The sequence below is a fragment of the Oncorhynchus mykiss genome, chromosome 11 (assembly GCF_057628025.1).
Source record: "Oncorhynchus mykiss isolate SJ-2025 chromosome 11, ASM5762802v1, whole genome shotgun sequence".
In the NCBI taxonomy this organism is placed as follows: Eukaryota; Metazoa; Chordata; class Actinopteri; order Salmoniformes; family Salmonidae; genus Oncorhynchus; species Oncorhynchus mykiss.
In genome coordinates this window covers 61,787,080-61,848,905 of record NC_143032.1, presented here as the reverse complement: position 1 = coordinate 61,848,905, position 61,826 = coordinate 61,787,080, and the positions used below count along the sequence as shown (strand labels likewise).

The 61,826-nt window shown below is 42.2% G+C and overlaps 3 protein-coding genes and 1 long non-coding RNA gene across 9 annotated transcripts; 2 read left to right on the top strand and 2 right to left on the bottom strand.

Moving 5' to 3' along the window:
- The first annotated feature begins 1,123 nt into the window (after positions 1–1,123).
- LOC110536102 (LIM domain kinase 2) lies at positions 1,124–29,876 on the top strand. 5 transcript variants are annotated; one of them, XM_021621658.3, is made up of 17 exons: positions 1,124–1,252; positions 1,351–1,454; positions 2,411–2,507; positions 13,219–13,354; positions 17,458–17,567; positions 17,963–18,151; positions 18,567–18,672; positions 21,982–22,196; positions 22,342–22,528; positions 22,651–22,737; positions 23,121–23,252; positions 24,441–24,497; positions 25,092–25,157; positions 26,038–26,212; positions 26,326–26,381; positions 26,591–26,748; positions 27,240–29,876. In XM_021621658.3, exons 2-17 carry the CDS (start codon positions 1,439–1,441, stop codon positions 27,448–27,450), a joined length of 1,998 nt encoding a protein of 665 aa, XP_021477333.2. In that variant the 5' UTR covers positions 1,124–1,252; positions 1,351–1,438; the 3' UTR covers positions 27,451–29,876. The 5 variants fall into 5 exon arrangements, with proteins under 5 accessions (XP_021477333.2, XP_090046925.1, XP_090046926.1 ...); XM_090190800.1 differs by lacking the exons at positions 1,124–1,252; positions 1,351–1,454 and adding exons at positions 12,287–12,374; positions 12,474–12,657; XM_090190799.1 differs by having other exon boundaries at positions 1,205–1,454.
- Positions 29,877–30,093: 217 nt separating this feature from the next.
- On the bottom strand, positions 30,094–37,817 carry LOC110536104 (phosphoinositide-3-kinase-interacting protein 1). The gene is made up of 7 exons (XM_021621661.3): positions 37,780–37,817; positions 37,259–37,583; positions 36,721–36,849; positions 36,044–36,160; positions 33,893–34,057; positions 33,526–33,604; positions 30,094–31,876 (listed from the first exon to the last, which is right to left on the bottom strand). Exons 2-7 carry the CDS (start codon positions 37,323–37,325, stop codon positions 31,663–31,665), a joined length of 771 nt encoding a protein of 256 aa, XP_021477336.2. The 5' UTR covers positions 37,326–37,583; positions 37,780–37,817; the 3' UTR covers positions 30,094–31,662.
- Positions 37,818–43,589: 5,772 nt separating this feature from the next.
- Positions 43,590–45,044, bottom strand: LOC149979655 (uncharacterized). Its single transcript, XR_016484627.1, has 3 exons — positions 44,889–45,044; positions 44,541–44,730; positions 43,590–43,719 (listed from the first exon to the last, which is right to left on the bottom strand). It is a non-coding gene; the product is annotated as an uncharacterized LOC149979655 (long non-coding RNA).
- Positions 45,045–52,870: 7,826 nt separating this feature from the next.
- On the top strand, positions 52,871–58,473 carry tctn2 (tectonic family member 2). 2 transcript variants are annotated; one of them, XM_021621656.3, is made up of 17 exons: positions 52,871–53,105; positions 53,233–53,346; positions 53,449–53,519; positions 53,828–54,026; positions 54,131–54,231; positions 54,348–54,547; positions 54,692–54,812; positions 54,978–55,134; positions 55,234–55,428; positions 55,570–55,644; positions 55,763–55,858; positions 56,070–56,184; positions 56,536–56,639; positions 56,784–56,931; positions 57,114–57,251; positions 57,380–57,468; positions 57,564–58,473. In XM_021621656.3, the coding sequence occupies exons 1-17, from the start codon at positions 53,018–53,020 to the stop codon at positions 57,683–57,685; spliced, it is 2,133 nt and encodes a 710-aa protein (XP_021477331.3). In that variant the 5' UTR covers positions 52,871–53,017; the 3' UTR covers positions 57,686–58,473. The 2 variants fall into 2 exon arrangements, with proteins under 2 accessions (XP_021477331.3, XP_021477330.3); XM_021621655.3 differs by having other exon boundaries at positions 53,218–53,346.
- The last annotated feature ends 3,353 nt before the right edge of the window (positions 58,474–61,826 follow it).

The following is a 61,826-nucleotide window of genomic DNA, read 5'->3' as shown; positions in this document are numbered from 1 at the left end:
AAAAGTATGCATTTAGTTATTGAAATATAGTAAATGTGTCAAATGAATGTAGACCTTATATGCATAATATATGCATTTCTATACCTTCCAAAAGATTTTTACAATCGAGGAGATGGCTGCGTGGTGCCTTCAATACAACGCCCCCTGTCTGTCATCCAGGGTTTATACCCATAATTGGTTCACTCCCATGACGAGGCTGAGCACTAAACTAAGCCAATATAGTAATGCAGTCTGGTGATTGTTTGGGCAGTTGACATAATACTGTAGCAAGGTGAAAATGTAACAAGAATGTCCATCAAGCAGGACAGGGTGATACAACCTCATACACTTAAGTAAGGTTATGTAACCACAAGAGTCGTCAACATACATTAGATAGGCACAATACCTTAGGTAAAGCATTGAAAATGAAGTCATTAGACCACTGCACCTATGCAGTTTGCCTGGAAACCCGACGTTGATTTCCATTGCATTTTTACGTCAGGCAGAAATTAGCGTTTGAATCAGGAGTTCCTCTCACGACTTCTATAGGCCAGAATGTTGAATAACATTGTCCGTGTGGTTGGTCGTTTGGCAGTAGGAATGTGAGACAATATCCACAGGAAAGTATAATTACATCAACTTTTCAAAAAGCTGGTAGTGCGTTCAGATTTCTACCACCTGAAGCATGCGCAAAAAAATATATGCATGCAGACTTGCCGAGTTCGTGCAAATGTTTATATGGTTCTGTGCATGTTTCAAGTGATAGAAATCTGAATGCACTAACAGCGATTTGAAAAGTTGATGTAGAGCCAAATGGACCAACCGCACGGGCAACTATGGCTTCCCTTAGACGTTTCCTTCTTCCCAGCTGCTCGATTTGGAGTTACAGGGTAGCTTATTCAGTGTGATGGTTGCAATAATTTTGGTTGACTAGTGTCAAAGTCGTGTTTTATCTTCAGGTATAAGTATCCACTCGCCGCACAGACATGCTTGGGGAACAGTAGGCTATCCTGCGTGTAGGACTCAGGAGTCATAACAAGCTGGCATTACAGATGCTCGGGGAATGTCATCATTTAAGTTATTCATATATGAAAATTGTTTAACAAAAATAATAACGTGAAATCTTTCTGGCAGTAGATGGTGCTATAGTTTCAGTGTAGTGGATATTTGCCTTTTCGGCTCCAATTTGCTCCTGTTCCAGGTGTTGCTGCTGCCGATCCCTTCCGGTCTCCGTACAGGAATTCCAACTGCATGACGTCATCCTGCCAACAAAGTAGGCTATTCCAAAACTGAACGGCGATATTTTCCTTCCTAAGAAAATGTACAGGGGATTGAAACTACGATTTCTAAATACCTTTCTTGTATTCGTAGAATAAATAACCCTGAATGTAACACACACTGGATCACTGTGAGAACTTTCTGGGAAATAAAGAACAAATAACGACGACACAACAATTAGATGGAGGAGCTGGAAGGTGAGCAGTCTAAACTTCTCTCCCAGTTGATAGTTACGCTTACATGTGGATAACAATGTTGACTTTTTTTTATTTATACATACAATCTGTTGTTTGGGGAAAGGGAAGCCCAAGCTAATTCGAGTAGGGTGATGCACGGTCTTCGAGACTTGATACATTTGTTAGCTGATATTTGTCAAATGAGAGCTCGCTACAATGCATCTGATCGTCATAACATGCATAGTTACTTTGTAACAACGTCAATGATTCTGCCATTAAGTTCGGGCAGATGTGTAAAATAATGTTACTTGAATTTAGCAGCTTGGATCCATTAATTTCAAAACTCAATATTTATTGCATTGGAATGGAAGTCTTGTGAATGCAGGCTTTTTTTTTTGAACAAATTAAAGAGCTCAACTAAAGAGATCTAGCTGGAATCTTTATTTGCTACATATATTTTTAGACTTATACAGTGTCTTATACAGTATACTATTTTGATTAGTACAATGTAGAAAATAGTAAAAACATTTTTAAAACTTTGAATGAGTATGTGTCCAAACTTTTGATTGGTGTGTGTGTGTGTGTGTGTGTGTGTATATATATATATATATATATATATATATAACAGAAGAATGATGCTCATGCTTGTCTAAACGTTTTCCTTTTTACTTGAGAATCATTTATAGCCTGAACATTATATTGTAAACAGCCTGTGTCAGCCTATGTTCTACAAAAAACATTATCCCTATAATCATTGACTGACTGTATTTGCAATTACTCAAAATTGATTGTTATTAAAGGTCAGGGAATTTCCATATATTCTTATTTTCTTAAAAAATGTGTCTATGCAAACAGATTACAAGTCTCACCTTTGTTCAGTCAATACAATCTATGCAGAAATGCAATTGCTACTGTGATTTACTTTTATGAATGGATAGAGTATGCTTTTCCTGTAGTGACATAATTGAACCCTACAGGTACAGATGGACGCCACTGTGCGGGTTGCGGGGGAACAATTCAAGACACATTCAATGTGAAGGTTCTTCAAGGAACTTGGCACAATGCCTGTTTTCAGTAAGTCATACTTTTAAATGTAGATTTCAGTTGCATTCACTGTTTAATGTTTTTTTTTTAATCATTTTTTTGTAGGACTTACTGTCTGTGCAGTATACATGTGAGCTTGGTTTCCTTATGACATGGAATAAGCAGCAATGAAATTAATAGAGACAATATATTTTGTTGGTTAAAATGCAGTTTTTGACTATTTCAGGTATTCTTTGTGGTCAAATGCTGTATGCACATGCTTACAAATTGCCGTGTGGGTAGTCCTGGAGAGTTCTACATGTGGAATGTTTTAGCATCATTGTGGGCAGGTCAGTGAGGAAGAACTCTTGTACAGTGCATTCCTGTACACATCCCAGTGGCAGATACCACCATTCTACTCTTTTGAACCATTGTTGTTAGTACAACAAGTTAACAACTTAGAGGTGGTAGATGATTGTCGTCCTTTTGCCTTTTAAAGGGGAAAATGGTAAACGTGTATGAGGCAACACTCACACATGAATTTGGGTGGGTCACCGGGACACAATGTGAGGAGGATCCCACCACATCTCTGGCCTTGAGGACTTTGGCCCTGGAAGATTCTCTTGTCCGGTGGCTTAATCATTGTCTGGATGGAGACTGACATTAACTGTCTGGCATTCCCAGGTTACTGGCCCCCATTGAGAAACCTTTGGATTTAAGCTGAACACTGAGGGCAGTACAATAGGACATACAGTGCATTCGGAAAGGATTTAGACCCCTTAACTTTTTACACGTTACAGCCTTATTGTAAAATGTATTTAAATTATTTTTTTCCCTCATCATTGTACACACAATACCCATAATGACAAAGCGAAAACAGGTTTTTAGAGGTTTTTGCAAATGTATTCAAATTAAAAACAGAAATACCGTATTTACGTAGCTATTCAGACCTTTTGCTATGAGACTTGAAATTGAGCTCAAGGTGCGTCATGTTTCAATTGATCAAACTTGAGATGTTTCTACAACTTGGAGTCCACCTGTGGTAAATTCAATTGATTGGACATGATTTGGAAAGGCACACACCTGTCTATATAAGGTCCCACAGTTGTCAGAGCAAAAACCAAGCCATGAGTTTGAAGGAATTGTCCGTAGAGCTCTGAGATAGGATTGTGTCAAGGCACAGATCTGGGGAAGGGTACCAAAACTTTTCTGTAGCATTGAAGGTCCCCAAAAACACAGTGCCCTCCATCATTCTTAATGGAAGAAGTTTGGAACCACCAATAGTATTCCTACAGCTGGCCGATCGGCCAAACTGAGCAATCGGGGGAGAAGGGCTTTGGTAAGGGAAGTGACCAAGAACCTGATGGTCACTTTGACAGAGCTCCAGAGTTCCTGTGTGGAGATGGGAGATCCTTCCAGAAGGACAACCATCTCTGCAGCACTCCACCAATCAGTCCTTTATGGTAGAGTGGCCAGACGGAAGCCACTCCTCAGTAAAAGGCACATGACCGCCAGCTTGGAGTTTTCCAAAAGGCACTTAAATGACTCTGACCATGAGAAAGAAGATTCTCTGGTCTGATGAAACCAATATTTAACTTGTTGGTCTGAATGCCAAGCATCATGTCTGTAGGAAACCTGGCACCATCGCTACGGTGAAGCGTGGTGGTGGCAGCATCATGCTGTGGGGATGTTTTTCAGCGGCAGAGACTGAGATAATAGTCAGGATCGAGGGAAAGATGAACGGCGCAATGTACAGAGATCCTTGATGAAAATCTGTTCCAGAGTGCTCAGGACCTCAGACTTGGGTGAAGGTTCACCTTACAACATGACAACGACCCTAAGCACACAGCCAAGACAACGCAGGAGTGGTTTCGGGACAAGTCTCTGAATGTCCTTGAGTTGGACAGCCAAAGCACAGACTTGAACCCGATCGAACATCTCTGGAGAGACCTGAACATGAGGAGGTGTGTTTGCGGTCATTGTCCTGTTGAGAAACAAATTATAGTCCCACTAAGTGCAAACCAGATGTGATGGCTTATCGCTACAGAATGCTGTAGAAGCCATGCTGGTTAAATGTGCCTTGAATTCTAAATAAATCACTGACAGTGTCACCAATAAAACACCATCACACCACCTCCTCCATGCTTCGTGGTGGGAACCACACATGAGGAGATCATCCGTTCACCTACTCTGCATCTCACAAAGACACAGCGGTTGGAACCAAAAATCTCAAATTGGTACTCATCAGACCAAAAGGACACATTTCCACCGGTCTAATGTCCATTGCTTGCGTTTCTTGGCCCAAGCAAGTCTCTTCTTATTATTGTCATCCTTTTAGTAGTGGTTTCTTCGCAGCAATTTTACCACGAAGGCCTGATTCATGCACTAGAGGATCAGTTGAAGTCCCAAGTTTACATACACCTTAGCCAAATACATTTAAACTCAGTTTTTCACAATTCCTGACATTAAAATCCCCTGTCTTAGGTCAGTTAAGATCACCACTTTTAATTTTAAGAATGTGAAATGTCAGAATAATAGTAGAGAGCAATTTATTTTTTATTTATTTAAAATTTCTGCTTTTATTTCTTTCATCACATTCCCAGTGGGTTCCCAGAAGTTTACATACACTCAATTAGTATTTGGTAGCATTGCCTTTAAATTGTTTAACTTGGGTCAAATGTTCGGGTAGCCTTCCACAAGCTTCCCACAATAAGTTGGGTGAATTTTGGCCCATTCCTCCTGACAGAGCTGGTGTAACTGAGTCAAGTTTGTTGGCCTCCTTGCTCGCACATGGGTTTTCAGTTCTGCCCACAAATTTTCTATAGGATTGATGTCAGGGCTTTGTGATGGCCACTCCAATACCTTGACTTTGTTGTCCTTAAGCCATTTTGCCACAACTTTGGAAGTATGCTTGGAGTCATTGTCCATTTGGAAGACCCATTTGTAACCAAGCTTTAACTTCCTGACTGATGTCTTGAGATGTTGCTTTAATATATCCACATCATTTTAAATTCCTCATGATGCCATCTATTTAGTGAAGTGCACAAGTCCCTCCTGCAGAAAAGCACCCCCACAACATAATGCTGCCACCCCCGTGCTTCACGGTTGGGATTGTCTTCTTCGGCTTGCAAGCAAGCCTCCCCCTTTTATATCCAGAGAGGCACTGATTCTGATGGTAGGCCTAAATACATCCACAGGTACACCTCTGATTGACTCAAATTATGTCAATTAGCCTATCAGAAGCTTCTAAAGCCATGACATAATTTTCGGGAATTTTCATAGCTGTTTATAGGCACAGTCAACTTAGTGTAGTAAACTTCTGACACACTGGAATTGTGATACAGTGAATTATAAGTTAAATAATCTGTCTGTAAACAATTGTTGGAAAAATTACTAATTAAAGTAGATGTCCTAACTGACTTGCCAGAACTATAGTTTGTTAACAAGAAATTTGTGGAGTGGTTGAAAAATGAGTTTTAATGACTCCAACCTAAGTGTATGTAAACTAACGACTTCAACTGTACCCCTGGGTCTTCTTTTCCTGTTACGGTCCTCATGAGGGCCATTTTCGTAATCCTGCTTGATGGTCAGACGCTCAAACAAACATTTAGCTCCTCTAAAGCTCTGTTTGTGAAATGCAATCACTCAGGTTTTACTTTACCTGAAGATAATTTATGGATTTGACGATGGGGCTTCAGATAGACAATCCAAGAATGGACAGGTCATGGTCTAGAAGATGACAATGCGCTCCACAGGGCTTTTGTGAGAGGGGAAGCTGGGATTGAGGGCAGAGTCACGGCAGCTTTAATGAGGAGAGGGAGTGTGTTTCTGACACTCACTGCGCCCGTCCAGCACACAAGGTTACGTAACACGAATGAAAGAGTAGAACTAATGACTAGTTGAATAGAACTGATTAGAGTATAGCTGTTTTTCTTGAGCTCTGAATTGCCCCTGAATATAATAACTGAATGAAGTCTAAGATTACCTGAATTGTGCATCCTAGTATGAGGTATTTCCGATTATGTCTCCCTAGAGTAGAAGGGACTTGCCATTTGTGAGTGTTCCTTATTTTTTAAACTGAAATTTGCCCAAGCACTCAAATTTCTAGCAAAGCTTTTTAGCAGCACAATGTTCTTACATAACCCAGTATTTGGGTCTCTTTCCGTATTTCTATAATTGACTCTTTTATAGCTCCACTGCACCTAGTGTCAGTTCATAAGCCAAGTCCTTGATGAAGTTGTGCAACTTTCTCTCTCCAACTCCTTCTCTCTCTCTGCTCCTTCTTTCTCTCTCTTTTTAGCTCCTTCTTTCTCTCTTGCCCTCCCCCCAAATCACCTCACAAATTTCAAATCTTCAGATGAAGCGTCTGCTTTGGAAAAAACCTCCAATCCAGACTACCATACTGATGCTAAACCAAGTGGGCTGGAGTTTTCCTCAAATGTGAGCCTCTTTTCTCGTAACTTCATTCATTTTGTCATTGTAATACAGAATTATTCTCACTCCATGTGGGACATTGTCAAACTCTAAAGCAACGACAGTAGTTTCCTCTTCCATGATACCCCCCGCTCTGTTCTATTGTGCACACAGAGCTTTGCACCTCCTCCAAGTTGTACAGCATTGTCAATGTTATTCCTCTAAAAGAGGTGAAGCGTTCTGGCTCAAGTCATACTGACAATCCTTTCCCTCATTAATTGTCTGTGGGGTCCAATAATGTAACCTTGATGTGTTTGAATAGAACTGTAACTATCTGTTCACATTGGGTGCATTCTGGGTAGTCTTAAAGGGAGTCCTACGGCATCTTGAACTAGTGTTTGTGTTGTTTCCATTCATACAACACAGTTTCCAGCATTTTAGAATACATTTCAGTATGAATTCTCTATGGAACCTCCTTGCAATAGAATTAGAGGAGTGGTTTTCTCTCCCTCTCAGAAACTTGTAGTGTAACATGGGAGCACAACAGAGTCACCCTGAGATAAGGGTCCGTGCTATCCGGAATCCTTGGGACTTCCTCCCTACCCCATTGAAGTTGAAATGTAAAATGCTAGGGGTTGGGGGGGGGCAGGCAGGTTGAGGGACATGTTGGACGACACCGGGGGGCAATTCTTCACTCCGTTCTGCTGACAATAATTTTTCTCCGCTCATACAGGAGTAATCATTTATCAAGGGGTGCTGCAACACACTCGGCACCCCTACTTCCTGCTGTTATGCATATCGAAACAAACTTGGAGTCACTGGATGACATGGTATATGGTCCTTCCGCTACGACTCGGGAAACAAATCAGTTTATTAGGCTTCAGATGAAAATAGTACTGATGAACTTAAGTGTTCATAAAGTGCATGGTGATGAGCTTGATGATCCTTTACAATAAATATCAAGAGTCTTATTCTGATGTTATGATGATCGATGCTTGACTGCTATTTGACAAATACAAATATTCTCACTCTTATCCAAAATCATCTCATCATGTAGACTAGCCTACCCACACAACCTACCTGCACGATCTGCAAGCTGTTGGCTAGAGCGCATGTCCCAAGGCCAGAGAGGGCACATTTTCAGCTATTTAAGGCAACCGTTTTCATTAGAAAAATGTTGGTAGAGTTGAAAATGCAATGTAAACACATTAAACTTTAGATTTTTATTGGGTACATACAAATGTAAGCCAAAAAGTACATTTTGTGTGCACCATGTCATCATGCACTGATTTTTTAAATATTTTTTAAATCTGCAATAAGTCTATTTGGTGGAAACACCACTAGAGGGAAAATGTGCATATTTTCTTCATGTCGATTTGACAATATTTGCATGAAAATCTGTCTCCAATTGGATGGAAACCTAGCTTAAGACCAGCTTTAGTTGCACAACCTGCCTGGGAGATTCTAGTACACTAAAACAAAAGGCATTTGTAAAGGCCTTCCACTAGTTATGTGGAATTGAGGAAATCAAACGAGTAATGCCTGTTGGCGTTTGTCTAAGCAGGGTAAGTCCCTGACATTGTTGGGAGGACCAGTCCTTCCTCTTACCTCAGTCTTTTTGTTTTTCTTTCATTCTTGGTTGAGAAGAAGCACCAGTGTTGTTTACTCTACTGATTGTGTTTTTTGTTTTTTTTAGATCAGATAATCTTTGTTTTGGTCTATTTATTCAGGGACATGACTGTGTACACTACAGTTATCCTTTATCCCCCACACTAGGACTGACCAATCCAATGTTTCTCCTCAGGTATTGGGTTGTTTTGGTATGACAGGGAGGGAGGACACACTATGACTCAACAGAGAACATCCAAACGTTACGTTGTTCAGTTTTACAGTGAAAGTTGGTTTCCCTGAAACGCACACCTGTAGACAGGATATTCTTCACACCTGTTGTATACGCACACAGGTGTGTGTGTATTTCAGCATTGCCTCCTGTTTCTGTCCGTTTCCATGACTGTGTTATAAAAACACTCTGGCTCTTTACACACACAATGATGATATACAGGTTGCTCACAAATACTCACATACAGTGCGTGCGTGAGTGTACATGCAATATTCAGGTTTACTATCACATAGAGTAGGGCACTACTACTGACCACAGATTGGCTAACACACTAAACAGTCTCAGTAGTACAGAGGAGAGTACAGATGAGGAAAAAATACAAAAACAATGTTTTAATACAGTTCCTTTTTGGTCACTTTTTTAGTTTAATTCTGTAACCAAGATGTATGATCTGGTCAACATTCCGTCAGACAAAAGGATCTAATTTGGGCATTAGGCCAGTCCGAGGGCAGCGTTCCCTTTTACACACAGCACTCCCCTCACTAATGTGATCTTTATCTGGGCAGCCTTTCTGCACCCCTCTGCTTTTCTACACCATCCCTCTGTGCACCAACCTAGTCTCGGAGCATTTCGTATTATTCTGTACGTAAATCCGTCACACTCCCTTCAGTATGATATGTTACGTTTTATATGGTATGTATTAATTTGTGGATGTCCATCACCCATTTTGAATTACAATTTGTATTATATGCTATGAATTTGCCCAGCGTATGATATGTTATGAATTCTAGCTAGCTGGCTAACGTTAGCTAGGCTAGGGTTAAGTTTATGAGTTTGTTTAAAGGTGAAGGCAGTGTTTCCCAAACTCTGTCCTGGGGACCCCAAGGGGTGCATGTTTTGGTTTTTGCCCTAGTACTACACAGCTGATAATCAAATAATCATCCAGCTTTGATATAAGAGTTGAGGTTAGGGGAAGGGTTAGCTAACATTCTATGTAGTTGAAAAGTTGCAAAAGTTTTCTGTGATGATGAGATTTGAGCTCGCAACCTTTGAGTTGCTATAATTTCGCATTATACGCCCATCCATCCATCCACCCCGACCAACCATCCCACCTTTAAGTAACCATCTGTCTTATGTAACCATACCAAACTAATTAGAGTGTCCTGGATTTACATTTGCTATGTTACGTCTAGTCTGAGACCAGGCTGTGTGCATGGGAAGGCCTGGAAATAACTTTTTCACTCTTTTCCTGCTTACCTATTCTTGCTTTAGTCTCTCTGTGTGTGTAGGCTGCATGTTTTTGGAGCATTGGTTTCCTCACACAACGTACCAGAAGCCATGAACCACCTCCATAAGATTTAATCCAAGTAACCAGTAATAAGTGTTGTGTTAGAATGAACCATTGTAAAAGGGAATTGACCTGCCTAATCTCCAGGAGTAGATTTTCTCTCCAAATGCTGATGAGCCAGAATCAACTCTACCTCAGGTTAAGAGAACTGTGATCCATAGTGGTGCAGCAGTCGAAGGCACTGCATTGCGGTGCTAGAGGCATCACTACAGACCCTGGTTTGATCCTGGGTAGGCCATCATTGTAAATAAGAATTTGTTCTTAACTGACTTGTCTAGCTAAATAAAAATAAGCCCCGCCCACAGACCCAGGCTAGCACTGGGATGTTCCGGTGCTTTATAAAGGGAAAAACTACACCAATACCCCAGACAGGCAGGTGCTTGGCTTATTTGTTAAGACTGTTACCTCAATGTTTTTCTGCTGCCAGTGAACCGAGTGTCCTCCAGTCAAGGGGCCTCATTTATAACCGTTGTTATAAATTTCTGCTTGTGCCATTTCTGAAAAGTCCACACACACACCATATTGAGATTTATAAACTTGGCACACGCCATACATAGGCTATGCAGGTTTCCAGTTATAAATCAGATGTTGGTGTAGAACTGTGCACACGTGAACGAGCATTAAAACTCCACCTGGGAAAATGCCTCCATTCACTTTTTATGGTGACAATAATGCTGTATAATTTGGAACTATTGGCATTAGGCCATAGCATGCAAAATACAAATGGTTGTTCAATATTTAGTTTATCAATAGATTATTGGGTTCATACAGTATGTCTTGCCTTGGTATAGGCTCTTTGATTTAATAGGCAATGATGTTGTGCTCCTATCGCACAGCTATATTGTAGCCTACCCATACTGTCAGAATGTTTACATAAGCTACTGGTCTATTTACTGTGTTGGCAGAATGTTGTCATTTTTAGCATTCATTTATTGTGTATTTGGAAAAGGACTGTGTCGATTTGTGAATGAGAAAACAATGTCAAATTGTCGTAGACCTGTCAGCAGAACGTTTGAATTCAACAAAGTTTTATATCGACTTTTTCCCCAACCTAAATATGATGGACCGCCCACAAATTCTGAAACATTGTAGGGCAGGCTGCAAAAAAGAAATGCAATTACAGTACTTAGTGTTAGTAATATTTATTGTATGTTTTTGTTCTGCTTGACTTTTTTAAAATACATTTTATATAGTACTACTGATAATCATTACTGCGTTGTTGGTAAAGAGCAAGAAAGGCATTTCACTGTAGGCTACTTTTGCACATGACAATTAAAAACTTAACTTGATACATAGGCCTACTTCAATGTAAAAGATTAGCTGTTAAACGGTATACCAGTATTATAAAGCCCGCTGCTTATGATATTGCAAAGTTTGAAATACATACTGTATAGCCTGTCTATTTACTGGGCTACAAGGTCCAGTTAAATGAGAGATGCGCATGGTCATTTCAAATTTGCTGTATGGCTACTTTGGGAATATGAAACCATCACGGCCAGAAAATGTGAGGAATATATTCTGCAATGGCTATGAAAATAAATAGGAAAATGATTCCTAGGTCGAATTATAAGATTCCTATGTTGAATTATTTTAGATTCTGAATATAATACACATAGGTTTGCTGTTCTCACTAATGGTTGCATTCTTATTCAGATGTTTTTCCTGTTAGTTTTTTCTGTATAAGCTTTTCATCATATACCCCATTTGCACAAAATACTTGCCAGCTTGCAATACAATATTTCAACCACTAACAGATGTGCGTACGCATGGTCTGAAGTTTGCAGGGAGATGTGCACATTCTCACTTCAAGTAAAACATTTTAAATGGCCACTTTTGCGTGAAAACTGGTGCACACACATTTTGGGGTATATTTTGGGTGTTTGCACGATTTTTAAATGATCCTCCAGATGAATGAGTCAGTATGCAGAACTGGCAACCCCTTCCCCTTCTTCACAGGGAGTCTGTGTAAGTGGGTTGCCAGTTTAGTGACCTAGACTAATCTCCTTGAGAGGTTTAGAATTGATTGTGCGCCTGACACAGCTTAACCTGGTGCTGCCATTTTGCATAACCTGTGAAACTACCTGAAGGTATCCTCACAGCCTGCAGGTGCTCCCTGATCTCTCGGCAACTTCAGCATTCCTAACTCTATGAACATTACTCAACTAGAAATTCAGACAAATCAGTGCATTCACCACATTTTTTGTTGATCCCCCCCTTCATCATGCTCAGAAACAACTGGAACACATTAAGATGCTGGAATGTGGCTGTGGATGGGGAGAGCTGAGGGCAGCCTTTGGTGTTAGTTGCTCGTATTTAGGTAAGGTTAATGATCAGCGTTTCCCAAGGTCTGCTGCTTATCGCTTTATTCTTCTGGGAAACCACAGCCCTCATGTAGACATTGTGTGTGTGTGTGTAGTCACTCTCTTCACAGTGTTACCTACCTTGTGATGGATCACACCAACGAGACGTGACATGTCTCAGGAACAAGGTAACCTACTTCCTTTACATCGTACCCTGGCGATCAGAGACAAGTAGATACCGTCATCCTAAAGAAAGGCCTGAAGCAACCGCTGCACTCCAGTGCAACCTGGGAGTGGAAGGTATCATGTTCACCAGTGTCATTTCTCACATGATGAATGGCTTCTGCTGCGCTGTGTCTACAGTGCTAGTGCCTCTCGTTAAGGGATACTTTCACCGTCACTTTCTTTGTAAAGAGGATTGGTTGAGGGAGAGTGTACAGACAGGTCAACTGTTTGCGTGTTGGTTAAACTATTTCCCATATTAACTGACTTAGTTCTCGCACAAGTCCCCAGTGTATTTGTCTTTTTCAGATGCTGTTTTCTTTGAAAATCTTTTTGTAATTATTCTGCTCCTTCTTTGTCTATTGTTTATTGGTTCTATCTGCATGTCATCTCTCAGACGCCATTGTTTGAGTGGTGGGAATCTCTGCTCAATAGGAATCTTTCAGAAATCTAACACAAGCCTTTGAGATTGTCAACAGGTCTTTGAAATGATACACTCAGGCTTTGTAGTGACTCTCCTCTAAATCATCTTGAAACAGCTTGCTCTACACTTGATATGGTCTCTGCTGAAAGGATCCGTATGTCCACTCTTCTCTCTTCATTTCTTGCAGAGGTAAACGTGTTTTTTCCCATCCACAGGTGCTCGGAGTGCTGTGACCACCTGACCAACTGGTACTATGAGAAGGATGGAAAGCTGTACTGCCGTAAACACTACTGGGAGAAGTTTGGAGAGCTGTGTCACGGCTGTTCTCTGCTCATGACTGGACCTGCCATGGTGAGTCACCCCACTCCATCCTTCTCACCTCACTGTCAGTAGATATTGAGACTATGGTTTGTCATTTCCACGTATCGGTATATCCCAGTCTGATTGTGATCCTGGAGCTTCTGCACACCTGGTCCGTGTTTTCAACCCTGGTTGCTGTTTAGGTTGGCCCAGGATCCAAAGTATCAGGTATTATAATGCAATAGGCTTCAGGCTTGGTTCACTTTTAGATCTCATTGAACATAAAGACGACAGTGTTGGTATGGAGAACAGTCAGACAAAGCTGTACATTAGATAATATATTAATAATTCACTGTCAGGATTACTGTTGTATTCATATGTTAGATGTGTAGGGCCACACTCGGATAACACCAACTCACAGTGAATCACTGTTCTTTGATATGAGCTCAGTGGGTTGTGCAGCAATAGGATCTGTTTTTCTCCATGTGTACAAATGAGGGAACTGTCAGCTTTACCCACTTTTCCCCCTCTCCTCAACTTTCAGCAGAATCCCTAGAGGGAAGGTTGAAGCCCTATGTTGTAACAAACATCTCCTTGGTGATTGAGGTCAATACTTATGTACAGGAGAGGTCATGGGGGCTGGGCACTGGCACAGCAGTAATCATCCACACAGAGCAACCATGCTCTGCATCCTGGTTGCTTTAAAAGATGGCAGATTGGACCTGAACCTTCTCACTGTGTTAGTTAGGTTCCCCCATCGTGGATGCTTCTCTCTCTGTTAGTTAAGTTCCCCCGTCATGGCCCCGCTCTGTTCTCCTCTGTACAGTCTCCACAGTTCACTTCCCCCAGCACATAGTGAACTTTGGGGGAAAATGGAGAACATGGAGTGGTTTTGGAACCAGTCCATCACCTGATTCAGTACACTGCGGTGGAAAGGCAACAGATACTACCCACACTGTACGGCCAGTCTGCCACCAGACCACCACAGTGTTTATTGGAGACAGTTTTTGAAAGATCAAGTATCTGTTATTAAGGGAAGGTTAGAATGTTTGGCTCGACTGAGTTTGTCAAATCAATGTTCATCTTTCAGGATTAGATCATGAGCTCATGGTTATGCTATTAAAGTGTAGCTGAAGGCTGAATATTGGTTAGCTTTCTTCTTGTTTCATCAGTGCTATGGAATTCCCATGCATGGGGTTGGAGTGCTGTGCTTTTTAATGGAACTTCATTTTAACAGTGTTATGGTCCCTATTAAACCAGGTCTAAATACAACTAGAACTGCTGAAAACACAAACAATTGCTGGTCACAAAAGGGTCATTTCTCTTTAACTGGATTAAAGTGGGCCCCAAAATGAAGTCTTTTTTTAACCTGAAGTTTGCCAGTAAGCAAAACACATAATGGCCTTTCTATTTGGTTTTGGACACATTGGCTCTGTACGCGAAGTGCCAAATATTTCTGGCAGGGTTGAATTGGCAGCCTTCTCTTACCCTGCAGCCGAACCAACACTGCGTTAAATGGTCTAGCTGTTGGGTCTCTCAGGAGAGGAGAGTAGTGTGGAGAATGCAGCTACTTAAAGCTGTTGGGTCTCTCAGGAGAGGAGAGTAGTGTGGAGCATGCAGCTACTTAAAGCTGTTGGGTCTCAGGAGAGGAGAGTAGTGTGGAGCATGCAGCTACTTAAAGCTGTTGGGTCTCAGGAGAGGAGAGTAGTGTGGAGCATGCAGCTACTTAAAGCTGTTGGGTCTCAGGAGAGGAGAGTAGTGTGGAGCATGCAGCTACTTAAAGCTGTTGGGTCTCAGGAGAGGAGAGTAGTGTGGAGCATGCAGCTACTTAAAGCTGTTGGGTCTCAGGAGAGGAGAGTAGTGTGGAGCATGCAGCTACTTAAAGCTGTTGGGTCTCAGGAGAGGAGAGTAGTGTGGAGCATGCAGCTACTTAAAGCTGTTGGGTCTCAGGAGAGGAGAGTAGTGTGGAGCATGCAGCTACTTAAAGCTGTTGGGTCTCAGGAGAGGAGAGTAGTGTGGAGCATGCAGCTACTTAAAGCTGTTGGGTCTCAGGAGAGGAGAGTAGTGTGGAGCATGCAGCTACTTAAAGCTGTTGGGTCTCTCAGGAGAGGAGAGTAGTGTGGAGCATGCAGCTACTTAAAGCTGTTGGGTCTCAGGAGAGGAGAGTAGTGTGGAGCATGCAGCTACTTAAAGCTGTTGGGTCTCAGGAGAGGAGAGTAGTGTGGAGCATGCAGCTACTTAAAGCTGTTGGGTCTCAGGAGAGGAGAGTAGTGTGGAGCATGCAGCTACTTAAAGCTGTTGGGTCTCAGGAGAGGAGAGTAGTGTGGAGCATGCAGCTACTTAAAGCTGTTGGGTCTCAGGAGAGGAGAGTAGTGTGGAGCATGCAGCTACTTAAAGCTGTTGGGTCTCAGGAGAGGAGAGTAGTGTGGAGCATGCAGCTACTTAAAGCTGTTGGGTCTCAGGAGAGGAGAGTAGTGTGGAGCATGCAGCTAATTAAAGCTGTTGGGTCTCTCAGGAGAGGAGAGTAGTGTGGAGCATGCAGCTACTTAAAGCTGTTGGGTCTCAGGAGAGGAGAGTAGTGTGGAGCATGCAGCTACTTAAAGCTGTTGGGTCTCAGGAGAGGAGAGTAGTGTGGAGCATGCAGCTACTTAAAGCTGTTGGGTCTCAGGAGAGGAGAGTAGTGTGGAGCATGCAGCTACTTAAAGCTGTTGGGTCTCAGGAGAGGAGAGTAGTGTGGAGCATGCAGCTACTTAAAGCTGTTGGGTCTCAGGAGAGGAGAGTAGTGTGGAGCATGCAGCTACTTAAAGCTGTTGTGTGTTTGTGGGGCAGGCTATGGCACCAAATGCCATTTTGTTCTCTGATGAGGAGATCGTCGCATGGCATTTTTCATTTCAGTTTGCCTACTTTTCTCTGTGGCTTTGGAGACGTTTTACAGTTCTTGACAGTTGTAAATCCTCTCAAATTAGACTGCTTTGGAATATCCTTCTTTTGTTCTTTTTCAATTTGTAAAATGGGGAAATTAATAGAGAAATAAATATAGACCAGCTCTACACACACACACACACACACACACACACACACACACACACACACTAGCCTCCCCTTGCCGAGAGAGTCTGCGCACACACAGCCAGCTATGGACTATGACACAGCTGTGTGTGTCTAGCTGGGGTTCCTTCAGGCTGTTTCTGACTGGGGTCGGTGTGGTAATGCTTCAGCCTGGAGGGAGGGAGTCACAGCCACAGACGCACACATGGCTTACATCACTCAGCCTAATCCTAGTGCCCCCTGGACCGGCAACAAGATCCTTTCCCAACACTTTTACTCATAGCAGCCTACAATGAAGAGCTGGGGAGAATGGAACATATTATCTCACTTCAAAGACTACAGGTTTTCATTAATATATTCACATTCTTTAGAAATGATCCTGTTTTCAAATGATCTGGTGAGGAGCTTAGGTCTTGAGACAAAATCTCTAACCAAAATTGAATTCAAGCTTGAGAAGGCATTGCAGCTCTTTGTTGTTGTAGACTTAAGACTCCAATGAAATTGAAGTCGGTTAACACTGACTGGTTAAAATAGATTATCTCTCCGGGCCTCATGTACAGGAGCACATTTTAGATTTTCCAGCTCGCCCAGCCTTAACATCACATGATCACTTCAGATCCAGGAATGAAGTTCAAACCCACATTAAGTGGCCTCTGAACCTCCTCTATGGCACATACCATGTGTGTAGGAGTGTGTGTCACTTGCTTCAGGAGGTGGATACTTTGTCTAATTTAGCATGAGAGCAAGACCAATAGATTGGGAGTGTGTACGGTATAGAGAAGTAACATGTGAATGAGTAAGCTGTTGCACATGTGTGAGAGAACCAGACTTTCTTTCAGAGTTTGTTAATGTGTGAAAAGAGAGAGCGTCAGTGAGAGGCATGCTGTGATTAGAGAAGGCAGGGCTTGGGTCCCGGGGGAGGTGGATGACATCATAGCATATTCCAGATAGGTTAAGAGTGGAGCAGGTGTTACTGACTGTGTCACTGCCACACAGAGAGGACAGAACACAACACCATCAAGCACACAACACCGGACAGTACAGAACAGCACAGTGTTCTCTCCATGAAGCTGGAAAGACAAACCCACCTGTATCTGTTCTTCCAGGTGGCCGGAGAATACAAGTATCACCCAGAGTGCTTTGTGTGTCTGAGCTGCAAAGTTGTCATCGAGGACAGGGACACCTATGCCCTGGTGGAGCGCTCCAAACTGTACTGGTGAGAGTTGTTTTAATTCTGTTCAATTTTTTTGTTTAGTCTGATGTTGATAGAGGCCGTTTAGGGAATGTGCTTTATATTATTGGATTATCCATTTCTGATGAATCTGTTGTCTGTCACACCTGAGCTCCCTCTACGGTCTGACTCTCGCCATACCCCTCCTTCCTGCTCTCTCCTTCTCTACATATTTTTCTACAATAAACTTTACTGTTCCCAAAGGGCAATTGTTTTGAAACAACGTACAGACAAATGACATAGGTTATGTAGAACACGTTGATGAACACTTTGACCCACTTTCAACTGGTAAACACTTTAATAACATCATTATCCACAACACTGCCCCTTATTCCTTCTTTCTTCTCTCCTCCGCTCTCTTCCTCTTCCTCTCGGTGCAGTGGGAAGTGCTATAAGCAGGTAGTCCTGGCACCCGTGTTGGAGAAGCGTTCCGCCGACTCGTCCCTGGACTCTCTGCCTCACACGGTCACCCTCATCTCCATGCCCTCTGCCACCAACAGCAAGAGGGGCTTTTCTGTCTCTGTCATAGGGGACGCGGCCAGCGGATTGGCTAGTGTGCAAGTCAAAGAGTGAGTGGATTTAACTGTCACTCACAGCCAGTGAACCTATACACCCCTGACTGTCTAGAACTTGAGTGGGACAGGATGAGTCATGTGTTGTGTAACTGATTATAGGTTTGCTGAATAACAAGGCAGTATTCCTTGGTACCCAGATGTTTGTACATCACCAATAAGACTATGTAACCTGGATGTTAAATCCCGTGTTTCTTTACTTTGGTGGTGTTATTATAGTCTTGATACGGACTCGGCCAAAGGAGTCGCTCATTAGTTGATTGATGTACTTGATGTTGTGGACAGTCAGATACACCCACCTCTGTATTGTCTAGGTGCTCACTGCTGATTAGTCAATAGAACCAGCTCTCTTCTAGTTCATGCTGATACTGGTGCTTCTGACAGACATGTATTTGTGCTGTATTTCTCTCAGAGTCCGAGGGATGCATATCAGCCCGGAAGTTCGGGATGCCATCCACGTTGGTGACAGGATCCTGGAGATCAACGGTCTTACAGTGGGGACACTGGTGGAGGAAGAGGTGAGCTGCATGATCCCGTTTTTCACCATTCACTGACGTTTTACGTGGTTAACTGCATAACATTCAGTAGTTTGAATAAAGCAATGAAATGTAGTCTCTATTCAGTAGTAACCCAGTGGTGTTTTATAAAGCGCGACTATTACATAAGTGTTTGCAACCGTTGCTCTACTATGCACCTCATTTTCAAACACTTTTAAAACACGGAAGCCAAACGCAGAAACTATGGATACAACTTCCCACTCGCTTGCATATTATTCATAATTCATTTGTGCGCCACTAGAAATCCCTGCATTAGCATGTTTCTGTTAACCGAAACATCCTGACAAAATACAATAGATCACTGGCCTTATGTGTCTGGACCTTGTAGACTAAACTGCAGAGAAATCCCCCCATAATTGGTTACCCAATCAGGCAGGATAAATGCAGTTATTTTGAAATGAATACTGCAATGTGTTCAAAACACCGGGCGTTTGACTGGTTATTCAAATGACATAGGCTTTTCACTGCAGTTTACAGCCTAGACTAGAGTTTTGTACTCAATTGAAAAAAATTATAATATTCTTCATTACATTCTGATGTTGTAGCCTAGGTCCCTAAAAAACTGAAACATAATGTAGCTTTTCCAGCTGCATTCCCAGGGACTGGGTGGTAGCACACTCAGCACAGCTTCGGGATCAGCTTCAGGATCAACATCATCTTTTCTTTCGCTGTGTAAATTGACAGGACATACACTGCGATACTAAGCCTAACATTGAGCTCATGAATTATGGTATAATATGCATACGCTTCTACTTATGCTATAGGCTACATTTCTGGCCTCTGTCTTTGTTCTGTTGCACAATTACGCACCTGGCCTCTCCACTGCCATGGCTATTCCTCTTACATCTTGTGAAGTCCCAGGAAAAAGCAGACTACAAAATGTTGTTGGACACTTATTTTGTCTTTTTTTGCCTACTTATAGCCTATAGGAGGAGAGATGCGCGCTTGCTCTTGCTTGCTGAATGTAAAATAGGCTACAGCATTAGCGGTCGGGGAGTTTGAAAGGAGAATCACATATTTTCTTATAGTAGGCCTATCTTAACATCGATAGGCTACAACCTGACAAAATATACCATATGAGCGGCCTGCTAATATACCTTTCTTGTCCTTCTAAACTGTGGAGAATAGACCCAAACTGATCCAAATTGTTTCATAATCAGGCCTAGGCTGTAGGTCTATGCAGTTATTTGGGCACGAAACAAAACAGGATGTTTAAGCGGTTATTCAAATTTGCCAACATCACTGCAGTTTACAACCAATGGATAATAATTGTATATTCACTTGAGAATGACAATACATTTCTTCTTGCACTGTGTTGTTGTAGCCCGGGTACAATAATTGTCTTGTCTTAAAAATGTAGGCCTATGCCTAATCAATAGTGGAACAATAGGCCATTCCTCTTCTCGTGAAATCCCAGGAAAGCTACAAAAGCTATAGGACATTTTTTAAAACACTTTTTAATACTAAGCCCAATAACCGATTAGGGTAAAGAAGCAGGCTTGCTTTTACTAATTGCTGAACGTAAAACAGGCGTACAGCACATGCATTTCGGGGAAAGTTGAGGAGAGAAAGTGCATTAGTGTAGTCGTTTTTGGCCGGTAAAGATAACATTGTTGCACTGAAGCATTGTAAATACACTACATGACCAAAAGTTGAACATCTCATTTAGAGGTCGACCGATTAATCGGAATGGCCGATTAATTAGGGCCAATTTCAAGTTTTCACAACAATCGGAAATCGGTATTTTTGGGCGCTGATTTTGCAGATGTTCTTTTAATATATATATATATTTTTTATACCTTTATTTAACTAGGCAAGTCAGTTAAGAACACATTCTTATTTTCAATGACGGCCTAGGAACGGTGGGTTAACTGCCTTCTTCAGGGGCAGAACGACAGATTTTCACAGAACGGCGGTCCCGTTCTGTGAGCTTTTGTGACCTACCACTTTGCAGCTAAGACATTGTTGCTCCTAGACATTTCCACTTCACAATAACAGGACTTACAGTTGACTGGGGCAAGGCAGACATTTGACGAACTGACTTGTTGGAAAGGTGGCATTTAATGACGGTGTTATGTTGAAAGTCACTGAGCTGTTTAGTAAGGCCATTCTACTGCCAATGTTTGTCTATGGAGATTGCATGGTGGTGTGCTAAATGTTATACACCTGTCAGCAATGGGTGTGGCTGAAATAGCCAAATCCACTAATTTGAAGGGGTGCCCACATACTTTCGTGTATATATAGTGTAGTTGCACAGGCATAGCCTAGTTGAGCACAGTGAAAAAGAAGACCCAAAGGAATTGACAACCGTTAGAAAAACCGAAATCACTTGCAAACCACTTGAGCAATGAGTTAATGACATGCTATAAAAGATGCTCAGGATAAATGGCGTTTGTTGTCGATTGCTACATTTAAATACAGGTTATATTATTTTTTGTTAGGCCTACATGTACAGTGAAGTATTATTTGCAGTTGTCACTGACAAAACACACCTTGACAGCACTGAATGGTGTGAACCAGTATCTGTGCGTTAAGAGACCTCATGAATGGTTTTGTGTTATCCCCTTATTAATAGGCAGTGTGCAGTAGGATGCGTTGATCAGTTGATTAACAGGTGCAGGACTATAGAATGATAAACTTTCCTGTACAGGCTCACCAACATTTTATAGTTATGTAGCCTATAGTTTCTCATTATAGTTATCGTTATTGGCTTGGTGGATGGCCCTTAACTCTTAAACAACACCACTAACGTAATTATCACAACAGAACTACTAGTAGGTCTAGCTAACATTAGCGAACGTGAATGAAATAGGCTACATATACACTTACACTTGTTTACTTGACTTTTAGACTCTATAAATTGCATTCTGTCCATTCTGCCTTAATTTAAACATTCTTTAGTTGGGGAGGATGGCATCTGGAAGGACTCAACACAATCTCACCACACCACCTTACCAAACCATGTGCATTCCAATGGTGCATTCACTGATTTAATTTTAGTTCCCACCTTTCCTGTTTGCCACAAGGTGCGTTCAAATTAAAATTCTTTGGCTCCATTCAAGTCATGTTGTATAAGTCAATTTGATAGCCCTTCGGGTGGTCAGGAATCAGGAACCTGTTCTCATTGGAACCCTGCCTAGTTCTTCTAATTACATCCCGTGTTCTATGGGCCTTATACCAATACCTCTGTCATTAGTGTTGCGTGCTCATCTTACTATGTCAGAGAGGACTTTGTCCAAGAAGATTATGTATTTTCATTGGTGTTTTCAGGTGGAGGACCTCATCCATCGGACCAGTCAGACACTGCAGCTGCTCATGGAGTATGATCCAGTCAGGCAGCGGTTGGACAGGCTCAGACTGGGGTCCTCGCAAAACCGCTTGGGGGTCCCCGCCACCTCCCGCATGCGCCTGTCTTCGCCCTCTAACAGTGTTCTGGAGAGGACAGATGTGGTGGATGACGGCACCCTAAAGAGGAGGTCTCTAAGGTACAGCTGAACCAGCTGACCTTAGGAGAGAGAGTCTAATCATTGGGGGCAGAAATGGAGAGATACAAAGTTATTTATAGTTTGTTCCAGTATATCTTGATCTACGTATGTCTAATTTACATGTGTCCCTCTCTGTAAATGGAAGGCGTAGCAACAGCATCTGTAAGTCCCCTGGGCCAACCTCCCCTAAGGAACACCCTATCCTGACCCGGGACATTGGGCGCTCCGAATCCCTGCGCTCCTCCAGCAGCTGCTCCCATCGCATCTTCCGCCCCTGTGACCTCATCCACGGAGAAGTGCTGGGCAAGGGCTTCTTCGGCCAGGCTATCAAGGTCAGCTTCTCACCCAACAATCAACCTCTTTTTCCACACACATCTCAATCTCTCACATCTACTCCATGCCTTCACATGCCTTCACACAGGCGTCAGTGTTTTGTTTTTCTCCTCATTGATAGGTAACCCACAAAGCCACTGGTGAGGTGATGGTGATGAAGGAGTTGATTCGCTGTGATGAGGAGACGCAGAAGACCTTTCTAAAGGAGGTCAGTAGTCTAGTCCACTCATCCTTACGGATTTGGGAATCCTTCAGTGGGAAAAATAAGCTTCAGATTTTTTTCAAAGATAACATGTGGAAATTGTTTGCTGTGGTGTTAAAGTTCAGATCGAAAGCATAAAGGTGAGCTTTTAAAGATGGAATCTGCAGTAAGGGGAAATGGCGCCACTGGCTGCCCACCACCGTTGTTATTGGGTTTTTTTTCGAGTTGAGGAGAGTCACGCAGCATGGTAAAACAAAGTTCAGTACATATTGTGGTCTTCTATTGCGCGTGCAATGATGTCCGAGGTAGAAAATACTGTGTTGGTTGTTTACAGGACGTGGCTGGTTCACCATTAAGGATTGCAGCTTTAAGTGTATCTCTCTCTCCAGGTCAAAGTGATGAGGAGTCTGGAACATCCCCACGTGTTGAAGTTCATCGGTGTGCTATACAAGGACAAGAGGCTGAATTTAATAACCGAGTTTATTGAGGGAGGCACACTGAAGGATTTCATTGGAGACATGGTGCGTTTCAGCTAATTAATTCACTTAACCCTCTCTCTTCTCTCCCACTGCACCAAAATATAGTTTATAAATAAATAGCTGTTACTGTTTTCCTTAAAGGTATACTTTGAGGGCCTCCCGGGTAGCGCAGTGGTTAAGGGCGCTGTACTGCAGCGCCAGCTGTGCCATCAGAGTCCCTGGGTTCGTGCCTAGGCTCTGTCGTAACCGGCCGCGACCGGGAGGTCCGTGGGGCGACGCACAATTGGCATAGCGTCGTCCGGGTTAGGGAGGGCTTGGTTGGTAGGGGTGTCCCTGTCTCATTGCGCACCAGAGACTCCTTTGGCGGCCCGGGCGCAGTGCGCGCTAACCAAAGTGGCCAGGTGCACAGTGTTTCCTCCGGCACATTGGTGCGGCTGGCTTCCGGGTTGGATGCACGCTGTGTTAAGAAGCAGTGCGGCTTGGTTGGGTTGTGTATCGGAGGACGCATGACTTTCAACCTTCGTCTCTCCCGAGGAGTTGTAGCGATGAGACAAGATAGTAGCTACTAACAATTGGATACCACAAAATTGGGGAGAAAAATTCAACAACCAAAAAAAGGTATACTTTGGGATTTTGGCAATCTACTTATATGTCATATGAACTTGTGGATACCATTTTTATGTCTGGCAAGTATGAAGGAAGTTAGAGGTAAGTTGGCTTACAAAACTACCTATATACAGAGACGAAAAATGGTATCCACGAGTTCATCGGACTCTGGGAAAGTAGATACAGGGCCTCATTGCCAATCCCAAAGTATCCCTTTAAGGGCCTGTGCTGTGTGGGACTGGGACTGACTTGACCGGAGGTAAACTCTGCTCAGATAAAGGCTGTTGGCTCAGTGGTGGGCTGGCTGGCATGTCAACCAGCAGAGATGTGGAATGGGGGTAAATAGAGCAAGTGTTCCCAGGTGAAAATTCAAAGGAGTTTATTACCACCTTTACTTCCCAGATTGGATCATTTACACCGCAGTCCAACAAAACATATGGTCAACAGCAATCAGAGGGAACTGGAGTTTTAATGATTTGATTATAGATTTTCAGTGGTGGGTTACACTATATGATTTGGTGTAACTTTCCTTAGAACTCCCACAATATTCTGTGTAGCCATAAAGGCTACTCAGGGGCCCACCTATTCATTTCTCGTGGTTTATTTTCCCATGGGTTGCTACAGGACCAGTTTCCATGGGAGCAGAGGGTTAGTTTCGCCAAAGGCATTGCTTCTGGAATGGTGAGTTGGCCCCTTCCAGGGATATTTACTGTTGGAGGTTAAATACTGTCTATGTAGACACTGGCTGCTTTTTGTTCAGCTGGAGCAGCTTCCAATAAGTATGGTGGTAGTTAAACACAATGCATTTTAAAGGTACGGTACTTGGTTTCAGGTTGACTCTGACTCTATGAACTGAGATCAGATTACTTGAGGCAGGGATTGCTCTTGCCAATGGGTCATACTGGAGTGTGGGGCTTTGCAGTGACCTAGGGGTAGCCATATGTTCCACATACCTTAATGTCCGTCTTAGCCAACAGAGTGGCAGGCCTTCCAATTTCCCTGGAGACCACTTCAATACTGACAGTTCCTTATTCTCTGATTCCCTTTCCTTACAACCCACAGTCCCTCCACAGAAACACAAGTATGTAGGGCAACAAAATCATTTATTTGTTCCCTTAAGACATTGTCAAATGATGACGTTTCTATCAGCCAGGCTTAGTGGGAGACGTTTTAAAGCTTTGTTGTTTTCTATGCAGCATAAAGCACTATTTCTGTCTTTAATATGCTTCCACTTGTGGATGATTAGTTTGTTTGACAAATTTTTCCTTATTTCAGGCTTACTTGCATTCAATGAGCATCATCCACAGAGATCTTAACTCTCACAACTGCCTGGTGAAACTGGTAGGTGACCTATCCTGAATTGTACATGGCACGCTAACTCAAAGATAGACGGGTAGAGGAGAATATAGAAGAGCAGAGATCCATTTGTTTTCCTGATCCATTTACAGAAACACGTGCAGATACCACTCCTGCTTCAATATCTCTTGTTAATCAGTCATTGTTTCTCTCCTATACCAAAATGTGTGTTTGGCTTCTAAACTGTTAAAGATTGATGTACCGTGGGTAGTGTAGCTTCTTGTTTTAGATTAACCTGGAGGCAGGGTGTTCTAGAACATGTTTTGTTGTTGTGACAGAAGTCTTTGATTGGGACAGAGTAGTCTTGTTGGAACAGGCCAGGTAGAGCTAAGTTCTATTCTAGCAGCAGAACACAACTCACAACAACATATTGTGTAAGTAATAAAGTACAGGCTTATATAGGTCTTCACAGAGCTTTCACTGTATGGCAACCCTCCATGAGGTGTAATGAGTCTTGTCTGTTATTTCCACAGACAGATTAATTGATTTACATGTAGTGACCTATGTATAACTGTATACCTGTCTCAGTTCAGTGTCATATATATATATATATATATATATATATATATATATATATATGTATGTGTATGTGTGTGTGTGTGTGTGTGTGTGTAGGAAGACAACACACATTGTTTACAGTTGATATACCCATCTGGTCATACTTTATTGTGATTTATTTTATTTTATTGGTCATTGACTTTACACAAAAGCAACAACTCTTGGAAACAATCTTATCTTTTGTTGTTATTTGACCCATATTGATTGAGGTATGTTAAGTAATATGCTCCTTGACTGAAGAAAACACCTGGCACTGTTACATTGCGACGTCGTATTCTGTTGACCTCTAACCCCTGACCTCCCTCAGGACAACACAGTGGTGGTGGCAGACTTCGGCCTATCCCGGCTCATGGTGGAGGAGGTCAAGCAACCTCCCCCTGAGAAACTGGTCAATAAGAAGAGGGTTTTCAGGCGCATTGACCGTAAGAAGCGCTACACGGTGGTGGGGAACCCCTACTGGATGGCTCCAGAGATGCTGAATGGTGAGCAGAGCAGGAGGACCTAGCTTGGAGCTGTGGATCACACGTATCATTCACTTTAACACTTCTTCATTCATTGTATGCTGGCCTGTTAATTAACATTTTGTCATCCTCAGGTAAACGCTATGATGAAAAGGTGGACATTTTCTCCTTTGGGATTGTGCTTTGTGAGGTAAGAATACCATTTTAAAGGCCTGCTTTTTATATGTACTCACAGAATTAGGCAATGGGCTGTATGTTGAAATGGAGAATACTTGTTGTGTTTGGAAATTGCGCTAATGTTGCTTCTGTATCATTTATTTTGTTTGATTTGTCCACAGTGTTGGTCAGATACTGCAATCTGGAGTGTATATCCATTTTTAACTCTCTCTCTTATTGTAGATTATTGGGCAGGTGAATGCAGACCCAGAGTGCCTTCCCAGGACCTATGACTTTGGCCTGAATGTAGACAAGTTCATGGAGAAGTTTCTCCCTGACAACTGCCCTCCAGCTTTCTTCCCATTGGCTGTGGCTTGTTGTGACCTCATCCCTGAAAACAGGTGAGTTGAGACAATTGTTTTATACAGTGGCTGATGGCTTAAGATGCTGAGTAATATATTTCAGTTGAATGTATTACTTTGATACACAAAGTCAGTGTAGTGACAACATAGCTGTAGTAGGCATGTATACAAAACATTATGTAATTGAAGGCTCAAAGTAACAGCGAAAACAAAGGTAGAGAGAGACCAGGGAGGGAGATAACAGAGAGGGGGTGAGGGGTAGCACATAGAACAGAAAGCACAGTGTTTGTAACTGAGCTGAACGGCCACATGTGGGAAAGTTTTCCCCTGCCTCCCCATGAGACGTTATCCAGGCTATTCTCTGCCCTCTAGAGCCACAGAAGCAAGTGGAAAAACCGAACACTCTTCAGAACCAGATAGCATCTCCGTCTCAGAAGGCAGATTGCTCCCTCATGTTCTCTCTACACCATGACCTTCCTTCCTGGTTGTAACCTCTCACCCCCCTGTATCTCCCCCCACTCCCTCCCCAGGCCTGCCTTCCAGAAGCTGGAGGACTGTTTCGAGGCCCTGTTCCTTAACCAGGAGATGGGCATCCGTCTGCCAGCCGAACTGGAAGAGCTGCACCAGAAACTGTGTCGACTCCACCCTCCAAAAGAAAGCTCCTCGCTCCCAGCTCCCCAGAGCACAGTCCCAACACCAGCCCCTCCAGAGGAGTCCAGCCTGGCTGACAATGGCACCTAGCAGACGCCTGCCCCTCTAGATCCCCAAGCCCTCCCTCCAAGACCACAGCCTGGACTGCACTAACACAGCTGGAGGAGGAGTGGGGAAGACAAACCTAACTCATGCCATCTGGGAACTGGATAACCTGAGCTAGCTGGACCAAGCTCCTCTCTCTGTGTGTTATGTTGATATGGTCTATAGTGGATGTGTATGAGTGACCATACAGCTCTGAGAGCACCAAGGAACTGCAGTGTGTGTAGACTGGAGACAAGGGAGGAGACACATTTCAATGAGAAGACTAGAGGTGTTTGGTATTTATTTTTGTCCTGTTACATTTTTTAAATCCTTTTTTTTTTTGCACACACCAGGACATGCAGGGTTTTACACATCTGTTTGGCATGCTATCAGATCCTGTTATGTGGTTGGTTCTCTGCTCTCTCAATATGATTCCTTATTTTATCGAGACAATCTCTCCACAGCATTTAATATCAATCCTCATGTGAAAGCTGTTGTGTTTTTCACTGACTGTTTTTATCTCGTCGGGTGGGTCTTAAGTTGTAGTGTGGATTGTGGAGAGAAGACTCGCTCAGCAGGCAACAGCAGTGAAAATCGAGATGTGACAGACTAGCTGATTGACGGAGTTAACCCAGGGCAGAGCATTTGGAGTGAAGTTTGTTTACCAACAGGAGGACAGAGGGGTATCCTACGAAGCAGATTTGAGTAGTTAGCAAGGTTACTTTGGTCAACTCGGAATAACCGGTCGTACGAAGGTGATTCACCTTTTATCCAGGTAAATTTCTATGACAATGAATCCTTCAGAACTAACCTTTTCTGGGTCAGGCTAATTCAGTTAACTCTGCTTACCGTGAAATGACTGAGCCACGAGTTGAGGACTGTATCATCATCCCTTTCAATTGGAGGAAGACGATTACGATCATACGATTACGATCACATTACACATTTATTATTGACGGAATGCATTTACATTTTCCAGCACAGGACCACTTAATGCAGACCTAATGCAGTTTTTTATCGATAAGAGTGGGGAAAGAAAGACGGTTGTGCATTGATAAGCACACCAAAGTCTGCATTAACGATAAGTAATAAATATACCACAACCCGCTGAATTTGCAAGATAACTTTTATTTTAGTTTGACTTCAGCACAAATGAAAATGGGGCACTGACTTGCCCATGGATCGAAGTTTTAGCATTGTCGCAATGACGTGTTCGGCATTCAACTAGCCATGTGCAACATGCACTCGCAGTTACAAGCCTGCTAGAGTTAGTGGCAGGCAGACAAGCAATATCCACCATCATAGTACGGATGAAGCTTGAGCTGGAATGTGAAGCTAACTGAAACTAGTTAGTTTTAGAAAACGCTAAGTAGATTTAGCTTGCTTTGTAGGATACCCCTTTGGCGTGAAAAGCACAGCAGGGACCAAACAAGCACTCTCTGAGGAGGCCACACACTGTCACACCAGTCAGAGAAATATGTGGAGCTGTGTCAAAGGAATGTCATGAGCTCACTGACCAGGAAAATCCTCGTCAAACAGTGATTCAACTTGAAATGTGACCTTGATTTTAGAGAACCTCCCAGCTTCACTGATGGCATCAGATTCACTCTACAACTGTTAACAGTAATCATCCTTTAGTCTTATTGTCATGTGGTTTGTGGGGCATCTACTAATGTAAAGTTACTGTAGAGGGTGGACATGGTAGTGTATAGATTTTCTTACAATTAACTAAATGTTTTTAATCCACTAAATTAACTCTGAATTTGTTTTGTCCATGTGCACATGGACAGATTTAAAATTGTATTATGATTTGGGAATTTGGAGCTGTTGACAGATTTGGAGTTTGTTATAGGATGAATAGTGTTTTTACATGCAGCACACCTTTAGAACCAGACTGGTACCTGGTGCTTGTTGATAAGGACCACTCAACTCTGATTGGACAGCATGAACCTGGTGTGTACTTAATGGAGCTCTGCTCTCAAAGGCATTGTACAACTTACTAAAAAGGCTCTGTTTACACAGGCAACCCAATTATGATATTTTTCCCACATTCGTCTTGACCAATCACATCAGGTAGCCTATCGGTTAAGAGCGTTGGACCAGTAAGACATCTGGTTCAAATCCCCGAGCTGACTAGGCAAAATCTGTCTGTGCCCTTGAGCAAGGCATTTAACCCTAATTGCTCTGCTAAATTTATATTTTTCAGATCTGATTGATCAAAGGACAAATTAGTGAAATATCTAAATTGGGCTGCTTTTGTAAACCCTGACAAAGTGAATTGTAGTTAAATAAAACTGGATTTATATATTTAAGTTGGCTGTAAGAAATGTATATATGCCTAAGGGAATCAAGGGTTTGTAGATTTTGTTTAGACATGAACAATATTTGTAGAATATGGAGATTAAAATAAACATGGTTTTGTATGCTAGCATGATCTAAGGTACTTATTGTAATCACTTAGCACCATGATGTTGATTGAATACTAGATGACCACTAGAGGGTGGTAGTGTATAACTTTGCTCATGGGATGGGTGAATCTTAAACCTGATAGTCTTATTGAATTCCCAGTGAGCATGAGTCACTCACTTTTAGCAGGTTTCAGCTAAATTAAGGAACTCATTTGTATTAATTTAAAAGGTGATGCAGTTATGCTTTTTCAAAGTACATTTTATTGAAATCTGCCAAACTTACAAATACTCATTTCCAATGATTAGCAACAGTGAAGAAACTTTTTTTTTTTTAAATCAGCATTGCACCAAAACTAAGGAACCACAATGATTGAAGAGTAATCCAGTGATGCAGAATGACAACCATTTCAAAGATGTCTAAATCACAAAAGACAACCATTTGGAGTGATGCAAGATATTGCATTAGCAAAATAGAGCAATCATGTAAAGCAGAAAGATATTACATTTAATCCCAACAAGAGATTGTTGGTCAATAACATTAAATTTTCTAACCAACTGTGGCATTACTTTCAGCATCCTGTTTCGCAACAGGCTGCTTATTATGCAATTATTCCATCCTGTACATATCAAATATGGTAGGTTACCTCAGTTTTGGACTCATATCCTGTTTACCCTTTTACTTTGCTCGTCTGCTTGCCCTGACGTTTGGGACGAATTCAAATCTAATGCCCCAGGCTTCAACTTTTAAACAGACTTCTGGTCTGCCCAAGCGTCATTCAGACAGCCTCTGTCCGGTTCTAGCCAGACCTCAGACTCAGCTGTATTCTGTTTCACAGCTGTGCTGCGGCATTTCCTCCTGAGAACAGACTCCCCGATTTACAAAGACGTCTCCCTTTTCCTGTCAGTCTCTAACCTAAGGAACCATACAGCCTGTTCTCTCATGTAAAGCAACCGATGCCTGATGTTTCTAGTTACTGCACATTGGTTTCTATCACCCAGCCTTATGAGTTAAACAGAAGGGTCACCAGGGGAACCATGTACAAATACATTCATTATGCTAAGGCAACGTCACAGCTTCAGAGAGCAGGAGATGTTTCCTTTTCTTTTGCAGATCTGACATAAATGTTCCCTCATGCTAATTATTACTCCACATCTGTTCCAACGGCCTTTAAGATGTCTAATGCAGATGTTTAACAGGGCTATCCTATTCCTATACTAGATGCCCTCCCCAGACCCGCCCTAGCACAGCCAAAAGGGCCAGGGGAAGTGTAGCATTGTTTTCTCAGGTAAGCCCATAACACCAAACTGCCGAACACCTCAATATAAAAAGTCAAGGCTATGAATTCCCCCTTTCCAAACACTGTCTCCTCTTCATCCAAAGATTATAACATCACCCTCCATCATTAATGTTGATTGATGCACATCCCATTCACAAGACAATCATACTGCTATAGCAGAGCGTCAGCCCGTGATCATGTTTTCTTGGATATGAAATGCACGGTTTCTTAATGAGCATCCCTGACATGCACTTTTGTACACAACCTTCCCCGATTGGTCTCCACGTGGAGTGAAATTAGTCCTTCAGCGCCACCTGTTGTCATCTTTTCCCCTGTTGGTGACACTTGTGTTAAAACCAGGGCAATAAGGACACAATTTAGTCTTTGGAGCTCAGCCCTGCTCCCCTTCTCCTCATAGGCCTTCAAAAAAAGGGGGGGGGGGGGGGGGTTGATTTGGGGGCTGAGGGGAGTATTTGGATCCTCTGAGGTTCGAATGTCCTTGTTCATTCCCAGTCCAGTGGGGTGGTCAGTGCTCAGGCTCCTGGGGTACCAGCCTGCTGGCCCATCAGGGGGTCTCCCCCCTCCATGCCCTCCTGGGTGGGGGTCTGCTCCTGGGCCATGATGACGATGGAGTTCTCATCCACCAGCTCACAGGTTGGGTTGGAAAAGGCCGACAGGGGCAGGGTAATCCTCTGCATCTCCCGCTCATACACTCGCTCCTCATGCTGCTTCTTCAGGTCCCGACCCCTGCAACAAACAGCACAGACAAGAGGTTAGGATGACGGTGGTATTGATCATCAGAGCAGATTATGTAGGCGCATGGGGTTGTTTACAATAACAGTTTACAGGACTAATGTCTTTAACCTGAAAAAAAAAAAACACTGCTATGAATCAGAGTTTCATCATAGCATGCCTCGGCAACTTCCAATGACCTGAATCATCTTTCGAAATACAGAGACAGCTAGGTCACGATTTCTATTTATGACCAGAACGAGAGGCAACATCCCATACTGAGTCTCATATCACTGGGATGAGGCTACGGTATCTGGTCTGGCACAGGGAATGTTTTGATGGGACCGGGGGCTAGGTGAGGCATCCTGCAGTATGACATAAGCCAGTCCAGGCAGCTGACTGGGGCAGAGTGTTAAATGGCACCCTACTTCCTAGAGCTCTTCTCAAAAGTAGTGCACTATGGAGGGAATAGGGTGTCATTTGGGGTACATTCTGAGGGTGTGAGATCTGCTGAACCCCATCCAACACAGGGAACATGCCATACTTTTGGACTGGCGCCTTTTCCTGCTTGACTGCTTCTATGCGACACGTTACGCAACTGTGCTCTGCTCCACTACAGCACTGATTCCTATGCATTGGGTTTGCATAGTGTAATTTTAGGAATCAGCAAATCCTCCTAACCCGACTGACGACTCACATTTTTTCTAGTCTTGTGGGGCCATCCTTCCAAATCTTGTTGACTTGATAAGCACGGGCTGCAGAGACTACACTTTTTTCTTAAAACTGATATTACTGCGTGAGAAAGAAATCAATTTCCTTGACCGATTTAAATCAAGCTACTTGAAACACACCCCCCCCCCCCAGCTTCTTAGAATAGATAACGCTGACAGTCACATAATCAGATTGGACAGCCAAACTTGGAGCTCCAGAACATTTAGTTCTGTGCCAGAGGCCATCAGTCAGAATCCCCCATCTGCAGAACTGGGTCCTTCTCTCTGCCTGCTGCACCACTGCAGTAGATTCTCCATCTCCCCCAGGACTCCTGCATGCTCTCCACTACTTCAGAAACATCAAACACGGGTGCTTAAAATAGCCAGGCTACAGGCGCTCTCTTTTTTTTCTCCCTTCCGCTTTCATGTTGTTGTGGCTTCTGAACAGGCCTCATCACATTGGAGAGAGACCGCTATCAGGATGGGTAGTGGAGGGAGGCAACAGGATGGGTAGAGGGGGAGGCAGCCTGTGGCCTTTGCTCCACATCCTGGTAACATTCTGTGCCAACTGCCCACACAAGCCCTCCCTCACCCCACTGACATTCTGCCTGAGAGGTTCCAAGCCTTTAACTGCTGCCTGTGTCATGGACACAAGTCTAAGCTGTGCAACGCTGCATCAGAGTTCTGAATCACCAATATAGTGGAAAATGTTGTTCATGTTCTATTTCGGTCTCTCTGCGCTATAAAAATAAGCATTTGTTGCAAATCAATGTAACATTGTGTGTCCCTACTCTCTGAAGCACCATTTGGTGTAGTGGTTCCTGGGTTCCACTTCTTATGTCACTCAGACATGCCACATGATGCAACCTAACAAAGTAGTGGACAATAACTCGGGTTTTAATGCTCTGTGTCTCCAGTCGTAGCACCTAGTGTAGCATAGTGGCTGATACTGACCTCTTGTAGAAGTAGCCGAAGGTGATGCCCACCCCCATGAGGATGATGATGGCCATCATGAGGATGCCAACCACATAGCCTGAGAGAGACAGGACACACAGGCTCTATGGTTACCAAACTGAATTCAAAGGTTTATATACAGTCTGCATTTGAAAATGTGCATATCAGTGCACCTCACATTTTATCCCTATGATAATATTGTGAGTCCTTTATAACTCATTTATATCCATCTCATTCTATTGTACTAAGCCGAGCTGCATCAAGCTGGACCACTCTTTTTAAGAGTATCCCTTGAGGCTCACGTTATGGCCCTATCACATCCCCCCTATGCTAATCCCTCTGCTTCAGCAGTGAGATCAGGACATACCGAGAGTGCCCAGGTCCTTCTTCTTGGGTCCTGTGCGTATCCGCTGGCTGATGCCAATGACTGGCTGGACCGCAGCACCCCCTCCCTGGGCTGACCCAGACTTGGTCAGCTCAAAGACCTCGCTCTGTGCTGTGGTATGGGGGCCTGCCTCTGTAGGGGCTTCGTCTGTGGACAATATGAGAAAAGCAGATAAGATCAACAGCCAATCCCCATACACCGCCCGAACACCATGTTTGCTTTCTAGGTTTACTGATGTTGCCTTTGCATACTTGAACACATGATAGTAGTAGGGGATTAAATTTAACTGTATTGTTTAATTTCACTAAAAGTGCTTTTATTGTAGAATAAATGTGTGAATAATTTCCACTTTGTCCCATTTTAAGAAATCAGACAGCATGGTTTCTAAAATCACTGCATTGTTTGACATTAAAAACGTTGCTGCATGGACTCAGTAGGACGAGGAGAGCTACTGGATTTGTCTCATTTGTTCACTTTGGAAACAGTTCTATAAAGAAATTAAATAATTAAAAAGGGACAGCCATTTCACAGCAAAATGGGGGAGAAGTGCACTACACGTCTCGGAGGAAAGGAAGCTGCTAGTGTCAACATCTGCTCTTGAGCTCCACTGAGTCAGGCCCTACCCCTCCAGAAAAAGTTGTTTATCAACTCTGCTGGAGTTGAAGAGCCTGAGGTCATAACCAGCAGTAGCCAATTACCTACTGTCTCCATGGTAAAAGTATAACTTTCCACCAATGGTTTGAGGAATAGGGTGGGGCTTACACCTACCCTGAGGCAGCCATCTGCCTAACAAGTTATGGCTCTACAGGCTCAGTACGGACAGGGCCCTTGTTATTGCTTGACATGCACCGCCTTCCCAGACAATGTGAGAGCAAAGGTCAAACCCCAGGAAACATCCTCAAAGTGGATTAACTGACAAACTGGCCTAGTCTTTTCTCCCACAGGGATAAGATATTTATCTAGAGGTGCCTAATTAGCTGTCTTATTTGAACATTGTGCACAAAGAATTAGGAATTAGAATACTTTAATAGGATCTCAACAATTTTGCAGCAGTTCTTGTATAAATTGTTGAATAACTATAAAATAATATACCGTCAAAAAATTACGGAAAAAGTGCTCTAGCTTCCTCATGAGAATAAATACACTCTAGGTTCCCAAGAAAGAAACTGAGGGGAGCCATGTGTTTTCTTTGTTCTCACGGCCCACTCTGGGGGGGGGGGGGGGGAGGAGTCCCACCATACCACTTCGACTCTCACTTTGGATTTAATAATAACATTCACAGGGTTAGCCTCAGAAAAACATTTACATTTGATCTCTTTAAAGACAGACATTCCCCAAATACAGTGACACCCTTTTCCAAGAACTGCATCGAGACTCAATTTAGGGAAGGGCTGAGGCGACAGTCTTTTTCCTATCCAGTAATGCATTTTGCCCAGCCTTGACCTACATTTCAATGTCTGCACAATATTTATTCACTCCGTCGCAGCTATGTTTAAACAGCATTTTACATACATTTTCCCAATGTAGTCCGTTCACCTGTGCACTGTATGCATTTCAGTAACCACGTTTGTGACAGCTGTGATGGAAACAGGAAGTTTCGGTACAATTTTATAAATGCCGACAGATCGTTCGTTCGACATTGTGCGATATTTGTCAAAAAAAATTGTGAATAATGGCAGTGGAAACACCAAAAATTGATATAACAACCATCATATCGAAGTAAACTTGAACAATGCAGTTTATTAGGCTACAGATTAAATTAATGATGAACTTCACAGGGTGGTGAAAGTGCAGTGATCTTGATGCTCCTTTCCAATAAATATTGAGGGTCTTATTCTGGTGACATGACAAAACTATCAGTAGCATTGAAAATGCGCTGGAAACGCATTGAACTTTAGATTTTTATTTGGCACATGAAAACTTAAGTGAAAAAGTACATTGTGTGTGCGCAGTACATTGTGTGTGCACAGTACATTGTGTGTGCACTATGTCATCACAAACTGATTTTTATCTGCAACAAGTCAGTTTGGTGGAAACCTGCCACTGGTGAGAAAGTGCATATTTTCTTTATGCAGCTTTTAGAATAGTCACATGAAATCATGTTGCCAGTTGGATGGAAACCTAGCTAAATACCTTTGCAGGTGTCAATGGCACATGATTGTCTCTGGGCCTGTGCGTCTAGGCCAGTCACGTAGCACCAGGGCTTCTCAGAGGAGTCTGGGTTACGGCAGTAGTTATGGTCCCCAACGCCTACAGAGCATAAAGAAAAGGACACATCAACCAAGTCCTCACAAGGATAGTAAAACAAGGAACATTCTGACATGTGGGGACATGTTGCTGGTCCCCACAAGGAAAAGGCTTAAGTTCAGGGTTACAATTAAGGTTAGGACTAGGGGTTAAAGTTAGGTTTAGCATTAGGGAAAATAGGATTTTTAATGGGAATCAACTGTTTGGTCCCCAAAAGGATAGTAAAAACAAACGTGTGTGTGTATATGCATGTGACATCTTTGATATACTGTACTACTGAAATGCATACTCTGGGTAGGTATTTTGCCAACAAGATTCAGATATTAGCAAGGTCAGGTTTGAACTATAACCCACACAGAGAGACTAGAGCCTGCAGTTATACTCTCTAAATAACATCTATAACCAAACAAACTGTGTACCATTAAAACAAATGTGAGTGACATTTAAATCATGGCACTTGTAGTGAACACCACAGCAATGGTAGCAGATGATAAACTTGTGTCAAATCAATGAAACATAAATTTGATGGCATATTACATGTGTGATTGTGTAATGTAATTTACCCATTTGTGAATCGGTATATGCCATTACATCATAGTCCCGGGTTGTGTTGGTCCAGTTTAGACAGGTTTGTCCTGCGGAAGAGCTCTGTTGCTCCCCTCTGTACTCCACACCATTGAATCTGATGCAGTCTGGGGACACATTCAGTGATTTATGGAAAAATGTTGTTGAAAATTAAGAGGATAAATTACCAGCAAATAAAACATACTAAATGTGGAATGTCTGATGTTTCCACAATGCCATACATTCAAAAAGGAATTCCCATTGAAGTGTCGCAATTATGCTTAATAATAAACAAAACATGTATTATTGAATCTTCTTGTTGTAAACAAATACATTTTCTAACTTATTTTGCAACTGCTTAGACATTTCTCAGATCCTATGCAATGACGGAACTATAAAATCCACATTTTAAACTGAAAATAGGATGATAACTTTTTCAACAAAGCATTGCACATTAAGTAACAAATGCACACATTCTATCGGATAATGTGGACTAATGTGAACAAAGGCATTGATTTTCAGTCATATGAATGTTACCTTCCACAGTGGATGCGCTGTCCACAAAAGCGACGCTCAGCAAAACAAAGTGCAACGACAAAAACATACTGTAGAATTTATAGGATGAATTCAAACGAAAACAATATGCACGAAAATTAAATTGATAGGCTATTTCTCAACCCCAAAAATAACTTCGTGTGGAAGCCTATGCTGAATAATTCAGACAAACTGCTCCCATCTGCAGATCAGCCCTTTCTTGTCGAAGGGAGTAGCGCTTTCTTCGTAAACAGCCTCTCTTGGACAAGGAAATCCCATTTGCAGTATCGTGCGGCTGCGCCAGCATCTTCAAGGTCCTAGAGCCAACCTAGCTCCATGCATAAAAACAGGTGTGTAAAGTGTTTTTGTTGCTATCTGTACTTTACTATTTATATTTGACAACTTTTACTACATTCCTAAAGAAAATTATGTACTTTTTACTCCATACATTTTCCCTGGCACCCAAAAGTACTCCTTATATTTTGAATGCTTAGCAAGACAGTAAAATGGTCTGATTCACATACTTATCAAGAGAACATCCCTGGTCATCCCGACTGACTCTGATCTGGCAAATGCTTCGTTTGTAAATTGTCTGAGTGTGCCCCTGGCTATCCATTAAATAAAACAATTTTAAAAATGGTGCCACCTGCTTTGCTTAATATAAGGAATTTGAAATGATTTATACTTTTACTTTTGAAACTTAAGTACATTTTAGCAATTACATTTACTTTTGATACTTAAGTATATTTAAACTTTCACTTGTCATTGTCTATTAAGGTATCTTTACTTTTACTCAAGTATGACCATTTTGTATTTTTTCCACCACTGCAGAAAACAAGCTTTATCCATTGGGACCAAGTTTGAGCACCTGTTGCGTGACACTATAAATGAATGAATCAATGTTGTCTCTGTACAACAATATGAGCCTGCTGCAGGTAATTTAACTGATTACTAATCCCAAAACTCAATTAGTAGTCTAATAAATGGCCTTTGTGTCCCTGTTCTAATCCAGGGAATGGCAACTCCAGTCCTTCGAATCTGTGTGGTGTCACACTTTTGCCCCAGTCCCAGCTAACACACCTGACTCCAATAATCAACTAATCATGATCTTCAGTTTAGAATGCAATTACTTTAATCAGCTGTGTTTTCTATGGATGGGGGACAAGTGTGACACCACTCCGGCCCAGTTCCACTGAGAGTCCTACATGGAACCAAAAACGTTTCTCTTATGGACAGCCAAAAAAAACTTTTTCTAAAGGTGTACATGCTCAAATAGATCAGGCCTATTTGGCACTGAATGCTACTCATTTTAATTAAGTTATAGTGAGGGTCATACAACGCAGTTTGATTTGAATAACTTATGGTTTCTCCTGATATTTGAGTAGCTTAATAAATGTTTTGATTGGTAAATAATATATCTGGTTCTTTTTGGATCTTCTGATCTGAACCCTGTGTTAAATGAAACAGAGGAAGAACCATGAAGTTGTTACTCTAGACTTGGTCACCAAGGGCCTTGTTATACTGATCACTGATCAGTTTTTTCCAATCTTTTTTTTATGGTGGTAAGACTTGATCTCCTCCTTTGGCAGCATAGAACTGCCCTGCCAATCAGATTATAGGCTGCAGGATACATGGAAAGAAAAAATAAATGCAGCGAAAGAAAAAAGGAACAATCTCCCTGTACAGTAGCAGCATTGAAACCCGTCTCCCTTGTTTGTTCACCATTTATCCTGCTGGCCCACTAGGCCAAATAGAGCACATTACAGTACTCATAAATAATTTGCCCCACTGCCCTACTTTGCAAGCTTCCAAAACATCACTTTAGAGACTGTTCAGAGTCCAGACACTGTTCCACTGTATATCTCAAATCTCTGCCTTCCTGAGCTGTCCAAAGATTTTCCCAAAAAACTCACACTCTGCCAACACATACTGGATTCGTTTACTATTCAGACATTCCTGCTTTTAACACTAAAATAAAACACTTTTTTTATGTGAACAAACCACTCTAATGATTTATTTGCCTTCATTCTAAATACAATACTTTCCGCAAATTTTGTTGACAGAGATTTCAACTTCCCTGTGGCTTTTTACTTACAGGAGGTCTAATCCCAGAGAAACTTTTACCAAAAATATTCACAATATTTGAAGGACTATGTTACTTTAGTGTCAGAGTTACTTGAATTATTATCAGACACACCCTATAAAATAATGCTGGCAATAGACATTACATTCAACACTTTATCCCAGACAGACCCTTCCATCCCCCCACACAGCCCCTCTCTCTCAACCCTACTGTATTCTCCCTCAGCCTCAGTCACTGACCCATGTTGATGTCACTGACAGGCCAAGACTTCATAAGGGCATGGGGACCGAAGGAGGCCAATGTTAAATGCTATCTCCTCTCCTTGTGCAGGCAGCTGGGTGCTTAAAGGAGAGAGGCCCCTGTCATTGTTGGCTGACCCCAGCAGAAGGAGAGAGCCACAGGCCACTAACAGAGCATGACTCAGTCAGCGTTCACTCAGCAGCGGCTTTTCACACAAATGTCAGCCTGCTTTGTCAATTACCAATACAAACATTCTCCCTCTCTCTCTCACACTCTCTTTTTCTCTCATGTAAACACAAATACCCACTGCTGCTGATAGCAGTGTAAGAGGAACTTAAAACCAATCTTATTCAAACTGACTTCATATATTTGATTAGCTCTTTACATTGAGTTGACCTAAAAATAATGTTGTGTTGATGCTGAGTAAAGTGTGAATGTTCCCTCTTATTGTTTTCTTAACCAGAACAGAAGACTGGCAGTGATATGTCAGTGAGTGGAAAAGCAGATTCCTTGTGACCTTAAATGGAACACACAGCTCATAAAAGCCTTGATGCTTACTTGGCCTTGTTCCTGTCTGCCGTGGCTAATCATTTCATTACATAGACACAGACTTAATGAAAACCTCTGAGACTGTATCCAGGTAACCCTGCAGTCTCAGGGAAGGGTAACAAAGGCTCTAACAAGGCCAGATGGTCTGCCTCCAGGTTCCTATTAAACCCTAGCCAGAGTGCAGGAAACACACACACCGACAAACACACACACACACACACACACACACACCGACACACACACTCTGGAAAATGCCCAACTTTAATTTTCTTAATTATCTATGGAAAGTTTCCCATGGAAAAACATTTGGACAGTTAAGTAGGTCATAGTTAGAGTGAGCCAGACAAGGAAACAACACTGAAGTGAAAGGAGCAAGAAAATACTCAAATGTTGTGTATAAGATTACACAAGTTATTTCCCTTATTCATTTCATAATGTATTTTTTAGTTCAGTGTTCAGACATGCTCAAGGACCGAAATCACAACGTCATTTGTCTGTCTGTAAGTAGCACAGAGTTCACATAGAAACATTTGTACTGTTTGTTTTCAAAGAACACAGTGTTGGTATCACAATGGGTAAATCAGTAGATTATGTTAGTGCTATAGTATTGTACCTGCTCTTAGACCTATTTAAATCCTGTAAGATTATACACACCGTTTATATCTCTGTGTCTCTCATTTTTCAGAATCAAACGTTCAGATAATAGACTCTTGTTTTCTTAAGTTATCACTACCCCCTTTGTGTGCTGCCCTCCACATCCTGGAACCACACTATTATTTCCTCCAAGGCCAAGAAGGCAGAATTGTATTATTTGTCTGACTGTTGATCACATCTGGTGTATACGCTCCTCGCCTCAATGACACTACATCACACATGATCACACTGACCTCCTCCAAGCACATCAAGGACATATTAGAAAAGGTCATTCAGACCCAATGTACACACAAATGCTTCCAAAGAAGGTGGACAGCACAGTAGCTGTAGCCTCTTATCAAATATTTGCCTGCACTGATAGATGCACATCTCCAACAAAAGGAGTGGACTGCTGTAATGATTATGATGTAAGGCTGTTCCAGTGTGTAGGGTGTTGCAGGGAAACCAGCAGCTCTACAGTACAGTCAATCATCTTCATCTGACGGAGGGAGGCAGGCGGTCTGACAATGGACACTTATCCAGGAAGAAGGCCGACCACTAACGGAGCATAAAGCCTTGTATTCCCATGCTGTCTGTCTGTCTCTACTGCTGCCGGCCTACTGCTGGCATTACGTCACCGTCTGAGTCTCTCTGCTGCAGATGAAACCCAATAAGACGTAGCTAATATAGAAAGAAGAAGTGAGTCGTAAGACTACAGTACGTGGGTGAGAAGAAAATACCCAGGGTAGCATATGGTCTGCCTTTGGTGTATCATATTGTGATTGTCTTGTGTATGTATAAGACGTTGATTGTTGTATGTATTAGGTGTATGCGAGACCAGGGAGATGTACCTGTCCAGAGTAGTTTAATAGGAAATGGAACTTTACTAATTAGCTTATTTTATGAAACAAACAACTATTTTTTTCTGTAATAGAACCCCACAGTGGAGGTGTCATAATACCAATAAAACCTAGCGGTCAAACAGGAAAATGGTTCCAATCATTTTTCCACCATTTATTATTCCCATAGGGACTTTTAGAAACACTTAACATAAGGGCTGTGTTTCATGTAGGTTTATCCTGGTGTGATGTTTTGATAACCATGTAAATCTCTCCAGGACAAGGTGACTTTTATCAATATATTAAGCACTATTTACGCGCAGATTAGAAAATGTGAATTAGAATCAAAGTAGACATCAGGCAAGATTACAAATCCCTGCAAGCTCCTGTCTTGTCCAGATCATCATGTCATTAGTAGTTCTTTATGATGGCCACATTAGCAGCTAATTAGCATTCATTTTTTGTAGGGGGAAATACAGGTGAACATATTGATAAAAGTCACCTTATCCTAGAGAGATTTACACGGTTATCTAAACGTCATGCCAGGGTAAACCTACATGAAACACAGCCCTTATTTTAAGTGTTTCTAAAAATCCCCTATAGGAAAAATGAATGCTGGAAAAACAATTGGAACCATTTCCTTGTATGATGCTAGGTTTTAATGCTGTGATACTCTATTGTTTTCCACTACCAATGCTGCATTCCCCCCTTCCTTTATTAAATGTCATCTTTGATGATTTTCTTAAATTGTATGTTGAGGCATCACTGGCTTGAGCACCCTTAAGTATGTATTTAAAAAAAAAAATTGTATAATAATTTCAATCAATCAACAGGAGAAAAGAAAAGGCAATGTAGTTTACTGTAGACTGAAATTAAGGAGGGTGCCTTGCTGTGGCTGCTGGGGGTATGACAGTTACACCAGGAGTGGTCAGAGGCAGTTGGAACCGGTCTAGGGAGTCAGAGCTGTATGCATATCCTCACAGAGGGGCTTTGTTCATGGTCTAGTCAAGTACAACAGAGGGATTTAACGTTGGGCTACAGATAAAACACATCTAAACATGAAAGGCTATAGGAAAGAGAGGACAATCCCACTTGAATAGATTATTTAATCTATGACATTAAAAACATAACTTTTAAAACAATGCAAAACATTACTTGCATCACGGTTGCATTATTATTACACAGACATGCAAATGCACGAACACAATGTTAATAAAACAAACAATAGCATCAACTGAAATGAGGCTCTTTGGATGAGTCAGTATAGACACTCAGCTCAGGCATTGTAGGTGTAAGGAGAGGCTCTCCATAGGTTATAGCTGTTCAAAACTTAGCAGGCCTCTCATCAGCAGCAGTGAGTAATCTGATCATTGCCATTCATCTGGCTGTAGTCAGTCAGCTCTCGTACATTACTCATCTGAGAGCCTGCCTGCCAAATGCTACTGCATTGTACTGTACTGTAGTGTGGGATAGGAACATAGGAATTAAGCAGCTGCAGAGTGTCCATTCAAAGTCCACATAGTTTGTAACTTCCGTAGGCATTCATACAGCATCCATGGATGTATTTATTCTGGACTTAAATCATCAAAGAGGAGGTCCTAAGGCAATAAATAAACCAGACTACTGTATCATCCAGGCAGGTCTCCAGTCATAGCTGCAGTAAAGGTAGCAGGCAACTGGATACCGTTCTGGCTGAGCATTCAGGTAATTTCCTGGACGTTCTTACATAAACTCTTAGGATCACAGAGGGGGCCGTAGGTCAGACATTTCCAGCAGCCACAGGAGGAATACTGGCCTGGCCAACAGGCCACCATGGAAACCAAAATCCACGAGAAGAGCCAACCAGGCCGGGCCGAGGCTCACCTAGAATGGAAGAACAGTTAGACACGATCGGTAAATATGTGGCCCTTGGCCTCTGTGTTACCTGGCTGGAGGTCTTTGCAGACCCCAAGGTTCTCCAGCAGGTCTGTAACATTCTCCCTGGCGCACACACCCACGCGCTCTGCCACCACTGACACATCTTTTCAGCGAGCTGAAGCAGGTATGGAACCCGAGATGCTGACATCACAGATGGTTCTGCAAACAAGTTGGCCTCATCCTGCTCATAGAGACTAGCACACCTGTGAAACACAGAGTGAACAATGAACAACAAAAAAAGAACATAAGACTGAATGACAAAATACATATTCTGTAGTGATGAGCGATTAACCGAAATGTCGGCTATTTTTCGTTTTTTAAACAAGTAATTGACAGACATCGGTTCAATTATTTAAATTCCATTTGGTTCGTTTTTTTTCAACGGGCTCAATGTGCACATTATGCTGCAGTTTCTCTAGAGATAAATCAGATCAAGCCCGAACTGTGCAATGTAGTAAGGAGTTGTAGTTTCCAACAGACCAATGTTCTGCATAGTTTAGCACAGAAAACCTGATAATTAACTACAATGACCATACTCCATTGCTTCTGTCTCTTATCTAGCAGGCGTAAAAGAAACACAGACAGGACAAATAGCCATGCAATAGATCAGGGTCAATGTAGTTAATTATCAGGGCTCTTATAAGTTATAAATCATGGCATAGAGAGCAGTTGCTTCATGAGGTATTGGTATTCAGCAGTCAAATGTATGCCTTACTTACTTTGAAGAACTACTAAAATAGTGATTTTTGTCAGACAGATGAGATGATGACTTGGAATTAAATAATACATTATGAATTGTTTTATTCTGTGTTGTTACAGCATTCAACTCACATAATGCATATTGCATTTAATGTAAAAAAATTAAAAAAAGAAGAATAGAAAAAGAAGAATAGAAAAAGAATAGAAGCCGAAACCGTGATATTTAAAAAGAATAATTGAACCAACCTCAAAAAACACTAAATTGCTCACCGCTAATATTCTGTTTACAAGAGCTTGTTAATTGCCTGTGAGTGCGGTAACTCACCCAGTGTCCCTGGCCTCCCTCAGTACAGGTCTCAGGTCAGACTGGGGAAGGTGACACAGCAACACTTCCAGGGTACCAGCATTATCCCAGTATTCCTCCAGCAGCAGCTCCAGCAGGAAGGGCAGAGCCTGATTGACCTGCATCAGGTACAAGCTCCTCTCCCCTCCTCCTCTCCTGGCCTACTCTCATCCTGCAGCAGGTAAAGCACTGTGTTGATCAACATGCATAGGAAGCACAAGTAGAGGATATTATCATGATGAGATGAGATAAACGACAGCAGATTGTGAGAAGGTCAGTAGGTATAGTATACTGTACTTTTTAATCTACGACCCTGCTCTAGATCTCTACCTGGTGCTGAAGACAGGGAGAGGAGTGTGGTCCCTCAGGGCCGTGCTCAGTGAGGGGGTCCCAGCCAGACAGGCCCCAGGCAATCCTGAGAGCCTCAGGGGCCTTCGGGGCCAGGTGGACCTCCAACAGACTGCACCAGCGAGGAAACAGAGATGTCTGAAGATTGAGATAGAGGGAGAAGAAAAATACTCTGAAGGTTTCTGCATGTTTTTTGTCTCTGACACCATAATGACATGTTATTGTACAGTGTAATAAATCATGGCAAAAACAGAGAAGAGTGTGGTGTGCTGAATCTGTATCCTGACCTTTGGGAGAGCAGCAGGCTTGCATCCCACAGGGTCTGGGAGAGGAACTCTGTACCCCCTTCTGTTGCCCGCCAGGGCCACCAGCAGCAGCTCCACACACTCCAGCAGCAGGACCATCCAGTGTGGGAGAAGGAGATGGGTCCTGGGACAGAGTCATCACTGCCACTAGGGCTTTCAGATACAGTATATCCTGCTGTACTCCACACTCTGGTCTAACAGTGCCTCCTTCAGGACGGAGCAGAGTGCAATGTTAAACACCATTCAACATAACACACAGCAAGGTCAGGTCAGCATTGTCAATTCAGGAATGTGGAGTCATTAAAGGGACTAAAAGGGCAGCCAATAGGTGGGGACACTTAGCTTTCCAGAAACTGAAGGAGGTGTAACACGGGCACTGACACAAGCACATTGATTGGACCTATGGGGCTTTTATCAAAGGCAAAATAATGTTTTCTTTATATAGAGGAAGGATCAAGAGCTCTTATCAGACTATGCTACAGGAAACATTTGCGGACTGAAAGGCAGAACACTATTTGGTCACCAATGGGTTATGGAGAGAATGTAGTGCAGTGTTGACTTAGTTTTCTTTAATAAAACAATCTCAGCGAACCCATAATGACTTTGACACAACAGAGAAAAAGGACGGATATCCTTGACTGGTCTTGTTCAGGTCTGCCTGATAAGTTAGTATATAATAGCTGTGAGCTGATACACACCCATTTCAGGAGAAAATAAAAGATTCTCAGCTTGATTTCAGCCCCATGCAGCAGTGTGTTTTAAGTCAAACATATCTTTAATGCCTTGGTTTCCTCATATTGTGCGTTGAAAACTAGTCCATGAAAACTGTCAGTAGGTTTTGGGCAGGGTAACTTTCCCAGCATGCTCAAGTCCATACCGGCATTCATGTCTCACCTGCAGTGCCATCTGCAGCACCTGTTGCATGCTGGTCCCAAACCATCGCCGCCCAACTGACCAATGGCAGCCTCAGGTCGGAGCTCTCAGAGGATAAACACACCCAAACCCACTTGGGCTCTGCACACAAGAAGTCGATAGAGCCGGAAGGAGGTGCACCCAACCTGTAAGGTTCACAAATCATGTCATAAACCTTCTGTATGGTGGGATGGTTAACACAAACACAATGTGGTTAGTTAGCACATCATGACTGAACTTTGTTTCTGGAAAAGTGTGAGTGATTGAGTGAGTGAGTGAGTGAGTGAGTGAGTGAGTGAGTGAGTGAGTGAGTGAGAGAGAGAAAGCGAGAGAGATACTTGGAGCCTGTGGTGAGTGCAGCTCTGCCTGGAGTACATTACTCAGCTGGTTGAGGAACCCCTGTGAGCAGCGCCCCCACAGCATGCCTGTCACTCCCAGGTAGGCCCCCCGCACCAGTGGGAAATGTTGAACCTCCATCACCAGCCATAGTCTGGACTCTACATGGCCCACCACATCACATCAGGGAGAGGGCCGGGGAAATAGAAAACAGATGATAAAACCTGACAATCACTGAATTTAAAATAACATGAATTAAAGGATCTCTATGACCTCAATGGAATCTTTCCCTTTTATTCTGTTCTGTAAACCCTCAGCTGTGTGTGCATAGAGCTCAGTCCAGGATGGCTCTGATCTGCAGTAGCTATCCATGCAGACGTTTGTGAGCACAGTGGTCCTGGGACCTTGCCAGTCTCCTGTCAAATGGAGCAGGGTACTCATGGACGCACAGAACACTGTAAATGATTATGTGCCTAACTGAACATACAGGTTTGTCATCCTTTAACAGGATGACAAAAGTTTGTTTTTAAAAGAAAAGCACATTTTTTGTCCATTAAAATATCAAATTGATCAGAAATACAGTGTAGACATTGTTAATTCTGTAAATGACTATTGTAGCTGGAAACGGCTGATTTTTAATGGAATATCTACATGGGCGTACAGAGGCCCATTATCAGCAACCATCACTCTGTCACACCCTGGTCAAAGTATTTTGTTTTTATCTTTATTTATTTGGTCAGGCCAGGGTGTGGCATGGGTTTTTGTATGTGGTGTGTATGTATGGGGATTGTAGCTAGTGGGGTGTTCTAGCTAAGTCTATGGCTGTCTGAAGTGGTTCTCAATCAGAGGCAGGTGTTTATCGTTGTCTCTGATTGGGAACCATATTTAGGCAGCCATATTCTTTGAGTTTGTCGTGGGTGATTGTCCTGATGTCATTGTTCTGTGCTAGGTTACACAAGTATAGGCTGTTTCGGTTTTCGTTAAGTTTATTGTTTTGATAGTGTTTGTGTTTAGTGTGTTACTTCATTAAACATGGATTGCAATAGACACGCCGCATTTTGGTCCGACTCTCCTTATCACCAAGAAAACCGTTACACACTCCTGTGTTCCAATGGCACGTTGTGTTAGCTAATCCAAGTTTATCATTTTAAAAGGCTAATTGATCATTAGAAAACCCTTTTGCAATTATGTTAGCACAGCTGAAAACTTGTGCTGATTAAAGAAGCAATACAACTGGCCTTCTTTAGACTAGTTGAGTATCTGGAGCATCAGCATTTGTGGGTTCGATTACAGGCTCAAAATGGCCAGAAACTGGGTGAAGAAGGCAGGAGGGGAGACATGACATGCTGGGTGGAGTCCTCCTCACCCCCAGAGCACTGACCCAGCATCCTGGAGCACAGAGCGCCTGTGCATGGGAAAGAGTTCAGTCAGAGGGCGCACAATAACAAATCAATAATTTAACATGCATGTCTGACAGCTACATGAAACAAATTGGAGCAGACCACTCAAGTGGGCCTAATAGATTTTTGCCCGGTCTATAGAATTACATTTTTGATTTGGTCAGTTTAAGACAATACAAATTACACTGAAATGTGAGATTTTACTCTGTGTGTGTGCATTACAGTTGTGAGAGGAGAGGAGGTCTTACAGTAGGGCAGCATTCCTCATGGTCCAGCAGTGGGAGCTGAGAAGGGTCAGGGACAGCATTGCCACAGCCTGGGTAAACTGCAGCACAACTACCCTCAGCCCAGAGCCCCGTACCAGGGCCTGTAGGGTGTTGACTGCACACACCTGGGGGAGAGGAGGGGGAAAGCCAAAATTAGACAGAATGCTGTACTTGAGTATCCCTATGGCTGTGCATCTCATCTGTGTTGGTGGTAGGTAACGTGCAGGTACAGTGCCTTCAGAAAGTATTCATACCCTCTTGATTTTTTCCACATTTTGTGTTGCAGCCTGAATTTACAATGTATTAAATTTAGATATTTTGTCACTGGCCTACACGCAGTATCCCATAATGTCAAACTGGAATGATGTTATTTATTTTTTACTAATTAATAAAAAATGAAAAGCCTTGAGTGAATAAGTATTCAACTCCTTTGTTACGATTAGCCAAAATAAGTTAAAAAGTAAAAATATGCAAACAAGTGACATAATACGTTGCACGGACTCAATCTGTGTCCAATAATAGTGTTTAACAGCATTTTTGAATGACTACCTCATCTCTGTACCCCACACATAAAAGTATCTATAAGGTCCCTCAGTCGAGCAGTGAATTTTAAACACAGATTCAACCCCAAAGACCAGGAAGATTTTCCAATAGCTCACAAAGGGCACCTATTGATAGACAGGTAAAAATAATAACCCTTTGAGCATAGTGGTGTCATGTCTTTGGCATCATTAAAGATGAAGACTGTTTATCAAATCAATTCTCTAATTATTATTACGTGATTAAACTAATCATGTACATTTAATTAACTAGAAAGTCGGGGCACCACGGAAAATCTTCAGATTACAAAGTTAGACTTTTCTGAATATAACTGTTCAGATATTTTAATATCTGATTAATTAGTCTTCTATTAATGAATTATTCTTTACCTCACGTCAATCTCATCTGAACGTCGTAAATTATTGGTTATCTGCACGAACCCAGCTTTTACTATAAATCCTCTATACACCAATTGGCTTAATCATTTATTTACTAACTAACTAAATAATCACAGAAACACATAAACAAACAAACAGTAGATATTGGTTACTAACAATGATAGGGAAGATTCCCTAGTGGGCTAAACCGATATGACGGCTAGGTGGACAAAGGGAAGGGGGTGTGGACTGAGAGAGAGCGGGATAGACAAAATGGATTCATTACACAGTCTATAATCATATACTTTGAAATGCTAATCCTTTGCACATGAACTGCCGCTCATTCGAGAATAATTGCAAGTACATTGGTAAGGGTGTGTAGATTGGTAAAAAAAAAATCTATCCATTTTGAATTGAGGCAGTAACATAACAAGATGTGGAATAAGTCAAGAGGTATGAATACTTTCTGAAGGCACTGTATATCTGGCTAACTTATGTTTGGTGCATTGATGATGTGTGTTACCTGTGGCAGGACCAGTGTCTTGTCCCAGTCCTGGGGCAGAGGGGCTCTGGCTGTGCCCAGAAGGGTGTGTATGCTGTGGGCCAGGAGGGACAGAGCCTTACTGGCCTCCTCTGCTGACACCACTCACAGGATGAGCATTGGCAGTCCTGCCGCCTGCCGGGTCATTGACGTACAGCGAGACTGCAACACCTCTAGGCCCTGGAGAGAAAACCAGTTAGCAGTTTAGCACACACACGGTTTAACCATACTAACTAAATATGCACGCAACATGATTGTTGAAGGTAAATTAGATATGAATTGTCAGAGAATGATGCTGTACATCCCATACATTGTTATGTCCGGAGGAAAAATTGTGAGGCTTGTAAGCCGAAGAACACCATCCCAACCGTGAAGCACGGGGGTGGCAGCATCATGTTGTGGGGGTGGTTTGCTGCAGGAGGGACTGGTGCACTTCACAAAATAGATGGCTTCATAAGTAAGGAAAATTATGTGCATTTATTGAAGCAACATCTAAGACATCAGGCAGGAAGTTAAAGCTTGGATGCAAATGGGTTTTCCAAATGGACAATGACCCCAAGCATACTTCCAAAGTTGTGGCAAAATGGCTTAAGGACAACAAAGTCAAGGTATTGGAGTGGCCATCACAAAACCCTGACCTCAAACCTATAGAAAATGTGTGGGCAGAACTAATAAAGCATGTGCGAGCAAGGAGGCCTAAAACAGGAGGCCCACACCAGCTCTGTCAGGAGGTATGGGCCAAAATTAATCCAACTTATTGTGGGAAACTTGTGGAAGGCTACCCGAAACATTTGACCCAAGTTAAAACAATTTAAAGGCAATGCTACCAAATACTAATTGAGTCTATGTAAACCTCTGACCTACTGGGAATGTGATGAAAGAAATAAAAGCTGAAATAAATCCTTCTCTCCACTATTATTTTGACATTTCACTTTCTTACAATAAAGTGGTGATCCTAACTGACCTAAAACAGTACATTTTTACTGGGATCAAATGTCAGGAATTGTGAAAAACTGAGTTGAAATATATTTGGCTAAAGTGTATGTAAACTTCTGACTTCAACTGTATGTGTATTAAAGTAGTCAAAAGTTAAGCATTTGGTCCCATATTCATAGCACGCAATGACTACATCAAACTTGTGACTACAAACTTGTTGGATTCATTTGCTGTTTGTTTAGGTTATATTTCAGATTATTTTGTGCCCAATAGAAATGAATAGTACATAATGTATTGTGTCATTTTGGAGTCACTTTTATTGTAAATAAGAATATTTCTAAACACTTTTACATTAATGTGGATGCTACCATTATTACAGATAATCCTGAATGAATCGTAAATAATTATAATGAGTGAGAGAGTTACACAGACATAAATATCATATCCCCCCCAAAAATGCTAACCTCCCCTGTTATTGTAATAGTGAGAGGTTAGCATGTCTTGCGGGTATGATATAACATGGAACTTAAAACGAGGCCAACAAGATCACTGTTCATATTGACAATGTCACTCACACTAAAACAGAAGACAAAAAGGATGACCTCTGTGGAGGTCTGAAAAGGAAAGCTGCTGAAACATTACTGCATTGCTAAAGAATACTTCTAACCATGGATTATTTTTTAGAACAATAAGATTTGTAATTTTCCACTATAGTGGACAAACAGGGTTGGATCTCTCTAAGAACCAAAAGGTGGTTGACTTTCGCCAGATGTTGAAACATCTGTAATGACATGATCAAACACATATTCAGGATAGCAAATGAGTTAATACTGATCATTGAAAACATCACCATGGAAACTCAAACGATTTATTATTGAAATAGCATGGGCGACCGAGAAAAACAAATTGGTACAATTTAAGGCCATGTGAAAATCAATAATTGCCTAGTTAAATAAAGGTAGAAAAATATATTATAATAATAATGCAGGCACTAGGGATGGGGGTGTGAGAATGCAGGACTGGGCAGATGAGATGTAGTCGTTGTTTGTGTGCGTCTGTGTATGTTTGTATCTGGTGTGGGGACAATATGTGATGCCATCAAGAGACAGTGACACAAACGGCAAACAATGTATGTGTAACAAGATGGTAGGAACAGTCAGTGGTGGGCTTGAACCAGTCACTCAGAGACCGCAGAGAATATACCACTGCTGCCACCAACGTAGTGATTGAATGAGAACAGTCATTGCAGAGCTTGAAGCAGCAACCTTGTGGTTAAGGGGTAAAAATGTATTTCTTTTATTTGACCTTTATTTAACCAGGTAGGCTAGTTGAGAACAAGTTCTCATTTACAACTGCGACAACAACAGAGTTACACATGGAATTAACAAACATACAGTCAATAATACAATAGGAAAAGTATGTATACAGTGTGTGCAAATGAGGTAAGATAAGGGAGGTAAGGCAATAAATAGGCCATGGTGGCGAAATAATTACAATATAGCAATTAAACACTGGAGTGATAGATGTGCAGAAGATTAATGTGCAAGTAGAGATACTGGGGTGCAAAGGAGCAAGATAAATAAATACAGTATGGGGATGAGGTAGTTGGATGGGCTGTTTACAGATGGGCTATGTACAGGTGCAGTGATCTGTGAGCTGCTCTGACAGCTGGTGCTTAAAGTTAGTGAGGGAGATATGAGTCTCCAGCTTCAGTGATTTTTGCAGTTCGTTCCAGTCATTGCACTACCACATACTGCCTGTGCCACAAAATCCCAGATATTTTGGCAGAAGCAGTAGTACATCATTCAAATACAGGTGAGGCTACACATGCTCTTCCCTACAACTGCCAGAGAAAACACATTAGGCACTTATTTTTTATATTTTTTATTCACATTAGGCACTTCCCAACCAGATTTACCTTGAGCACTCGTCAAGGTTGTTTATGAAGAGCTTCAAAGTAGTGCTGGCATCTATGGGTATTTTATCCTCAGTGACCAGACAGTCTAGTACAGCTTTCATTTGACCTTCGACTGATCCAACAGGCACCATTGTTTGCTAATTCCTAAGGCTTTTGCTTCCTTTCTCGTGTTTTTCCTTGTAATTTTAACTCTACTATTGGAGCTGATGAATTGCCGCCATCTAGTGTATAGGATTATACATTGGCTCAACAGATCATCTTTGCAACATTATGCTTTTGTTTTCATGTTGTGTTGCAAATTAATTCGAGTGCATGCAGAGATTATATATAATGTTGCATGTTGGTTTTAAGAAGTTAGCGTTCTTTAACAGTTGCATGATTATTTGTCTGTTTATATAGTACACACTCGGCTCCACAAGCGTCGCTGTTGACTGTCTGAACAGTGGCATGGCCTCTATGGAGCACGAGAGAATAAGTCATCGTATAAGCTGTGATTGGTTGATATGTCGTTGCCATAGCTAGACATCTCTACAACACTTCGTAAAAATGGCGACTCCCTGGTGAACCGATATTATCTGCGATGGCTAATATACTTTCTGCGCGTGTTCTATGTCGATGTGCATACATTCTTCTGATTGTTTTGACTACGGATGCAAAGAGCAATGTCGGTAAGTCATTCAACTCTCATACTTTTTCCATCAATCAATCAACTAACATGATGTGTGGAACTAAGGCTAGCTAACTTTAGCTAGCTGACGTTACCTGGCTAACATCAAGCAGCAATCCCTTTTCTAGTTTTTCAGCCGTCGTATCTCGTCACATCTGGACCTAGATTGGCTGCTTTCTTGCTTGGAAACACATCTGGCATATCCCTGACCCTGAGCTCTCTATCGCGCTCCAATCCCCCAGGTAAATAAGCTACTTGTATGGTGTTGTCAGTGAGCACTTGTCATTGTCCATGGCATGGGTTTTGTAAGCAATGACATGCATTTTGTGGATTCATTTTGACAGGTCGCCTTCCACCCCCATCATGCTCAGAAGATCTGACACAGTGGGTTCTCACACAGGAGTTGGTGGGCAAGGTAAGTGTGTGACATACTGCTCTTATCAGGAGCTGTTTTTTTAGCACGACAGAGTCCCTCCCCCCTGACCACTGCTACCAAAAATGACTGCTACCTCTACCGGGCCTTTTAGCAGCACCACATACCACACAAGTGGGCTGATTTTTCATGGTTTAAGTTTACATAAAATATTTTGTTAGCAACCAAATAGTCTTGTCTGCACACAAAGACACCAAATGATTGACACCATTCAGAACTTTCTTCATGGAAATAACTCTTGCCACTTAATTGCTGTCTCCCTGCAACCTCTCTCTTTCCCTGTGTGTCAGACTACAGTGCGAGTGCAGCTGAGTCTGAACCGCAGCCTGCTCCTGTGTGGTAATAATAATGACACAGACTGCTGTCCTGAGCCACTGTGTGTGCTGGAGACTCTACGTGTGTCTGCCTGTCTGGGGAACACATCGCAGGCTTCACTGCTAATCCAGGCTAGAATCTATGCCCAGGTGTTACCCACTGAACCTGTGTCTGGTAAGTCTGGCTCTTTTTAAAGTAGGTATCTTTAATCAATCCAAGAGATATTTTGTTTGTCTGGTTGTCCCCCTTTATTAATAGTGCTTTTTTATTTTTGCCAGACAACAAAACAGTAATTCCCAACCAAGTGTACCGGCCCCTGGGCTCCTGTTCCTGCGACCTCACTGTGGGAGCCTGTGATGTGCGATGCTGCTGTGACAAGGTATTTACATCCATCTTTACACGTACTAATCTGCTTGCTCTCTGGCTAGAGTAGACATTTTGATTATGTATGTCTGTCCATCAGGTAATGGTGTTTCTGTCATGTGTCTCCCCCAGGACTGTTCCCCTGAAGCCCTGAAGCTGTTTCAGGGCCAGTGTCTTTCGGGGCCCTTTGGAGGGGAAGTTTCTCCAGTTCCTGATTACCTGTGCATTGCACAGTCTGCTGAAAATGCCCCTGATTGGTTTCCATTTCTCTGTGTCATCTCCCTGCCTGAAAACAATCCCTTCCTTGGACTCTTTTATGAAGGGGACACAATGTGAGGCGCCGTCTATTTCCTTAAGACAGTTTTGTCTTGATAAACATAGACTTCAATCTTAATTGATAGAGTTTTTGTTTTTGCTATATCTCCTTTACTGCATCAACCTAATATGTGTTATGCCTTCTTCTATATGTGCTCCAGCACACCAAAGCCCAGGCCATCTTTCCAAATGCCAGTGCTGTCAGCTCCACTGCCCACACATATCTACCAGCAGGGGGATCCCATTTTCACCATAAGTGATCAGTATTTCACCATTCCTCAGGTTAGACTTGTGTGTCTGAATCTCTCTCTCTCTCTCTCTCTCTCTCTCTCTCTCTGTGTTTAAACTGTGTGTTTGTAAATGTAGTCAGAAGTCTCTGTGGCTCAAAGCAAAGTGTTTTGTCGTCTATGCCATCTGATATGTCTAATTTATGTCTTAATTCCTCAGAACTCCCTGGTTGGCCAGTGTGTAGATAATGCCCCTGTGGCATTTTTGAAAAACTTCCAAGCGCAGTGTGTGACCCGTCTCCTTTCCTGCCCAACTGGACCCCCCTTACAGACGACACCAACTGAGCTGAGGGTGCAAGTCAGGGATGGCCAAGGGGGTACTCTCTCTCTCTCTATGATCAGAACAATTACTTACTTTTTCAACTTTTTCTGATTGATTTGATTTGCTTTGTGTGGTCATTGGGGAAACATTTCAGGTGTGGTCACAGTGGATGTCACAGATAAAATGGCTGTTGATCTGAGGCCCTTTGTCGCGAGTCCTGTGGCTGAAGATGGCAGACTGCTGTGTGAAAATGTGACCTTGGCCTTAAATTACAAATTCTTCTGGAAAGGGAATGGTCTCACAAATATCACACTAACCCGCATACTTGGGAATGTCCTTTCTGCTAGTGGTAAGGGCCTCTTTTGTTTAGTTTTTACATGCTGGGCATTACTGGGTATTTGTAGTATCATTAATTATCCTTATCAACGCTGACGTTGTGTTTGTTAATGATTTAACAGATAATTGTCCTGCTTTTATGTGTTTCTCACAGTGGGTTTGACAGCCAGCTATTCAGTTGTGTTTCTGAATGGAGATGCTTTGGCTCAGCCCAACTCGGGGAACCCAGGTTTGTGCAACCTAATACACTTTTTCTAAGCGTTTCATAATGGGGATCTTAATGTGCAACATAAAAAGATGAGACTAGTTTCACTGATTTACAGACAAAGCCTTGTGTAATCTCTCAGGTTACCAGGTGGGCAGGCCTGTGATTGGTGGGATTGTGGACACCTTGGGGAATGGAACAGTCATACAGAGGACCCCAGTCAATCTTTGGAAGCCAGGTAACGGTCGTCTTTGTACCATGGATAGTGCACTGAAAAATCAACGGCTTTGAAAGGTCTCAATTATTTAACTCTACACATCAAAAATATATTACATATTTTAGCTTAGGCACTTTGATTAGACTATTGTGAGAACCAGCAGTTACAGCTGTTGGATGGCTTGTGGCCTGTTAGTGTATGTGTATTCATGTTTTTCTATTTCTGTTTTCAGTAAGCAGTGGACTGTGTGCCTCTGAGGGGAGAATAGTACTATTTGGGGAGAATTCAACTGCAGGATGTCTGTTACCTGTGAGCCTACAGAACCTGACCCAATGTAGCCTGCTTAGGTGAGTCACTGGATACACAAAAAAACTATTTTCACGCCACTTCGACACCGACTTTTTCGTAGCAGGTTAGGAGACTGAGGTTAAGGTTAAGAAAAGGGTTAGGGTTAGCGAAAATGCTCTCCTAACCTGCTACGAAAATCTTTGTATCGAAGTCGTGTAAAAAGAGTGTGTCCCGTACTGTTTTACACATACTGTGCATGCGATAATACAACTTAGAAACTTGAAACACACACACAGATAAATAGCATTTCTGGAGTTGATCAAATTACAGCTCATGCCTGCAAATGGAAAGGATCCATGTCTCCTGTAAAATGTTTGACCTCCTTTTTTTTTTATTTTTACCTCTGCTAGTCAGAATGTGGCCTCTCTTCAGAGGGCACTGAGCACAGCAACACACATAGCGAGGAATGGAGACCCAGATGTTCTGAACCTGACTGACTGGTTGAACATTAGCTGTGAGTAGAGTAGAAACCTTTCAAACTTTAACTGTTAAATTCATCTAAATATTAGCCAAAATATTCACCCTATTAATTCATTATTTTGGCTTTGTTGCTTGCTTCAATTGCACTTCTGTATCCAACACACTGAATAACCAACAGTTGTAGAACTGAACTCCAACCAGCCTGTGGGTGGTGGTATTGGAATATGTTCTGGGATTCCCTCCCACCGGCACATCCACGTTAGGAGCATTGTGACAGAGGTGGTGGGGGGGTTGCCTCAGCGGGAGATACAAGCAGTGGAAGTCAGGTATGTGGTAACAGCCTACAACACTGTCCATTGCCATCACAAACATCTTTCCTTTCTGTCTGTGCTGACCTTCTGTTCATACTCAGGACGGGCCCATTACAATGCATTGATTGGATGTGTGATTGAATAAAGTCCTCCTTGTTTACTCCACTGTCTCTGATGTGAGTGTTGCCTCTCCACAGTGACCATGTGTCCACTTGGAAGTTTGAGTGTGGAGGGGGTGACCCCTGTCTGGAGCCGACTGGGATTCAGACTTTCCCTGTCACCTCTTCCATCACCTTCACTGATATCTCCATCAACACAGGACCACCCAAAACCAGGTGAGTCTGAAAGGCTAAAGGCCTGAGAATTTAAATATAGCCTCAGTATAAGATTTCCTGACTATGTTGAACAGTTGGTAAGTGCAGTGAATAAAACTCTGATGTGGTTCTGCCCTGGTCTCCTTCAGGTTTCAGATTAACTTTACTGAGTATGACTGCGACAGGAACGATGTGTGCTGGCCCCAGCTTGCCTTCCCCCTCACCAGGTATTATACAGGTGAGACTCTGCTGTCCCAAAATGTGACTAATTAAATATGCTAAATGGATGATGACAGTAGGATTAACTCTTTCCCTACACCCCTCTATCTCCAGGTGAGTCGTACTCCCTGTCTCTGGCCAAGGGCCTCATCTTGGTGTTTTTCTTCATCACTGCCTCCATTCTCGGGACTCCATGGAAACAGATCCGACAGGCATGGAGAAGTGCTTCTCTCTAAACCAATGAATCTGAGAAAGAGAGCAATAGTAGACATACTGACATGCCCTAGTTCTTGACGTGGGCTACCCACCTTGACCATGACTGTCTAATGGCTTACATTTTCTTGATCCTGCTGAAAGATAATGGATGAACATGTTGTTATTGAGCTAGTAAACAGCCAGTAAGTAAGTAATTTTCAGGTGGTAAATTCGAACATGTTTAGCAGGTTTCTTTCATGGTTGGTAAGAATGTAAATTATCAAGTTGACTGTATTTTGATATTTTTGTTACCTTTTGGAAATGTTCATTTTTGATTTAGGCTTGAAATGTGAATCTGGCCTGGGATAAATCAAATCACATTCTTATTTGTCACATACGTCGATTTTCAATGGGTGTAGACTTTACTGTGAAATGCTTGCTTACGAGCCCTTCCCAACGATGCAGAGTAAAAAAAAAATGTATAGTAAAAAATGGTAACTCGAGGAGTAAAATACACAAGAATGGAGCAATATACAGACAGGGAATACCAGTACCAGATCAATGTACAGGGGTATGAGGTACAGTATTTCAGGTAGATATGCAAATGAAGGCAGGGTAAAGTGACTAGGCATCAGGATAGATGATAAAGAGTAAAATAAAGAACAGAGTAGCAGCAGTATATGATGACTGCAGAAGTGTGTGTGTGTGTTTGTGTAGGTGTATATGCAGTGTACAGTGCATTTGGAAGTATTCAGACCTCTTCACTTTTTCCACATTTTGTTACGTTTCAGCCTTATTCTAAAATTGATTAAATTGTTTTTTCTCCTCATCAATCTACACACAATACCTCAATGACAAAGCAAAAACAGGTTTTTGAAATATCAAATTTTCATAATTATTCAGACTCTTTTTACTCAGTACTTTGTTGAAGCACCTTTGGCAGCAATTACAGCCTCTAGTCTTCTTGGGTATGACGCTACATGCTTGGCACATCTGTATTTGGGGAGTTTCTTCCATTCTTCTCTGCAGATCCTCAAGCTCTGTCAGGTTGATGGGGAGCAACTTTGCACAGCTATATTCAGGTCTCCAGAGATGTTCAATCGGGTTCAAGTCCAGACTCTGGCTGGGCCACTCAAGGACATTCAGAGACTTGTCCCGAAGCCACTCCTGCGTTGTCTTGGCTGTGTGCTTAGGGTCATTGTCCTGTTGGAAGATGAACCTTAGCCCCAGTCTGAGGTCCTGAGCGCTCTGCAGCAGGTTTTCATCAAGGATCTCTCTGTACTTTGCTCCATTCACCTTTCCCTCGATCCTGACTAGTCTCCCAGTCCCTGCCACTGAAAAACATCCCCACAGCATGATGCTGCCACCATCATGCTTCACCGTAGGGATGGTATTGGCCAGGTGATGAGCTGTGCCTGGTTTCCTCCAAATGTGACGATTGGCATTCAGGCCAAAGTGTTCAATCTTGGTTTTCATGGTCCTTTAGGTGCCTTTTTGGCAAACTCCAAGTGGGTGGTCATGTGCCTTTTACTGAGAGTGGCTTCCGTCTCGCCACTCTACCATAAAGGCCTGATTGGTGGAATAAAGGAGAGATGGTTGTTCTTCTGGAAGGTTCTCCCATCTCCACAGAGGAACTCTGGAGCTCCGTCAGAGTGACCATCGGGTTCTTGGCCATCTTCCTGACCAAGGACCTTCTCCCCCGATTGCTTGGTTTGGCCGGGCGGCCAGCTCTAGGAAAAGTCTTGGTGGTTCCAAATGTCTTCCATTTAAGAATGACGGAGGCCACTGTGTTCTTGGGGACCTTCAATGCTGCAGAAATGTTTTGGTACCTTTTCCCAGATATGTGGCTCGACGCAATCCTGTCTCGGTGCTCTACGGACAATTTCTTTGACCTCATGGCTTGTTTTTTTGCTCTGACATGCACTGTCAACTGTAGGACCTTTATATAGACAGGTGTGTGCTTTTTACAAATCATGTCCAATCAATTTAATTTACGACAGGTGGACTCCAATTTGTAGAAACATCTCAAGGTTGATCAATGCAAACAGGATGCACCTGAGCTCAATTTTGATTAACATAGCAAAGGGTCTGAATACTTAGGTAAATATTTTTAAAACATTTGCAAACATTTCTAAAAACCTGTTTTCACTTTGTCATTGTGGGATATTTTGTGTAGATTGAGGAAATTCTTATTTAATGCATTTTAGAATAAGGCTGTAATGTAACAAAATGTGGAAAAGGTGAAGGGGTCAGAATACTTTCCCGATTGCACTGTATGGGAATGTGTATAGGTTTTGTGTGAGAGTCAGGGGTGTGTATTTTTACATAAACATGCAAACACCCTCCAATAGAATTCATAGCAAGCAGTGTTAGTCAGATTTGATGAAATATATGATGATATTCCCTCTCACAGGGTAGGTTGCCAAAAGTAACTAACTGAAAGCCACACTAGCAATAAGCCATGGATATGACAGCATTGAGGCAAATGTCCCTCCACATCCTCATAGATGATCTAGACAACTATTCAAACCTTTCTGGATTACAACAAAATTCTGATAAGTGTACTATGTTACGTACTAGTGTCACGTCCTGACTTTAGTTCCTTTTTGGGCATTCTATGTGTTGTTCTATGTTTCTGTATTTCTATGTGTTTGGCCTGGTATGGTTCTCAATCAGAGGCAGCTGTCTATCGTTGTCTCTGATTGAGAGCCATACTTAGGTAGCCTGTTTTCCCATTTTGAGTGTGGGTGATTGTTTTCTGTCTCTGCACCAGACAGAACTGTTTAGTTTTCGGTCATGCTCTTGTTATTTTGTGTTCAGTCTAAATAAATATTAACATGGACACGTACCATGCTGCATATTGGTCCGATCCTTCCTACTCCTCCTCAGAAGAGGAGGAAAACCGTTACAACTAGATCATTAAAAAAAATACAACTTTTACATTCCTGTGTAGTTTTTCAAATAAAATGGTATGATGGTGAAGGGAACATACTCAATATTCATATCCCGAAAGAAATTATCTCACTACAATACATTTTAATAGAAAGTTAACTAAAAGAGATAAGCTCTTGCAACCATGGAAAGGAAAATATCTGTCTATTTGTTGAAAAATCACCCTGATTTAACATATTAGTCCTATCCAAGTTTACCTATATGCTTATGGCCTTGCTTACACCTAGCATCTTATTTTACGTCATTATATGAGCAGCAAAAAAATATTCAATTTTATTTGGAACTGCAAGCAACACAAAACTAAATGGGCCTATTTAAAAATGAATATGAATTCGGAGGGCAGAAATTATTAAATATTAAAGCATTAAATCGCTCACTAAAGGCTTAGTCATACAAAAGTTATACTTAAATCTGAACTGGTTCTCTAGCAGATTAGTAAGAATTTCTCACCGCATGTTCAAGAATGGCCTTTTTCCCTTTCTTCAGATCACAACCTCTCACTTTTGGTTATTTGAAAATGAAATAATCTCGAGTCAAAAGTTTGGACACACCTTTTTAAAAAACATTCAAGGGTTTTAATTTATTTTACATTTTTCTCCAATGTTGAAAATAGTATAAAAACATCAAAACTGTGAAATATCACATGGAATCATGTACTATACTTCAGATTCTTCAAAGTAACCACCTTTTGCCTTGATGACAGCTTTGTACACTCTTGGCATTCTCTCAACCAGCTTCACGAGGTAGTCACCTGGAATGCATTTCAATTAACAGGTGTGCCTTGTTAAATGTTCATTTGTGGAATTGATATCCTTCCTAATGCGTTTGAGCCAATAAGTTGTGTTGTGACTAGGTAGGGGTGGTATACAGAAGATAGCTCTATTTGGCAAAAGACCAAGTCCATATTATGGCAAGAACAGCTCAAATCAGCAAAGAAAAATGACAGTCCATCATTACTTTATGACATGAAGGTCAGTCAATCCAGAAACGTTAATGTTTCTTCAAGTGCAGTTGCAAAACCCATCAAGCTCTATGATGAAACTGGCTCTCAGGAGGACTGCCACAGGAAAGGAAGACCCAGAGTTACCTGCTGCAGAGGATAAGTTCATTAGAGTTAACTGCACCTCAGATTGCAGCCCAAATAAATTATTCGCAGAGTTCAAGTAACAGACACCTCTCAACATTAACTGTTCAGAGGAGAATGCGTGAATCAGGCCTTCATGGTCAAAT

Excerpts from the sequence above, each read along its gene's own strand:
- LOC110536104 (XM_021621661.3), bottom strand. The coding sequence starts at position 37,325 with ATGTTTTTGTCGTTGCACTTTGTTTTGCTGAGCGTCGCTTTTGTGGAC. Across the intron at positions 36,850-37,258 it reads CAGCGCATCCACTGTGGAAG|ACTGCATCAGATTCAATGGT; the intron begins GTAACATTCATA and ends ATGTGTCCCCAG. Across the intron at positions 36,161-36,720 it reads ATATACCGATTCACAAATGG|GCGTTGGGGACCATAACTAC; the intron begins GTAAATTACATT and ends TATGCTCTGTAG.
- LOC110536102 (XM_021621658.3), top strand. Across the intron at positions 18,673-21,981 it reads GGACACTGGTGGAGGAAGAG|GTGGAGGACCTCATCCATCG; the intron begins GTGAGCTGCATG and ends TGGTGTTTTCAG. Across the intron at positions 26,382-26,590 it reads TTGGGATTGTGCTTTGTGAG|ATTATTGGGCAGGTGAATGC; the intron begins GTAAGAATACCA and ends CTCTTATTGTAG.
- tctn2 (XM_021621655.3), top strand. The coding sequence starts at position 53,018 with ATGGCTAATATACTTTCTGCGCGTGTTCTATGTCGATGTGCATACATT. Across the intron at positions 56,185-56,535 it reads ACCCAATGTAGCCTGCTTAG|TCAGAATGTGGCCTCTCTTC; the intron begins GTGAGTCACTGG and ends TACCTCTGCTAG. Across the intron at positions 57,469-57,563 it reads CCTCACCAGGTATTATACAG|GTGAGTCGTACTCCCTGTCT; the intron begins GTGAGACTCTGC and ends CTCTATCTCCAG.